Source organism: Lolium rigidum, chromosome 7 (assembly GCF_022539505.1).
Source record: "Lolium rigidum isolate FL_2022 chromosome 7, APGP_CSIRO_Lrig_0.1, whole genome shotgun sequence".
Taxonomy (NCBI): domain Eukaryota; kingdom Viridiplantae; phylum Streptophyta; class Magnoliopsida; order Poales; family Poaceae; genus Lolium; species Lolium rigidum.
Genome location: NC_061514.1, coordinates 32,197,515 through 32,269,603, shown reverse-complemented (window position 1 = coordinate 32,269,603; position 72,089 = coordinate 32,197,515). Strand labels below are relative to the sequence as shown.

Genomic DNA, 72,089 nt, shown 5'->3' with positions numbered 1-72,089 from the left:
TCATGAAAACTTTCAACAATGAATTGATTATATATATGTGGATATATTCAATAAGGAAGAAGTTTGAAACATTTGAATGGATTCAAATAAGTTTCAGCATGAAGTGGAAATCATCGTAATAGAAAAGTCAAATATCTATGATTGGATCATGGTAGAAATATTTGAATTACGAGTTTTAGCGAACATCTAAGAGAGTTATGAAATTGTTCTACAACTCACATTTCTTGGAGTATCATAATGATGATATAGTATCCGAGATATGTATCCAAACCTTGTTGGATTAATGATGAGATAAAATATTATGACGCCATTATATTTTTGTGGATTACGCTTTAGTGACTACCGCTTTTACACTAAATAGAGCATCATCATGATCCGTTGAAATGACACCATACGAGTTATGGTATGGGTATAAACCCTAATAGTCTTTCTTTAAATTTTGGTCTAAAAGTTTACAACCAAAATCGGATGAATGTCTTTGTTGGTTATCCCGTAGATTTAATTGGGAATTCTTCCCACGAGACAAAGACAAAAGTGTTTGTCAATGTTTATTATTTCCGAGAAATTGTTTCTAGTGAAGTATTTGAGTGGGAGAACAATATAATTTGATAAGGTTTATGAACCTGAGCATAATGATCAGAGTAGCGCAGCATCGGAATTTGTTTCGGAAGCGGCCACGACAATCATGGCTCCCATGACTACAAAGTGTTTTAGCCATGGAGATCGAAGTACATATTGAACCTTGTAGTTATGGTTTACTTTGTGATCAAATAAATGATTTGTGAACAAAGGATTGATTTTGAATAATGATAAACCAACTACAAACAAAGAAGTTATGATGGGCCCTGACTCCGTTAAAATGGCCATGCGCCATAAAATCCATAATAGATGAATACTTTTTGAAAGTAAATGGATCTATAGACTTGGATGAAATATCCTTAAAGAAGCTCGACTTGTCGAAAAATTGTTTACGACAAAGTTCAAAGAGTTGACTACGATAAGATTAGATCTTCCGTAGCAATGCTTATAGTCTATGTGGATTATTCTAGTAATCACTACATATTTCTTTTATGAGATATGCTAGTAGGATGGCAAAATACATTACTTATCGAAGTATGTATTAAAGGTGTATACAAAATACAACCAAGAGTTTTGCCTCGTCCGTAGAATACTAGATAGGTATACAAACTTCAATTGGATGAAGTGAGTATCGCGGAGTTGGAATCTTCACCAGATGAAATAGTCAAAGAGTTTTTTATTTCATCAAGAGACGATGAAGAGGCTTGTATTTGCAAGAAATTAAGTGGGAGCACTGAGACATATTTATAATACCTATGTAGATGACATATAGTTGGTTATAAATATATACTTGATTAAAAGGTTTCATTGAAAATTAAACTTCAATGAAAGGATATGGACTGAAACATATTTAGTGTCAAAATCTATGAAGATAGATTGAAACACATAATAAGTTTAAGTCAAAGTACATAGAATGGATATTGAAGTAGTTCAATATAGAAATGTTAAGAAAATGTTCTTGTCATATGAAGGTTTAACAAGACTTGAGTGTATCTGACACTCAATGAGTAAAAACACATGTGTGATTATAGATCACGAATAATATGTACACAATCAGATATCATGTGCTATAAAGTGTTATGAGCATATACCATAATGATTCATATGATGATCATTGGACGACAAGTAAGAATATCCTTGAGTACTTTAGAAGAACTAAGGATATATATATACTTTTGTATGAAGAAATGACAAACAAATCGCCTGTAAGGTGTTACACCGATATTGGTTTTGTCACATATAAAATATAATTTCAATCTCAAATTAGACTAAGTGTTGTTTAAAAGGTAGCACAATGAGCTAGAAGTTGTCTATGCTAGATTTAGAAGAGTTCTAAATATTGTGACGGAATCTACAAAAGAAGGCAGAGTATGTCATTGTTTTGACAATGACAAAGGATGTTAAGTCAAGAGGTTCTTTGAGAACTTGGTGTATTTCCGACAGAGTCAGAACTTTGAAGCTATATTGTGTGTGACAATATTAGTGACATATTTCAGACCGCGGACTCATTTGGAAATGAGTGATGCGTTGAGACGCAAATGAATTACAAAATACATACGGTTCTGAGCATGTCAGATCCGTTGACTAAAACCTCTCTCGTGAGCGAAACATGATAAAGCACCAGAAGGCCAAGGTGTTATATCTTTACAAATGTAAACTAGATTATTGACTCTAGTGCAAGTGGGAGATCGAAAGAGATATGCCCTAGAGGCAATAATAAAGTGGTTATTATTTATATCTTTATGTTTATGATAAATGTTTATATATCATGCTATAATTGTATTAACCGAAACATTAGTACATGTGTGATATGTAGACAAACAAAGAGTCCCTAGTATGCCTCTTAACTAGCTTGTTGATTAATGGATGATTAGTTTCATAATCATGAACATTGGATGTTATTAATAACAAGGTTATATCATTGTATGAATGATGTAATGGACACACCCAATTAAGCGTAGCATAAGATCTCGTCATTAAGTTATTTGCTATAAGCTTTCGATACATAGTTACCTAGTCCTTATGACCATGAGATCATGTAAATCACTTATACCGGAAAGGTACTTTGATTACATCAAACGCCATCGCGTAAATGGGTGGTTATAAAGGTGGGATTAAGTATCCGGAAAGTATGAGTTGAGGCATATGGATCAACAATGGGATTTGTCAATCCCGATGACGGATAGATATACTCTGGGCCCTCTCGGTGGAATATCGTCTAATATCTTGCAAGCATATGAATAAGTTCATAAGAGACCACATACCACGGTACGAGTAAAGAGTACTTGTCAGGAGACGAGGATGAACAAGGTATAGAGTGATACCGAAAATCAAACCTCGGACAAGTAAAATATCGCATGACAAAGGGAATTGGTATCGTATGTGAATGGTTCATTCGATCACTAAAGTCATCGTTGAATATGTGGGAGCCATTATGGATCTCCGGATCCCGCTATTGGTTATTGGTCGGAGTGAGTACTCAACCATGTCCGCATAGTTCACGAACCGTAGGGTGACACACTTAAAGTTGGATGTTGAAATGGTAGAACTTGAATATGGAATGGAGTTCGAATATTTGTTCTGGAGTCCCGGATGAGATCCCGGACATCACGAGGAGTTCCGGAATGGTCCGGAGAATAAGATTCATATATAGGAAGTCATATTCCAAGTTTGGAAATGATCTCGGTGCATTTATGGCGGGTTCTAGAAGGTTCTAGAAAAGTCCGGAAGAAACGCACTATGGAAGGTGGAGTCCCGAAGGACTCCACAAGCTTGGCCAGCCAAACCCTAAAGGAGGAGTCCCAGGTGGGCTCCACCTAGAGGTGGCCGGCCACCCCACCTAAGGAAAAGGTGGGAGTCCCACCTTGGGTAGGACTCCCTCCTTGAGTAGGTTTCCCACCTTTGGGAAGTTTTGTTGTTGGGGTCTTATTCGAAGACTTGGACTACAACTCTTGGGGATTCCACCTATATAATGAGGGGCATAGGAGAGGGGCTGACCACCACAAGCCCATAGCTTGGCCGCACCCCTAGGTGGCCGGCCACCCCCTCTCCCAAACCCTAGCCGCCCCCTCTCTCCTCCTCTTCTCCCCGCACGCTTAGCGAAGCTCCGTCGGAGATCTCCACCGCCACCGCCACCACGCCGTCGTGCTCGCCGGATTCAAGGAGGAGCTACTACTTCCGCTGCCCGCCGGAACGGGGAGAAGGACGTCGTCTTCATCAACAACCGAACGTGTGACCGAGTACGGAGGTGCCGCCCGTTCGTGGCGCCGGAACCGATCGTGATCAAGATCTTCTACGCGCTTTTGCAAGCGGCAAGTGAACGTCTACCGCAGCAACAAGAGCCTCATCTTGTAGGCTTTGGAATCTCTTCAAGGGTGAGACTCGATACCCCCTCGTTGCTACCGTCTTCTAGATTGCATCTTGGCTTGGATTGCGTGTTCGCTGTAGGAAAATTTTTGTTTTCTATGCAACGTTATCCTACACATATGCCCATATGCGCCACATAATTTTGACTTTCTGTCGCGCATGTGGTAGATGCGCCACAGAATTCCCTTCGCCCATGTGCAGTGCGGGACCCCGCGTGGGCCCCATGGAGATTCTGTGGCGCATCCGTCCACATGCGCTATAGAAAGGCAAAGTTCTGTGGCGCACCAGTACCACATGCGCCACATAAATTTGAAATTTCGGTGGAGCATATTTTTTGGTGCGCCGCTTAATAAATTTTTGTGGGGTATTTTTTTTCGTGCGCTACAGAATAAATTTCTACCTATAATGATTTTCCTGGTAGTGACAGATTATTCCCATCACCATCTCACAAGGATGAGGGTCCCAAATTTTGAAGTACATTAGTAACCACTATACTATTATCTAACACTCCCAAACATTATTATTGAATATTTTAAAAAATAAAATTCACATTTTCTTAACAAAGACTCATACCATGAAAGTGTGTATGATGTATAAACAAACCAATCTCTTGACTAGCAGTCATTTAGTTAGGTCGTACTGGAATCTATGCAAGAGTTTACCAAGTAAAATTTCATACATCCCCTCTCCAAAAAAATCATATATTTTAAAATTTTAGAAACTATTAAGAGCATATATATATACTAGATAGTAACAATCACACCGTAGTCATATACCAGAAAGTACTAAGGTTCCTAGGATTTATAGATCAAAACATAAAGACATATAAGATATATAGTTTATGAAATTGTTAAACAATAATTCAAGAAGGAACTTATGTCATAAAATACTATTAAAAAGTAAATATTACAGAATTTTAATTGAACATGTACATTATAAATGCATAAGAAAGAACATTGCAACTAACATTTAGAAACATTGCTTTGTTGTTCAGTATGCCAAAAATGTAATAGAAACTCCTACCCGTTAATATAATAGCATGGAAAAAATAGTATGTTAAAAGGCATAAAGTTTAGTACAACTTGAATTAGTTTGTGTTGAGCATGTAATTTCATCGTACATGTAATCATGGAAATGCAATCAATATATTATATCATGAAAATTACATTTCAAAGATGTTCAAAGATAAAGGAAAGATATAATCATAGAAATATGATATATTTTTTGATCTGATCATAGAAAGAGTGCATTTTTTTCATTCACACATAGTTGATCGTATTATGGTTATGGATAGCAAGATGGAATCGTCAATGTAAACCAATGTTTTCGGAAGAAAACGAACTGTAAGTCTTACCTTTTGAGGCAGGCGCGTGAAGTTGTAATGTTCATTCCAAGAGTATGCACGTGTGGAGATGGAAACCACAATAATATTTTAGAAGTATTTCTCCGACTATTTTTTGCATAACATATTCACCGCCTATTTCAATAAGTAGTTGACATTGCCGTTTGTTTTGGTTAATCGGAGAATAAGATCTCTAGCATGGCAAGCACTACGGAGAGGTAACAACAGAATTTTAAAACATCATACATATCTGACTTATCGACCGCCCAAATTTAAAATAATTCTTTCAGGTATATGTTACTGGCTACTGCAGACTACTGCAGTACTGCTGGTGGTAGTTTATAGGCGTTGACATTGCCTACCTGTATCGATCACATTGTTATCCCTTAATCCTGATACGTATCCCGTTTAGTGACAACTGACAATTGTCAGGAAAAAATGAAGCCAGTACATCAAAGCTGCGTGATCCCAATGGAGTGCAGCGGAGATGCCTGCTGCGTGCACTCTGTGACGATCATCGTGAGGCGGCGATACGAAAACATGAACTGAATCAGTCAATGCTGACTCGTCCACGCGGCCTTGAGCTGTTCCGGCCAATGATCCATAGATTCGGTGTATTGTATTGCCGACAAGAGGCGTTGGAAATCGAAGAGAGCGGTATATACATGGTGCCAGCTCGCCGGAAGGGTGATCGGATCGTGCCACCGCTCAGGCCGACATCGCGTCGCCGTCAGACCTGGCCGTACCGTACGTGCTATGACGAAGAGCGGAAGAGTAGTCCGTAAACCATGTCTGACGCTCCGTACCGTACGTGCTATGACGAAGAGCGGAAGACCTGGCCGTACCGTACGTGCTATGACGAAGAGCGGAGTGTATCCTGCCACACCTGCGCGCATCCTCCAAACCAAGAGATTCGCCCTGTACGACGACCGTAGCTCCACTTGGTGACACCTCAAACTCCCATGATGCCACATCCAAGATCACGGCCGATCCACGCGATCTTCCTCTGTTTATGAGCAGCAACCAACTGCTGCAATCGATCGAGGGAGTTCAGGAAAGAATCTTGCTCGCTTTCCATGGCGACCCCTCACACCGCCTGTAGGCGGGTTCGAGGTTTGAGCTCGTGCCACGGCCGGAGGATACGATACGATCTCCCGTCACCAAAGCGCTTTGTTCTTCCATTCTTTTTGCTGATTCGGCTGGGGAAGCAAAGCGCGCGTGGCAGGCATGTCGCCCAACGTGGAAGAGCAGCTTCAGCCCTATCAATAGATAGATAGAATACGTTCTGTCCGCGATCCGTTCACCTCTTTTCGAGGATCCTCTCTCACCCGTGGTCACCGTGCAAAATCCTCGTCCGTCGGCGAACCCAACCGTTTCCCTGCATCTGCAGAGAAAAGAATGTGGTTCTCGAATTCCAAAACCGGTAAGGCAGCGTGCAGGGTGGCTTTCGCGTTGTCTGAAAGCGCATCTTTCGTCTTGCTCTTCCAGGCAAGGTACAACAAGTTGCAGCTATCTTTTATACAGTACTACACACAGAGGCAAGGATCTTCATCATCTCCAAGTGGGAGAAAGGCCATCGGGAACTAGTTAGAAATTAGAAAGTGATCTTGGGTACACACACGACACGCCCACCGATATGTTCACACAACTGTCTGAGTGCTCTCCCGGGCAGTCTAGGCCAAACACTACGCTCACACCACTAAAATCTCTCAGTTTTTCTTTTGAAATGGGGGTATTTTCCAGTCTCTCCATTAGTCGATACATTGTCTTTTGTGAAAATAGTAATAAAATAGTAATGTTTACAAATTGCAGATTATAGAGGGTTCATACAAAAATGAACCATCAAAATAGAAGGTATGATCTTAAAAATCTAAAGATTTTGTATCCGATTAACATGCCGCTGGCTAGCCTGGTTGAAAATATCATGCGCAATCATCAGTAGCCGGTTGCATCTAATAACCATATATTCCCGTTGAACCTCCGAGGAAAGGAAACGCCTAGCTGGATCCAATGTACAACCATATGGATAACCTGCAAATAATTAGATGAACCCTTCCTATTAAACACAATATCATTTCTACAATAACTAAAATCTCTCAGTAATTAATCTAATTTTCAATCAAGTAATATCATCAAATTTCAGTTGCAACTCATATTGCAAGTCACAACTAACAATCACGAAAAGGTATCGGATACATTTCTCGATTGCATCCCATGTCGCTAGTAGTAAAATCTGAGTTGCAATTCGGAAAATTTCAGTTTTTTTAAAGGAGAAATGAAGCTCCAACCTTTACATTAAAGTGATACATAGGGCTTTTATCTAGATTTTGTTTAACAAAGACTTGCTAAAGGCATACGTTATAAAACCCGAAGATACCACTCAACACATGCGAACCCAACAATGGGTGAAGAAACATGCCGCCGAAACCTTATGCCCTAAAAACAAAAACCAACGCCTCACCGCGGGCTTCACCCTACGGCGAAACAAGCGCACACGGTCGGTGTAGCAGAACCTCCACGAGCGCCTCATGATGTCGCTTCAGAAGTCATCACCTCCATCAACTCTGGTCCATCTTCATGGTAGAGCTCCGCATAGCTCTTGGCAAGCCTGCCATCGATGCCACCATTGCGCCCGACATAAACCCCACCATGTGCAAGTCCATCACACCGCGATAATCAACAAAAGCCCGCTGCATCACGCTGCCGGGACTCGCCAACTTCGACGTGGCAGAAGTACACCCCACTCCATTTCCTAGCTCCACCATCCGGGAGATGGTCCCAAGAATTAGGAAAGTGACCAAGATTTAATTTAATTTTATACGAGAATTAGCAAATCCCATTTCTTGATAGAAATATACAGCAATTAATAGCTGCCTATAGCCATGAGGGCGAGCAAGAAAGAAAAATTGCGTTTACAGTTTGAGTTCATGATCAACCAAATGTTCAGCACAAGAGACAACCTGTATACAGTATTATAAATCGAGTCTTCCAAGTTGCTAATTCATAAACTGACAAGGGTGGACGCGTTCGTCCAGATACTATACTACTCCAGCGGTCCAACCTGCTGAAGATACTCTCCTATCCGTCCCATGTTTACAGTACTCGCCAACCAACGCAAAGAGGATCCTCTTCCCTGGCGTGTAGTAGCCGTACTGATCACATGGATCAAGCAAAGAGATACGGATGTCTCGTAAGCTGCGTGCGCCTCCACCGTTCCATTTCCCTCGTCGCGTGCGCTCACAGTAATGCCCATTTGAATTATTCCAAACTGACAGTAATGCTCACCGTATCTCACCGTATCAGACAGTCCCATGTGAGCAAGATGCACAAAATAGTGGACTCCCACTACGGGAACCCGCCGAGGGGCCGACGGCCGGCAGCCGTCGGCACAGCGTACGCTGCCGTCGGCCCAGCCACTGCACGACGGCTGCTCGCTGCACACCGCCGTCGGCACAATATCGCCTCAGCACAGCCCCGCTGCCGTCGGCATGGACTGCTGCCGTCGGCATGGCGCTCAGCTTCGACGGTCAGACTAACGCTGTCGGCACGATAGAGCCGTCGGCACGATCCGAGTGGGGCTCGCCGAGCGTCTAACGGCCGTTAGGCTAGGAAGGAGTTGTGCCGACGGCCTAGCCGCCGGCCCAGCTGCCGTGCTCGGACGGCCTGGAGCCGCCACGCGTCCACACCCCTTTCTGTGCCGACGGCTGTTGCCGTCGGCCAGGTCCATCGGCCCGGCCCGCGTCGCCGGGCGCTCCGCCGCCCAGCCGCCGTCCACTCTTCTATGCCGACGGCATAGCCGTCGGCACGGCTCCCGCCATTTGGCACGGCTAGGGGGTTGCCGTCGGCACAGACTTTACAATTTGGTTTCCTTCGCTTTTCCTGGTCCAGCACAGCAAATAATCATTACAAATGGCAGTAATATACATTGAAATGCATCACAAATGTAGCACAGCACATAATCATCATCGTCATCATATCAAACGTAGCAACAACATCATCGTGATACAAATATGTGGCATGTAGCACACACGATCATCATACATCGTCAACACATGGCACACATGATCGACACACACCCGCTAGACACCTAGCTAAGGGGGAACTAAGATCGGGGATCCAACCAAGTTCCCTACTTGTAAATTCGAGCGTCCGGCCTTTGTCAAGGTAGACCGAAGTAGAACCATGGCCTCGAACCATTGCCAGCAGGAGAAAAACCTGAAGCACCGGGAGAATGGCGGCCGGGATGCATCGGTGTGCCCTCGCGCGACGAACCAGGAGAGGGTCGGTTCCGCGAAATTCCCGTGCCCTACATGTTTGACAAGAGTTAGCATCTTAGACATGCGAAAGGAAAGCGGTGAAAGCAGCTTAGACAATGGTTAGGCACAGGACTTACCGGAGTCCGTACGTAGTATGTGGCCGCGAAAGCTTCCCTCGATGGGCACACTGGAGTCGGCCCCGGCCTAGCTGGCTCCTCGGTCGGAAGTGTGATCCTCTCTCCAGTCAAGAAGAACGTCCTGAGCGCCTGCAAGATAGTTTAGATGTCAAGCGCCGCAGATATATAAAAAGGGGAGGTGGGACTTGTCATGTCTTCGAACCATAAAAGATTGGAACTTACACGACTCGTCGCCTCCTGGTACTCTTCCCAAGCCGCTCTCTTGAGGTCCCACTCTGCTACAACCGTCAAATACTTCTCATAAGCGGCCGCGTAGGCGGCCTCAAAGTGAGCCTACAATTTCCAAGAAAAGGAGTCATGTCAATTTAGCCATTCAGGGATGAATGTTGGAAAAAAGATGGAAATGAGAAAACTTACATCCGTACGACGGTGTCGAGGAGGCGCGACCGGTGGGTCGCCGGTGGTGAGGGTAGACCTGATCTCGCGTGAGGGTCCTCTCGCGGCTTGATCACCCCACTAAGAAGCTTCGTGCGGCCATGCTCGCGCCGCTCCCCGCCACCATAATCGCCGTCAAGTCGGTCTCCTCGCTCAATAGGATCATCCACCTCCGGATGAAGACCCTTGAACACCGAGCAAGTACTTCTCCAACTCCTCTTCGGCAAAGCCGAAGTACTCGGGCAGCGAGGGCCGAGGCCGGCTCGGATCGGGCCGCTTCGGCCTTCATCTTCCGCCACCCTCCCACCTCGCTGAGAGGCTCCCCGAGTTCCGCCTCCCGCACAGCGAAGATAAATGTTATGTGTATCAAGTAGTAATATGAGGGGAAATAAATGCAAGTTGTTCCATGTATATATGTACCTTGTGCTTCCTGTAGCGCTCGGTCGTCGCGGCTTCCCGCACCGTGTGTTCCTCCGGTGCCCCGGCTTGCCTTGTTGCGCGCGCTCTTGGCGTTGAAGTCGGCGTCTTCGCCAACCCACCTCGCTACCAAGGCCTCAAATGCGTCTTCCTTATTCTCGCACCATAGGGGCATAACCTGAAAAACCAAAACTCATTTGAAGAACACATAATGCAATCCCAACTATGCAACTACACCCACACACGAAGCAAAGCACTTAAAAACTACACTACTAACACACAAACCAAAACACTTAAAAAACTAAACCCACACACGAACAAAGCACTTAACACTGGGTCGACACATGACCCGTTAGACACACGGACTCGACACACATACTAATCAGTTCTCGAAATCTTCGTCCTCGCTAGGGGTGTCCTCTGAAGCGGTACTTGAGAGGTACGAAAACCACCGTTCATCATTTTCCTCCCATGTCGACGCCTCTCCTTTGGCGTACTCCGCGTCATATTCGGCCCTCCTCGCCGCTTTCCCGCCCTCCTCTCTCTCCCGTACGCCCGCTTCTCCTTCCGGAATGCGCGCGTGGCCGCGACGTCTCCGGGATGGTCTCGCGCCACCGTGCCATGAACCGCTCGTCCGCCTCGGTGGTATCAATCCGCCGCCGGCCATCTCTCGAACCGCTGCGCTTCACCCTCCGAGCGAAGTAGCGGCTCGCAGAGAGACTCTCGGCTTCCGTCGAGACCCGACCTCCGGGAAGTTCAATTCGTGGCGCGACCGGCCAAACCTCCAAGCCGCAACGTCGTATGCGCGGGCAGCAGCCTCCTTCGTGTAGAAGGTGCCGAGCCACACACGCACACCACCGGCGGAGATTTCGGACGCGAAATGGCCCGCAGCCCGCCGGCGAACGCCGATGAAGCCCGTGTTGCTACGGCGACGAGGAGCCATCTCGACGGCGACTGAGCTCGGAGGATTCCGTGGTGTTTTTTGGATGAGAGAGTTGATGAGGAGAGAAATGTTGCTGGTGATGTTAGTGTTGAGAAGACATGGCTATATATAGGACGACGAGGGCCGAAACGGCGGGAATAATTGGCGGGAGAGAATGGGCGCGAGAAGAATGGCGGGAGGGAAGGAGCGGGGAAAAATGGCGGGAACCCGTGCGCCGACGGCTCGGCCGTCGGCCTACATAGGAAATGGCGCGAAAAGAATGGCGCGAATAAGGGCGGGAAGAAGGAAAAATTGGCGGGAAGCCGTGCCGACGGCCCGGCCGTCGGCCCACATCACGCCGTTTGCCACCTGCTGACGCCGTTGTCGGTGGCTGTCTGTGGCCCCACCATATGTCCATGTGCCGACGGCTAGGCTACGTGCCGTCGGCACATACTGGGTTTGTGCCGACGGCTAAAGTGTGCCGACGGCGGCCGTCGGCTCTAGTGGTTCTGTGCCGACGGCCAGGCTGTGCCGACGGCCACTTTGCTGGGCTGACGGCAAGCGAGGCTGTGCCGACGGCGACCGTCGGCACAGATTCTGGCCGTCGGCACGTCGGCGGGTTCCCGTAGTGTCCACTGATTAGTCACACCCAATCATTCTTATAATTATTTTAATCTCGGTTCTGATTGCATGTTTATCCTTTGACTAAACACACCACACCTGACTGGTGTGAAGAAAGAACTGGCGATCAGGTCAATGCAGGTATATACGTCCAGATACTGAGATATAGCAACGTACGGTGGTTGAGATCGAGCTTTTTCAACCGGACAGGTGAGAAATTTCTGCGCCAGAATCCGCTCCGATATGTACGTGTGAGATACAGGCTGACAACGCGCCTGGAATATGCAAATAGACAAGATGATGACCATTTCTTCCAAAAAAATATTCTCGGCGACCAAAGGAAGAAGAGTGGAAAACTTTTTTTTTTTTTGAGAATGAGAGGAACACTATTGATCGGCTGATGACACCAGACGATATGGGGGGATTTCTGCAGATTTTTAAAGAGGTTTCCTAGCTGGTCAATCGCGTGCTGCGGATATCACATCCTTTTTTTCCTCTGGCTTTTTCCCTGAAGGATTTAAATTCTTTTCTCTTCCCTTTTTTTGTGGGGGTGAAGCAACCAAACTCAATACTACTACATGACTCACATTTGAAACCTAACTTTAAGAGCAAGTGTTAAAATAGAAGCCTCTAGTGTTTTACCGTTCAAAAATTATATATCACAAAGTAATAAATTTATTCCGACACGAATAGTAAATTTAAAAAGAACAACATTGTACACAGTGACTGGTAATCTTTGATAACTTGGTGCCATTGTATTGTCAACATGACACTCCGCTAGGAATCGAATTGGTATGTGAGTAGGAGAGCGACAGAGGTGACCGTTGAGGCGATAGTAAAACCAATCTAGGATTTCATCCCCTCGGCGGTGAGGGCGCTGGCCCGCACCGCCTACGTTGTCCTTGGGGCCTTGGAGACGTCGCGGACCATAGCCCCTCACCGGCGAGAGGTTTATGCTATTTGTTTAACTTGTTTTTTCAATGTCTTCTTTGATATGGTGAGGCGACGACTACATCGTGAAGTCAGATTAAGGTCCTCCTCGTTCTATCCTTGCACCGGTGGTGCATCTAGTGCTAGCGTAGGGCGTGTGGAGATGCTCGCCCCGCGGATCTCCTGGGATGTAGTCGGCTTTTGTGTTCGTTGCACTGGTTCAAATATAGCTCTTCCAATCTACGGGTTTCATCTTTGGCGATGGTTGTTGGTTTGGTGTGTTGGTATTTTGAGCCTTAGCACAACAACTTCACGTAGTACGACAAGTTTTCCCTGGCTCCGGTGATGGAGGGGCAAGGATGGCGTTGCGTCTTCGGCTCGCGCTAGTGTGTATAGTTTTTGCTAGGTGATCTATGAATCTATTTGTAATCTTTATTACTTTTTAGGGTGTTTGTACTGCTATGAATTATTATCAATAGATTGGCGTATTCTCTGCAAAAAAGAAAAAAACTGAAACTCCACTAAACCTTCTCCCGCAATAGCCATCTACGGCTAGTGCTGATAGTTATTTTAATCTCCTTTGATTGCTCCATATTTTGTCTTCAGCATGCCACTACCACTAGATGTGCCCCGATCATGCCACCCTATATGCCCTTTTGTGAGCACAACACCGATTATTATCGTGGATTTGTGAACCTAACCAATTTGTCAAGGCCATCGTAGCTTCACTAGTTAACCTCCCTTCTTCATCTCCCGTCATCCAATTTTGCTCGCCCCACACTTGTTCTTCTCCTCCTTTTGATACCGCACTTCTCATTTGGCCACGTTCTACCCTAAGGGCGAACATATATAAGTTTGCAAAATCATTTCGTAATATAAACTAATTAAATATAGGAGAAACAATACAAAAAAAATCTGGATCAATTATGTTATATAACGTGGTGTTTTGTTTTCAAGCATCTTCCCTTTTTAGGATATCATTGTTGTGATGGTATTGCTCCCTCATAAACTAATTGGATTAGTTTTTTCCACTTTATTAATATTTTATTTGGTTTGTCTAAGTCTCACTCGACTATGATTTTCTTAAGTTGGAGTCAACAAAGAAAAGTGCAAGTGCAATTGAAAATGCAAATCGTTCAAGTTGCACTTTTCGGCCACACAGTTGCACAAAGTGCAACTATATATGAGTTGCACTTTTCTCTAAAATATGGTTGCACTTTTTTTCGTTGACTCAGACTTAAGAAAATCTCTGTCAACTGAGATTTAGCAAAATCGTATTTTCTGTTGCACGGCGATAGTTACTATCTGTGATGTTCTAAGATTTTTTTTTGTTATTCATGTTTGAAATATCAAAATAGAGAAATGAGATTGTTAGTAAGGCTCTTATAAACAATTCCTTGATCAAAAAGTTCGACACTTCAATGAGCATTAGCTTTCAACAACATCAACATTCTTCTCCAATTGGACGATGCCACAACCTACAAGATATACAATTGCATGAGGGGATGCTGAAATCTATCTCATGGAAGAACACTACCTCGGATTCCAACTCCATGTAGTTAGCCCCCCTTGGGTCGTTTGTCGGGGTTGCCATGACGGCTATAAAGTCGTCCATTGGGGCTAATTTTTCAGGAACTGTGTGGATGGTAAGTTAGCTGCGCACCAGAGGAGTTGGAAAACTTTTGGCATGTGTCAGCTTTGCATGAGGGGCACCAAACGGGCACCCATCCTATTTTTTGTTGTCGTCTCTCACTCTTTTGTTTCAGTAGTGGTGCAAGACTGGTTATGCTTGAACAAATGAGATATCAGGTTGTGTTGCATTGTTCTGCCAGTCAATGATTGTGTGTGCATGTACGTGTTTTCTAACACTCCATCCATTACCACAACAATCTTTGAGGATAATATTGAGCCATAGTTTGAAAACTACGCCGATAACCGAGCCGGTGGGCTGGGTAAACAAGTTCACCGTCTGGATGAGGATCCCAAATGTTGAAGTACATTAGTAAACACTGTACTATTATCTAACACCGCCAAACATTATCATTGAATATATGAAAAAACAAAATTCACATTTTCTTGGTAAAGACGCATACCACGAAAGGAGTACCATGTGTAAACAGACCAATCTCTTCACTAGCAGTCAATTAGTTCCGTCGTACTGGAATCTATGCAATATAGTTTACCATGTTAAACTTTATATATTTTTTCCCATACATTTTTAAATTTTAGAAACTGGTAAGAGCACTTATATATAAATAGTAATAACCACATCATAGACGAGCATATTAATTATATTAAATTATGGAAACATAGTAAAGTTCATATCATATTTATGTTGTGTTTACCTTATTGATGGTATTTCAATATTAAACGTAAACCACCCACATGTTGTAAACTTACTATTGAACTCATCCTAACTTCTAAGGCATATTTGACTACTAAAATATCATTAAAGAATTATTCCAATAGTTCAATGTATACTCTACGTGTTCAAAAACATAGAGTTATGTGCTCATATACTAGAAAGTTCTATTACAATATCTGTTAGGGCCATAGAATTTATAGATCAAAACATAAAGACAAATAATTAAGATATATAGTTTATGAAATAGTTAAACAATAATTTGAGAAGGAACTTTTGTCATAAAATCATGTTAAAAAGTCAGTATAACACAATTTTATTTGGACATGTAAACTGCAACTGCATAAGAAATAACATTACAACTAACAGTTAGAAACATTGTTTTGTTGTTTATTACGCCAAAAACGTAATAAAAATTATACCTGTTAGTATAATGGCATATAAATGTAGTATTTAAAAGGCATAAAAGTTTAGTACAACATGTATTAGTTTGTGTTGATTATGTTATTTCATCGTACATAACATATTTGGTATGTTGTCTAGTATATAACATCAAAAAATAATAACAGTTGAAGTTTAACCCCTTGGGATAATATAAACCGAAGTTTATAATATTACGAAAATAACAAAATATTTGTTTGACCAGCACCAAGTGCGGCTTAAAATCAATGTGTGACCTAAATCTTTCACACATATCCATACTCAACATAATATACAGTCTAGATGCACAACCTAAAGAAAAGATACAACAATAGAACGATTAACTTCTGATCGACTTCTTTACCACATGGATCAAATTCAATCTAGAAATTGGTTGCGGGGGTGATTTTGGTAGTTTTGGCTCCATTTACATCATCCATATTGAACCTCTTGAGAATTTCCTTGGGTATATTTAGATTGGTTGAAAAAATTCCCTCCTCTCAATTGCTTCACTTCAAAACCGACGAAGAATTCCAGCTCATCCATCATCGATATTTTGAACTTGTCGGTTGTTTGCTTAGGAAATTCAGCTTTAAAAGCTATGTTTATATATCCAAAGTTAATTTCATCAATATAATATATAGTTGGCATATGAAAAGTTTCCGTGCAACATTTTTAGTAAAAAGAGGTGGGGTCGATTTTTTTCCAATTCCAAATCCACGGTCAACCAGCCATTATGTAAGGTGCTCATAAGACATACCAGGCCTGTGGCATTTGTTCGAGGACATATAGCGCCTTATCGAGTTTATAGACGTGGTTACGAAATTTAGGATCCTCAAGCCCCAATAGGTTTCTTGATATACACCAACTTACTTGGGTTGGGGGGGGGGGGGGGTTACACTTTTAACATTAGTTTTTTTATGTATGTCATGTATATAGATTATTTCAATATGCCCGCGAAACCTCACGAGTAGTTTTTACGGTTTCAACACGCAATTTCTTTATTGTTGCATGAAATACAAGTATTAGTAATTCGTTTCCAATTTTACAGTTATTCGCACCATGGACCTTTGATTTCATAAATTATCCTAATTATACCATTGTTTCAAAGGATGGATCATATGTTTCCTTGCTATGCTCCTTGTATTTGTTGTCAAAAGAGTGTTTTTTTTTTCTACAAAAGAGTGTTATGGATAGCAAGACGCGTCAAAGTAAAGCTGTCAATGCCTTTGAAAAAAAAACAAATTGTTTGTCTTGCCTTTGGAGGCAGCTACGTAAAGATGTAGAGTGTCCAAGTCAGGAGATGCCAAGCACAATAGTATTTTAGAAGTATTTGACCGACTGTTTCTTCCGTAACAAATTTACCAACTCTTAATTGCCATTGCTGTTGGCTTTGATTGGTCACAAGGAACAAGATCTTCAGCATGTCGAATTATTCTCTCCCGCGGATCATTGCAATCGTGGAGAATCACCACATCACAGCTATGATGTACTGGTTTTATTATTTGGAGCATTGTTAAGTGTGATCCCTATCAGGATTAAGCGATAACAATACGGTTGACACAGGTGGGAATGTCAACGCGACAGGCGAGAAGTATAAAGTACCATCAGTAGGACTGCCGTAGTCACGCAACGCACACCTGGAAGAATTCTTTTATATTCGGGCGGTCGATTGGTCAGAGGGCATATATCGTCTTAAAATTATGTTGTTAGCTCTGTATAGTGTTTTTTTTTTTTGAGGGTAAGCTCTGTATAGTGTTTGCCATGCCTGCTGTGCTGCGTGCAGTCTCTGATGAAGATACGTGAGGCGGCGGTGATACGAAAACATGGACCGGATCAGACGGCGGAGACTCGTCGACGGCCAATGATCCATAGGTTTGGCGCCGCTGTGACGTGCTGTGCGGCAACCCGGAGTGATCCAATCAGGCAGGCCGACATGGCGTCGCCGTCACGCCTGGCCGTGCCTGCGAAAGCCGTACGTGCCGGTAACCATGCCTGATGCTCTCATGCCGTTGCCGGTGGTATCTCGCTATGTACCTGCCGCCTGCACGAATCCTCCAAACCAACGGATACGCCCTATACGACGGCCGTACTTCCTACCTGCGTGAGTAACCCCCAAGCTCCCGTGAAGCCACCTCCAATATCACTACAGCCCATCCATGCGATCTTCTTCTGTTCTTGAGCAGTAAAGGCATCTCCACCGGCTGAGTTAATAAATAAAACTATCACAATCTAGTAAAAATTTATCAAAAACAACCAACTTACATTTTTCGTAGTGTGATTCTGCTACTCTGACGTTAATTTTTTTGCAATTCGAGGAAATGACGCGTTCATGGGAATTTGACACCGTTTGCGGGCACACTTATCTGCGCTAAGGTGGCAAAAACTATAGGTCATTTGGCTGAGCTGGAAATGGCAACACATGTCAGCCTGGTAACAGCCTCCCCTCCAGCCACCCTTCGCCCACCTCACCCTCCTCCCCCGGCCACACTCTGGTCAACCCGTTGTTGCCCACCCCATCCCGCTCCTCCGGCCACCGGCTCAAGGCAAGCGCACCTTTGCACCCGCTGCCGGGCCCCGGGTAGTGGACATGGTGGCCTAGACGACAAGCACCACCCTCCGCCATGCACCCTGCTCGTCGCTCTACCGCCGCCCGCCGCCCCCCACTCGCGGCTAGGCAGTATGCCACCGCGGCTCCTGCACCTTCCTCCTCCAGCTCCCATATGAGGAGCCGAGCCCACATCCGGCGGTCGAGGAGGGTTGTACCACCACTCCACGTTGTGTCGGGGTCCAAGGCATAGGGAAGGCTAGAAGGGGGCCTCTCGAGCTCGGCCATGACGGTGGCGCAAATGGAGGCGCTGAACAACGACGTAGGTGGGGAATAGACTGGTGATAAGTACCAGGAGGCCACGGTGGCGAGCGGCGGAGATGGAGTGATCTCCGGTTGCGAGGTTGCGTCGAGCGGAACGCGGTGGGACTGGGTGGAAAAAGAGATGCGTAAGGGGCTAGAGCTTTTTTCTATTTTATTTGATATTTTGGGGTTTTTTGCTGGGCTGACACGTGGCCTATGGTTTTGCCACCTCAGCGCTGAAAAGTGGGCCCACAGTGTTAGAAACAGTGTCAAATTGCTGTAAACGCATCATTTGCTCAAATTACAAAAATTATTGCGAGGGTGGTAGATTTAAGCTATGAATATAGTATGAAGTTTACTTTTTTCGGTAAATTCCAACCACCTATGGTTTTGCGACCAGCCTCATCTATTTTGCTCTTGAACATCAAATATATTCCTTTTGATCTGTTTGAGGAGGCCTGCAGAGAGGATGTGTCATCCTGATCCATTTGGGACAAAGATGAACCATCGGCGGGAAGCATTTTTTTCTCCTAATCCGTTTTGGGTGTTTCCTGAACAGAGGGTAATCAATCGTAGCAATCGAGTGCGCTGGGATATCGCCGTTCTCCTGGTACGGCGAGCAGCGACCCGCTTCAGGAAAGAATCTCGCTGGCTTTCCATGGCAACCCCTCACACCTCACGCAGGTGGGCTTCGAGCTCGTGGCACGGGATCGATCCGCTCGCCAAACGAGGCCACAACACAGCAGCCGGTAATTGATACGATACGATTCCCCGTCACCAAAGCGCTTTCTTCCGTGCTTTTTGTTGATTCGGGGAAGCAAAGCGCGGTTGGCATCCATGTTGCCGTGATCCTTCTCCTCTTTCCGAGGATCGTCTCATCACACAGCGCCGCGGTGCAACTTGCAGCTAATCCTCATCGATCGATGGTCGCATCGTTCCACTTGCCTGCAGTCTGCAGAGCAGCACGGGGGGGAAGAGAATGTGGTTTCGCGACTTCCGAAACCGGCTAAGGCAGTGGCTTTTGCGTTGTCTGTCAGTGGCCTTTGGAGAAAGCAACAAGTTGTTCTTGCTCCTCGAGGCAAAGTTGCGACTAGGTTTAGTATATAGGAGATCTTCAGTCTCCCAGTAAAGCAAATGGCATGCAGTCAGACCTTCGACCTAATGTCCAGCACAAGGAACAACAACCTGCATTTCAATCAATAATAGTAATCGGCAAGTCTCACCAGTTTCTTACTATATCTGCAAATGACAAGGCTGGGCTCCAGCGGTCCAACCGAAGATCCTCTCCTATCCGTCCCATGTTTACAGTAAGCATATCGGTCACCGTCAGGACCAGGCTCGCCAACCAACGCGCGCAGACGCGATCTTTCTCCCTGGCGTGTACTACTGATCGCATGGATCAAGCAAAGAGATTTCTCTGGCCCCTGGGTGTCTCGGAAGCTGCTCGCGTGCGCTCACGGCAATGCCCATTTGCATTATTCATATTCCTGCATGTGTTTTTCAGCTGCACGACCTGGTATCTGGCAGCCCCATGTGAGCAAGAGATGCGCAAAATAGTAGGCTACGCTGATTGGGAGTACTGCTGATTAGTGATGCCCAATCAAGCTGCTTACTAGTAATTATTTTAAGCTCGGTTCAGATTTCTTGTTTAACCTTTGACTGGAAGCAGCATACCTGACTGGTGTGAAGAAATGCAGAAGGGATCAGGTCAATGCAGGTATACTGCGTCCAGGTACTGAGATGCAGCAAGCACCACACACGGTGGTTGCGCTCGAGCTTTTCTACGCGACAAGGTGAGAAGTTTCTGCGCCAGAATCCGCTCCGATCCGATACGTACGTGGTCGACGCTACCGCGGCAGCGACAGTGTGAGGAATGGATACCGGCTGCTGACAGGCTGAGAACGCACCCGGAATCTGCAAATGGCCGGGGGAAGACGATGACCGTTTCTACGAAAGGATATTCTCAACAACGAAAGGATGAGAAAATTCTTGAAAAACTACGGATCGGCTGATGCCAGCCAAGATATGGGATTTCCTGCTGATATTTTTTAAGGGATCTCCTAGCTGGTCAATCGCGTGGAGTGGATATCACCGTCCTTTTTCTTTGACCTTCTCTTTGCAGGATTTGAATTCATTTTCTTTTGCGGGGGTAAACCATCTAAATTTTCAATATTATTATTTCATGACTCGTGAACCAAGCTTATAGAGTACATATGAATATAGAAGCCTCCAGCTGTTTAATTAACAAGTAAAAATATAGTATATCATTAAGTAACAAAATTGATCCAATTCGACAAGTAAGTTGCGAGATAATAACGTTAAATGCAATGATCTGACATCATTCACTTTCATAACTTGTTATCTCATGCTACATTGTCAACTATCTGACTTATACTGTATTTCACAACATCAATTACCATTATTGGTGATGATTTTCAGGATCTTTTTTGGCATTATCATATCCTTGCCCCCTCCTCCAAGTATTAACTTGCAACAACTTGGACGATGCCACAAGGTACTCAATTGCAAGATGGGCAGGGTGAACTCTATATCGTGGCCAACACTACCTCAGATTCCTCCACTTGGGCAATTTGTTGAATGTTGCGATATCGACTATGAAGTTGGTCATTTTTTTACAATTGACAAGTGCAATTTTTTGCTTGGTCAATATCTCCAGAACAGTGTGTGAATGGTAACCATGGAAGTTGGTCAAATTGTGGTCTTTGCCAGCTTTGCAAAACGGTTTGGGACAAAATTATTATATCAATAAGTAGCAAAATTGATCCAATTTGACAAGTAAGTTGTGAGATAATAACGTTAAATGCAATGATCTGACATCTTTGACTTTCATAACTTGTTATCATGCTACATTGTCAATGATCCGACTTATATTTCATAGTGACATTGGTGATGATTTTCATGATCCTTTTTGGCATTATCCTATCCTTACCCCCTCTCCCCAAGTATTAACTTACAACAATTTGGACGATGCCACAAGGTACTCGATTGCAAAAGGGGAAGGGTGAACTCTATCTCATGGAGAACACTAGCTCGGATTACTCCATCTAGGCAATCTGTCGAATGTTGCGACATCGACTATGAAGTTGATCATTTTTTTTACAATCAACAAGAACGATTTTTTTGCTTGGTCAATTTCTCTAGAACAGTGTGTGAATGGTAATCGGAGGAGTTGGTCAAATTTTGGCCTTTGTCAGGTTTGCAAGAGGGAGTTGGAAACACCCGCCCATCTTTTGTTGGTTTCCATATTAGGCATCTTATTCGGGGAATGGCCCAAGACCCATTAGGCTTGAACAAGTGAAACATCAAGTCATTGGAGTAATTTCTTGGCAATTAAGGAATTGTGATCAACCATAGTCTACTTTTATGGTGCTCGAATAAAGTCCGTCACCACGCTAGTGAAAGGAATGTGTGGGTATTTCGTAGCAAGTCATCCATTCCGACAATTATCTTTGCCAAAACAAAGACGGAGGTCGTCGAGCGCAGCATTGTTGGGGCAAAGCATTTGAGTCCCATTATGTTGTGAAAGCAGGTCATTAAGTTCCATTGGCGCAGAAGGCACAATACAAATTTGGATCGATCCTCTTCTGGAGTATTGCAAATCCATAATTAAATAGTCTCATCGTAAATATATAAATGTGTGAAACTCAAAACTGATCCCGAGTGGACCCGGATATGCACCCGGTATCTACAAAATAAATGTCAAAAAGTTAAAAAATAGGGAAAAGTCGTATTTAGAGGACACATGTTCTATGTGCGCATCTAAAGTTTCACATAAAACCAATAATTTTTATGCCCCTGCAAAAAAAGATAAACAAAAATATCTCAAGAAATAGACTATTTTAATACCAATTTTTTTGTGATTTTTATACATGGCACAAAATATGTTGGCTTTTCTGCAACAACTTTGTAAGCATGTAACATATCAAAACATACACTAGATATTTTTATTTTCTAAACTATTTTTAAATATATTTAAAATGCATTTTAAATAAAGGATGCATATGCATCCGTGTGCAGAAGCACCATGTCCTATAATTCTCTCCTAATATCCTTTTTAATGTACATCTCGTGGTGCTTACTCTTGGTTTAAAACACACAGTAGCATCAATTGGCTATCGGTCAGTTGCGAATTATAAGATGTTCTATCTATTTTCTGAATGGTATATATCTACAAGCATGCATTCCTGGGTGGTCACTTGTTTCAGTCTTTATATATTTAGTGTGCCGTCCCAAGAAGCTTGGTGGCCCCGGAGTGCTTCATATGGGCAAGTTTGCGACGGCTCTCCGGCTTCGTTGGCCTTGGCTTGAATGGAAGAACCCGGATAAAATATGGGCCGGCCTTGGAAACCCATGCACTAGCGACGATATGGAGATCTTCTATGCCTCTACTTCCATCACCCTCGGGAATGGGAAAAAGACACCTTTTTGGCATGCCCCTTGGTTGAATGGACGGAAGCCGATTGAGGTGGCGCCCCTCATCTACGCTTCCTCCAAAAGGAAAAATTGGAAGGTTGCACAAGCCTTGCATGAGCAAAGTTGGATTGCCAAGATTGACTTGACACTACCCTTCTCTTTGGACCACCTCTCCCAATTTGTTGACCTTTGTCGCTACTCTCGCAAATTGAGCTACATATTGATCAAGAGGACGATATTATATGGCGGCTTACGGCTAATGGCGATTATTCTTCTAAATCCGCTTATGAGATTCAATTTATTGGCTCTATTGCCTTCCCCATGAACAAATGCATTTGGGCGCCTCCCAAAGTCAAATTCTTCGCTTGGCTAGCGTATCAAAAAAGGATTTGGACGGCGGATCGTCTCCAAAAGCGTGGTTGGCCAAACTGCGGCCTTTGCCCTCTTTGCAAGCAATGCACCGAAACCATTGATCATCTATTCGTTCATTGCCGCTTCACCAAGTGCATTTGGAACCGGGTCAACGAGTGGTTAGGCTTGGACGATGTTCACCCCAACAATTGGGAGGGTACCAATATTGCGGATTGGTGGTTTATGATGGCGGGAGGATCCTCCACAAGACGCAAAGGCATCGCCTCGCTAACCTTGCTCATCTCTTGGGAGATTTGGTGCGAGCGCAATGCTAGCGTTTTCCGTAACAAGAACGCCCCTTCCATGGTAGTTTTAGATAAGGTTAAGAGTGAGGCTCGTTTATGGGTGTTGGCAGGCGCTAAACGCTTGGGTACTTTGATGCCGGGAGAGTAATCCGCATGCAGTGTAACTTTAAGCCGTTGGCCTTGTAAAACTCCATCTTAATTGATAGATTGGGGCAAAGCTTTTGCCTCCGTTTCAAAAAAAAATACTGTTGTCGCCAAATTTCTTCTAGGTTTCGTTTCTAGGAAAAAAAAATACGTGCACATTACGACCTCTCTGAACTTGAATGTTTGTTGTTGTACTATCACAGGCTTTGATTAGTAGTATGTAGTTTGAGTAGCGAGGAAGGTTTGTGTTGCCGGTAGAAGTGTACGTGAGCGGCATTGAATCCCGTAACAGATGCACGGGCTGACGCAACCGATTCTCTGACGGGCCTTTTCCCCGTGCAACAGCAACAATATCGAGCAGTACCGCGGACGTTCACTCGAGTACACAACACAGTCGCAGCTACCTGTACGATCCCCTCGGATTTACGCCACCGACCGACTGATCAAATCATCACCGATCCGGGCGAACCGCACCGGAGATCTGGAGGCGGCGACGTCTCAGAAGGATCCTCGATGAGGACGATGATGATTGATGATGATACGACGCGTACGTGGACGAACGTACGTACGGGCCTGTGTGTTGTGTTGGTCCGTGGTGGTGGGAGGAGATGCGATGCGATACGATACGGCATCACGAGCGGACTGTCGTTCGCAGCAGAGGAGCCACATCAATGAGACGTCGGCGTACACGTACACGGCGCGGCGGTGATTCCAGGGATCACGTACCGTGTGCTCCGGCAAATCGAGCTATCAAATCGCGGGATTGGCAAATCGAGTCATGGCTCTGGCAAATTAACTCTAGCGAGCAGATGTCGGATATCCGTCTGGTTCGATAATGACGCTGGTATCCGATTTTTAGACTAGACAATTGTTTAGACCGGATCACTAAAAGAAGCCGGCCCAGGGTGCTGAAAATTTGGTCCGGAAAACCGGATATAGCCGGTTCTGCTCCTCACATTTCCAGCACCAACATGAGTTGGCAGGAGTGAACTTTCATATCCGGATCAAAGCTCTTGCGCCGCCGATCCTATTCCCCCACATGTTGTAGCCTCGTTAAGCCACCTAGTGGCCGCCATGGACTTCACCGACCACCCGATCTGCTCCCATGAAGGGTCAATCGGTGCCACCCCGACCTTTCGCCGTCGTTGTCTCGAGGACAGCACCCTAACCAACCGCATCCGAGGCAAAATGGAACCACCATAGCAACCACATTGTACAAGAAAGCTTTACTGTTGCAGCCACGAGCTCCGGGGCAATGCCCGCATAGACGGCGGTAACCACCAACGGTAGCGAAGTAGAACCTTCCAAGGTGTGCACAAAATGCAAGTCGGTCGGACCACCCAATCAGAAGAAGTTATAGCCGCGAGTACGGGTCCCTTGTCTTCCTCCAACACCGTCGGTGGCTCAGGGAGCCGGTATCAACGGACGTCCAGTTTGACCCAACGTTCCAATACCGCTACCGCCTCGAGTGCGAGAACAAAGCCCGATGAAGAAGATTACCCGTCATGTAAAATTCGAGAAATTCCATTCCATTTACACGAGAAGTGCCGATCCTGAAGAGTTTAGAATCAAAGGGGGTTTGAGGGTGTCCTAGCCGGCTCCCATGACCACAAAAAGCCAGCGGGAACGAGGTAAAATATCTTCCCATTTTACCTAAATGGTGTCGATTTGCTCGCATTTCTTCTCTCGGTAATTGACTTCCTTAGCTTCGAGTAGCGTACAGTTCCTACCTTGTGTGTGGATATGCTGGAGGAGAATGAGGTGGGCATTGGTATCGAACCACTTCACAATTATGATGTTGGTCTTGACGTTAGAGAGAGGGAGATGGTGGGTCTGATGTGTATAAGAATGATGAGGTGGATTTGGAGGTGAGGAGATTGGAAAGGAGGCGGTCATTATTGCATCTCAACCAAAAGGAAAAAAAAAGCAATACCAAGTGCAAATCGCACGGAGCGGGAGGAGCTCTGTTTGTCGAAGGCGTCGGAGACGGTGCCATTCGACGCTGGCAGGTGGAAACAATCAAAGCGGCAACAAATATTGGCAACGAATTGAGGATAAGTTTCATTGTTTGATGTCGTTCACATCTACCCGCACGCCGAGATCATTTCAAGGGACGCAACCAAGCAAAGTCGTAGCCGTTGGAGTTTTGAAGCAAGTGAGGAATGCACCTCCAAGTGGATGCACATTTGATGACAGTGTTAGTTTTATTTGATCATTTGATTCCAATTGTTTTGTGTTAGTGCTCATTACAAAGCAATTGTGTTCGCTTGGCATAGTTTTTTGCTGTGAGAAAAGCTTGTAATCGGTAGTACTTATTAGTTGCGTTGTTAATTTTGTTGAAAACTTAAGCTATCACCAACTATTCATTCCATCTATTCTTGTTGAAAACCGTTTCGATGGTACAATCCGTTATCGGGGTATCCATGATCCGCTAGAGTTGCTCTAATTGGGATCCTAAGATCTTGCCATGCAAGGCAGGGACAAATTGACTGATCGTGTAGTAACTGTATTACCACCTAGTACACACGGATTAATTAAAGAGATCGCTAGTGAGATTACCACAGCTGTCTACAACCAGAGCGTACTTGGAGAGCCAAATTGGCCTTTCGGGCATGCAAGGAAAGCTGGATCTCCAGGAATCATGAGTGAATCCTTTCCGGATCAGTATCGATTATACCTCCATATCAGCCAAAAGATCCCCAAATTTCGATCACCCAAATCACGCGGTACGGATCATGTACGTACGTACGTCCCAAGAGTACTTGGAAGCCACGAGGAAAGAGCCGTTTGACGGCCATGCATGTAAGGTAACCCCGATATCACGAATCACAGCCGAATCCGCAGAATCAACACTAATCACTTTGTTTTGAAACCAGAAAATAACCGAAGAAAAACCGAATCCGGGGAGATCATAGACGATACCGTCGTGCGTGCCCCATGCATGCAGATGCAGATTGATCTCCCCCACTTGTGTGATCTCAAACAAAGCACCGGCGCGGCTACAGAAAAGAAGATACGGTTGGCCTCGAGCGCGCGTGACGACTGCAGAAAGCGACCGGGAAATCCCGCCGGAGATCGTCTGACGAGCGGGCCCCGCGAATCCGGGGGCGGATCGGCGGGCGGGCCCCGCGCGCGAGCCTAGGATCCCTTTCGAGATCTCGCAGGATTTGGCCCGCATTAATTCTCCCTTTTTTTCCTCACTCGCGCAGGCACCGCCGATATCTTTTCGTATCCGCACCGCTGTATATATACGGCCGCGCGTCGCGGCCAGAGACCAGAGCAAACGCAGCGAGAGGCAGACAACAAGGCATCATCAACAGCAGCAAGGAAGGAAGAGCTCATCTGTCCTGCTCCGGCGAGGTTTCTACAGCTCCTCTGATTGATTCGATGGCTGCGACGGCTCCTACTCCGGCTCCGGCGGCCATGACCCTGCCCGCCATGGCGGCGCAGAAGGTGTCCTCCCCCAAGGCCGGCAGCGACCGGAAGGTCGTCCCGGTCATGGTCCCCGACGAGGCCGTCCATGTCCCCGAGATGCACGTGCTGGCCGTCGACGACAGCGTCGTCGACCGCGCCGTCATCGCCAAGATCCTCCGCAGCTCCAAATACAGAGGTAAATCCCTTCGCCCCTTCGCTGTCTCCTCTCCACCAGAAATTTTTGGGCGGAATTGGTTGGTGATTCGTACTCGATGTGCTAAACGTGCTCTTCCTCTCTCCGCAGTGACCACGGTGGACTCGGCGACGCGCGCGCTGGAGCTGCTGGGCCTGGGCCTCATCACGGACGTCAACATGATCATCACCGACTACTGGATGCCCGGGATGACCGGCTACGAGCTGCTCAAGCGCCTCAAGGAGTCCTCGGACCTCCGGGAGATCCCCGTCGTCATCATGTCCTCCGAGAACGTGCCCACCCGCATCTCCCGCTGCCTCGAGGAGGGCGCCGAGGACTTCCTGCTCAAGCCCGTCCGGCCGTCCGACGTATCCCGACTCTGCAGCCGCATGATCAGATGATGATATCATCTATCCACAAGGAGGAAGATTAATTCTTAGGATCTTTCTTTATTTTTTGTGTTCTTTTCGTGGACATAGATCTGCCCGCTGCTGCCGCATCACACATGATGCTTAACTTTTTGTTGGGGTCCTTCTTCTACTAGGAGATGATGATTAGATTTTAGGAGGTTAGAATCGAGGGATCAAGCATTTGTTTGTTTGCTCTCTGTGCAAAAGATTTCGAGAAAATGAAGAAAAAAAAACAGAGAATTCAGCCATAAAAAACAGAGTTCCTCTGAATGCTCATGTTCGGTTCAGAAAGAATTTCCCGTTCTTGGATTTTGAAATTGTATCAGCTCAACATGCTGATCCAATTTCATGATCAGAGTTCTGACATCAAATCCAGGGTCACAACATTTGATCATACATCTGCTCCCTACATCATATTATTATTGGATTCCATAGGATTTTAGGACCGAGGGACCAAACATTTGTTTGTTCGTTCCTCTGAATGTTCTTGTTCAGAAAAAAAAAATCCCCTCTTGAATTTGAAACCTGTTGACATTCGCATGATCAGAGTCTTTTTTACATCAATCCAGGATCACAAATTTTATCACGATCTGCTCTCCACATGGTTCATCCACCTGTCACTTCCTGATCACCGTATTCTGTCTGCCATGCGACGCTATCCGCATCCTCCATGATTTGTTCCGCCCATGTCGACGACCTCCCCTCCTACTCTGTTATACTATCATACCCACCATTATACTAGCAGGATCACGATCTTATTCGTTCGTGCGTATCTTCGAGCGTACAATATACAACCCGCTCCCGGTTGTCTTAGGTGAGCTGTTGTTATACGATCGCCATAAACTAACGAAAAGTCCAAGCCCAGGAGCGTATATGATAATGGCCGTGTACTGTCCAAGGATCTCCGGCGAGATCTGCTTACCTGGTGGCAGATTCTTCAGAAGGCGACCCTGGCCCTGCACTGTACCTGGCCCCCGATGTTTCCGACTGAATGAATTGATTGGAGAAAACATGGAGATCAGGGGCGAGATACTCCGGATTGACGCTGCAGCTGGTAGGTCGGGTCGGTTCAGGTCCTGATCTTGTAGCTTGGGGTCCTGATTTTATCGGATTTTTTCTGGCTTCTGGAATGTCAAAGTCGGATATGTATATTTGATTGATTGGTTAATTGGTTTGTGGAAGGCAAGTGGTAGTTTGTTGGAATAGTTCCGTTGGTTTGCTAAGAAAAGTCCACCGGCGTCAGGATACTGTGATGCTGGGACGAGGATTCTCGTTTGCTTTCTGGGTGATGATTTTGTCTGACTTTGACTTTACATTGTTATAATTTACTGCATGATGACTAAAAAATGACCGGGGATCATCTCCATTGGTTGATCACGGTTGAACATTTCGACATCATAAAAATATGTTCTAAAAGGTTGGATCTAAAAAAAATCGCTTTTTTCTCGACCAGTATAAATATTTGGCGAAGATCTCGGACTTCTAGTGCTCGAATAATTCAAACAAATGTTAAACAAGAACTCTTATAAAGGGTGGAATAATATTATGTGTGCCGTAAATTGTACGCAAAGCTGAAGATGGTGTTGTCGTTAGTAGCAATCGTCTTTCCAAGTACTCGCTGACAATTCTTTTAAATGTGGAACTTACTCCTTCCTCTTCATGTGTTGTGGTTTTAGTTCTAGTTCGAACTAGCACCACCACAAGAATTATGAAATGGAGGGAGTAATTATCAGAGTGGGTAAAACATAAGAGTAAAATCAATTAAATTAGCTTCGAGGGTACAACTTGGTTCCTGAGATGCCTTACGGCCAGACATTTTAGTTGTCCATGTGCTATCTATTTTATCTAGTTCTAGAAGTTAAAATTCAACATTTATGTGAATATTTTTGAAAGGAAATCTCGGTCATGAAAAAAATGCATCTTTTGGGAAGTGGAACCGCCTTGCTTAACTTCTTGCTAGGGTTTAGGGTCCATTGTGAAATCGAGATTGCACTGCCACTCCCATAATAATAAGAGTGGATTCCACTTTTTCCCCACTGTTATCCATTTGTGACACTAATTACCCCGCCAAACGAAAATTCAAATGGATTACTCCTTTTAAATTCTTTGAACGCTTATTTTCTGATGCGTGGATATTGGGTAAGGTGTGAGGTGATGATCAAGGTTCAAAAATATCAAGACAACGTTGAGGAATTGAACGAGAAAAATGCTAATCTGGGATTAAACCATGTTCAAACTCTTCTAAATGAGATATTTTGGTAGAAGTTCTACCAAAGGAGATAATATGTGTCACAAATACATAATTACAATTTAGAAGGTTCTAAAAATAAAGTTGCACCAGCAGCCCAGCAGGAGGCAATGCCAGCACTAACGTGCTCTCTGTACCGTTTACAGAAAAAATGGTATTTCCTCTCGGAACTAAACATCGGAGAAAGGTCAAGATCCCTACGCGCAGCAGACTATTGGTAAAGTCGATCCTGATCAGAAATGCAAACTCAATACTCACGAGTCGTGACCACCAGCAGCTCAGAAGTACTACTGGTCCATTGTGATCTTGGGTGAAAGAGAAAGGAAAAGTTAGAGAAGATCGCACGGACTGATGCGCAGAGCCGTAGCCAAGTTAAGGCATGACACGTACGTGTACGTGCAGCGCACGGCCAGTGTTGCCTTCCGCGTACGTAATGCCTCCCAGCTCGTACGTATCTTCGTACCACTGATGCGGCCAGTATTAGTTCCTTCAGTAAGTGCTGCTTCCTGAGTGATCCTACAAAGGTGTCCATCAAAAGGTGCCCGATTTACATACCATGAAGCCGGAATATATAGTCGGGAGTAAGTGGCTCTGTGTACTGTGTACCGGGTGGTTAAGGGGAAATTCCAGTGCAGGGTACATTTGATTGGGATTTTAATTTTCTTTTGAATGAGTAAGGAGTACATATAAGTTGCTCTGGGAGGAAACTATGATGGCGGTACCGATGTTGTATCCTCCAAAGAAAAGTGTTAATCAATGTTGCAAAAGGATCCAAATCATGTACATAATAGAATTACTTTGATTAATTTATAATATTAGTTCGGTACTACTATGTGTGAATACTTTTCATAGATAAATTACTCTAGACGACTTTTAAGGACGATTTAGTCTAATCAAAAACCCTGTTTCCGCCGGTGTTCCAACGTCTCCTCACCTTAGGGGACTTTTCTAGCACCCGGAGGTGGGAGGAGCCATTGATCATCATTTCGAGAGAGTGCTTAACTTATAATTATATGTTGTGTTTTTGTGTCCTTGCAAGCATTGTTTCGATAGAGAAGGTGACGAGGCTGCGCCAAATAAAAACCTCACTGCATTTATCTTTTTCATGCTATGGGCGGTACTTCTTTTGTAGTGGGTGAGCATATCGATAATACATTGTTACTTTACGGCATGACTTAAAAATGTACGTACTTGATCTAGATACCGCGGCGTGACACTTCCATAGACTTCATTCCCTTCCGGAGACTTCATTCGTAGTTCGCTGTGGCCATGAAAAATGGAAAAGAAGAAGGCAGGGCCCACAAATTGTGTTCCATGCCAACTTCTTAAACCAGTTGCGCGCTGGGCTATAAAACTTGTTAAAATAGTGTGTAGATACATTCAACTTACTGTAAATCTAATAGAACTTTCGTAGGATGGATATTAGATCTGAAGTCCAAAGCATTGTTGTGCAAGTGAAATCAGGTTGCCTGAACATTTGGCAGTACACTAATGGCGATTGGCGAGATCTTATGGACTGCAGCAACAGCTCGGCAGGCAGTACTTAGAGCATCTCCAGCCGCGTCCCCCAAACCGTCCCCCAAAGGGATTTGGGGCGCGCCGGACAAAAAAAGCGTTCCAGCCGCGTCCCCCAAAGCCCTTTTTTGTCCGGCGCGCCCCGATACGGTGTCCGGCGTCCCGAGCCCGTCCCCGTCCCACAGGAGACGCACCGGGCACGCCGGACACAACGAAATGAGAGGCGAGGAGGCGCGGGGACGACCCGTCAGCGGCTCGGACGCTCAACCGCCACATACGTAGCGACGGTGCAGTTGACAGGAAGCGGAACCGTCGCATTGGCAAGCGCGTCGACGACGCGCCAACCCCGCCGGAATGGAGCGCCGACTCCTCGGAAGAGCAACCGCTGCTCTCTTCGACTTCTGCGCCGCCGTTCATCCGCGCTCAATAAGACCCGTACGTACGCCGTCATTCATCCAAGCTTCCATCCGACACCTCCGGCGACGATGAGCTACATCTCCCGGCTCCCGTCCGACACCTCCGGCCGAGGAAAGCCTGCTGGCTGGCGCCATTGGTGGGACAAAGCCAGGACGCCGAGCAGCGGCGACGATTCCCCGCCGCCAGTTGACAGCGAGGAGGAATGGCTGGGCTGGGAGGAGGAGGAAGAAGAGAGCGAGGCCGCGGCGGCGGCGGTGGCCCGTGCGAAGGCGAAGGCGGCCAAGTGAAGGCCGCCAAGGCGAAGGCCGCCAAGGCCAAGGCCAAGGCCAAGGCGCAGCCGACGAGCACCGGCGACGACGACGCGTCGAGCGCCGACACCGCCTCTTCGGAAGAGGTGACGAGCGAGGAAGCGCCACCGCGATGACGACGACGAGGCGGGGCCATCAGCGAAGAAGAAGAAGTAGATAGTTTATATGTATTTAATTATATTTTTTCGAAGTTTTATATATAATTTGTTTATGTTCAACCGATTTGAATATTATTAAATAGTTTCTTTCTAGCCAAAAAAAATACTTTTAATATTTGGGGGCGGCATTTGGGGGACGCGGCTGGGGAGCGACGTCCCCCAAACGCGGCACGAACAAAACACGTCCCCCAAACGCTCAATCCGGCGCGGTTTGAGAGACGGTTTGGGGGACGCGGCTGGAGATGCTCTTATACTGACTTAAACAGCGGAGAAGAGCCAAGATCGTTGCGCCGAACAGGGTAATAAAGCCCTGATTGGAAGTCATGCCCACAAGATCAGAAGTACGACTGCTGCCCCCTGGCCCAGTGTGATCTTCGTAGAAAAGTTACAAAAGAAGATCGCACAGACTGATGCCAAGGCCGTAGCCGAGTTAAGTAGTGGCACGTACGTCGTCCCGTATTTACCTGCGCATCACAGATATGATGCTACGTACAGGACGGCGTTTATTCCTGGGTGATCCTCTAAAGGCAGTCCACCGAAAGCTACCCAGTTTGTGCCATGGAGCCAGCAGAGTTAATTACTCTGGGGTAAGTTGGTACTACTAGTACGTGTACAGCGTACGTATACCGGTTTAAGTTGGAAATTACAGTACCTGGTACATTTGCTTCAGACAAAAACAAAAAGGGTACATGGTATATTGATCTCTGCGGAAACAAAAAAGCACGGGCCTAAATTAACAAATGCTGTATGTTGCAAATCATATACCAAGTGGTACTCCTGTACTCTTTTTTTTTTTGCGAGAAAGACGATTGGAAACCCTAGACACTGAGGATGTTTTTGCGCCTCCACTGGTTCGTCTCGCTTCCTATGGTCTTTTTGGGACGGGGGGCAAGGGTTATAGGGAACCACGAAAGAACACTATTTAACCTTCCTTATTTCACTTTTCGTGGTGTTGCTGGGTTGATGATGGAGGTGGCCATTATGTCACACAAAAGAATCATTTACACCGCTCTATCTCCGTCCTGATGTGGTTATCATTGCCCCGTGTATTGTGGTCCCCAATTCCGTAGATTGTTTTTCAGATTTTCAGCCCGAAGCAAAATGTGGGTGGCATTGCTTTCAGTTTTATGGTCTATGGTCCTCACTTTTTTATGCTCTGTCGTAGTTTTCCTAATTAGCAGCTCACTCGACTGAGATTAGTCGTTGACCGACTTCTATTACATTCGATTACACCGTGATTCATCATGCTACCGTGAGTTGCAACCGAGATTTTTCTAGTTGTAAATGGGGTTGCAACTGAGAAAAAATATACAGGCCATTGGATTGTATCGTGGTTCATGCTAGGCATGAGTTACAACATGATTCACGTGCCCTTTACCGTTGGATTGCTTCATTATTCGAGCTACTAGTGAGTTGGAACTGAGATTCGATAGCGACAATTAGCTTATTTCTCGATCAGCAGATAATTAGTCACACCCTATTATTTACTACTACTAGGGGTGTTGAGCCATAGCATGTTTCGTTGACGATTCATTTACCTTTTGTTCTGAGTAGTAATTGTTTTTACGATGTTTTTACCGTGAAACTTCGTTATTTGCGTGTGTACGCGTATTTGGTTTGATATACTCCCTACATCGTGGATGCTATTTAGTGTCTAAATGTATCTAATTTTTGACAATTTCAGATAAGTACTGTTGAATTACTCAGTAGAATTGATATTAACGGATCTACACTTTCCGCAGGTCAAGATCTTGTGAGCTTCGTGCAAATCGTGACTGCTTCTAGACGATGGTGTGTAAATGGCCAAGCTACTATCACTGTTGCAGGATCCGTCCATGTGTGGATGGAGACGACACTCAGATCCCGGGGAGAATCAAGGTCATGATGAGAGGGTAGCCATCAGGTGAGAGGGGACACACGTCCAAAAACGGCCCGCCGGGCGACGCCAGCCTCGCGCTTGCTGCTGGGTTCACGAGAGAAACGTGGCGGCGAGAAAGCCACGGCGCGCATGGCATGCCGGCAAGGGTGGTGTTCGGTTCCTCGGCCACTTGCTTGGCTTGGTCGGGGTTGACAGGTTCGCCGGACTTGGACCGCGGCGGGATCAGTCCGTCGATCCGGCGGCGGATCCGCCGATGGCGGCAGGCCTGAACCCGCGACGCGTGCCCACGGTATTATAGAGAAACAGCACGTCCATGCCGGTGGTCCGGTGTGGCAGCGACCCGAAATGAGACCGACCCCGGCTTGCGACGCATTGTATACGGCCTGCGTATACAAAAACGATAACACTCCAGTTTAGATATTACTAGTATAAATGCCCGTGCGTTGCCACGGGTTCTCAAATTTCATTTCTCAATGTATATATATAATTCACAACTCACTATGAAAATTTAAAATAAATCAGAGATATCAAAATGTACTACAACATGATACTATCGAATGCAATAACAAGAAGGCATTGTTGTGCATCTGCTTGGTTCCAAGTTCTACAATAATCACTTTTACATTGGGGAAGCCTAGTTCTTCACCGGCCCCATCAAATCTGGCTGTGTCGACATATGGTTGCGGGTGAGGACAACCACCAAAAAAATGGAATAAATCTTCCTCCCTCTCACCTGCGCGCACCATCGTGGTATTATACGCCGGAGGCTAGAAAAAACCAATCCAACATTTTAATATAATGTACTCACTTCATTCTGAATTAGATGTATCATATTTATCCAGATCCACATGTGTATATATACACTAAAAACGTCTATATATACAGGATGGAGGGAAGAAATAATGAAAATAACTCCAGTTACAGACTACTAAACTATAACTGTTCCTATGTATAGAAGAGATATTGGGCTTATAAACCAACTTTTGCATACAAAACGCATCAAATAGCACAAATCATGATGCAGTGAAATATAAATATCAATATGATTACTTCACCATCCCCGTCATTTTTGACCAATTGCAGCAAGTTTGGCTAAATCCATATTTTTTTTATAGAAGGTAGAATAATATGTACAAGATCTGACATAGATCATACACGATCTTATCAGTCAAAACCCTCCTAAATCTACCCTTACAACTCACACATACAAAAAAAGTGTCTCCAACTCCTGCTCTACTTCAGAGCTTCATGTCTTCCATCATTTTGGCAGAAAAAATATCTTTGTTGCTAGTTTTTTTATTCCAATGAAGTAGCTCAAACATGACATTTCTCCTAACCTATTCTGAACGCATGTTTTCACATACAGTATCTATAGGCATTTTGTGAGACATCTTAAAGGTGCTTATACAGGAGGCAACCATAATTAAAGAACATACATGAGGATGACATCTGAGGGAACAAGATGATCTTTCCACACGCCAGTTGTTGAATCTAAAAAAATTCCTGGACGAAGATCTCATGTATATATAGCAAACAACGGAATGAATCATATATAGATCGAACGCAGCTATTGCTATATCATTGACAACTCTCAACATAAGGATTTATTTTAGACATGGTTAGCCACTACAAGATCGATTCTCAATTTCATGGTGAAATAACATGTTCCTTGGTTGGGCAACAAAATTAAAGTCCACACTGTAGCAATGCAAGAAAGGCCATTGCGTAGGCATCTATTCTTGACACCGGGAAAAGAGAGTTACTAAAATTCCAGAAGTGAATATTTGTTCTTATAGTGGAAAGATGCTCAAACTGAGGAAACTTCCCTATCACAGAATGTGTAGTGTAAAAGGCAGCTAGATGAAGTTATGCATAAGCATAAGAATTACAAGGTTTTTTTTTTTACCTGAAAGTAAATTTGCAATGCAAATAAACAATGAAAACGGGAAGGATATAGCTGCCAAGAAATTTTTATTTGTAAAAGGTAAAATAGAAAAAAGTAGCTCCAAAATTACCCATGTCATGTAAAATACTCTTTCTCTCCATTATATTCACATAAGCATACATTAATACACCGAACTTGCTATTTGCATCTCTTACCAAATAATACACCCAACTTGTATAGCCGGTTAATATTTTTATACCTACACGCATGCGCTGGTGAGGCCGACATCAACCATGGCGGCGGCAAACACCCAATGGGATCCCTGAACTGCGTGCGCAGTATTGTCCCGGCGAGATCCCTGTTTCTGCATATATATATTAACAGAACTTTCATTGCACGTGTTGATGCTAATAGAACTTTCATTGCACAGTATAACATCGTGTTGATGCACAATCAGGTAATCATCCATCTTTGTTTCTTTAGCGGAAGAATCACCCATTCTCCTTGCCGCAGGTAACAAAATAAGTAAAAAGAAGTAAAAATATTTAAAATACAAACATCAACCATCAGCGAACACCCTTAATAGAACATCCAGCTGATTTATACCATTTGCGAAGCAACGCCCAGTAAAACATGCACCAACAGCAGTGCATATAGTAGGATTGGTATTGTGCTTTATCCCAGCCCAAGTTGTGCTCGTGTACAATATGTGGTCATATATATGTTTTACATGGACTGCTGAAACAAAACAAAAAAAAACAGAATACATAATCTCGCAATTACATATGTGCAAGTCTCGTGGTATTTCCTATCATATCCAATATTCTCTACAAGGTCCAAAAAAGCATGTTCACCTCGAGAGCTACTCTCTTCATGATTAACGCCTGCAATAACAAAACTAATATTCTTAGCATCGCTGCTAAAGTGTTTTTGGAATGCCAGATATCGACAACGTGCAACCACTGTGTTGACTCTTCATAAAATGATATGAGGAAGCAATAACATGTTTTCAAATACATATGATATTTTTAATGAGCTCTCACATGAAAACCCTGATGCTGTAGTGAACATAGTATGTCTATATTTGATCTCATCTGACTTGCACATACATGAAACTTGAAACTTATTTATTGTCCGCATTAAATTTTAGGATCAGCTAGACAAATTAGTGACGTATCAGATCCACCCTTGCTCCCTTTCTTGACAATTTTGCATTTGTTGCTAACTGTGTCACTCTTTGTTTTTTTTTGTTTTGTTTCTAAAACTTGATTGTCTTGTCAAAATCACAGGAAAACAATTGGATGTTCTTAATAAGAATTGCTAATTACTCTCTGAAGTCTGAACCGTGTCCTTGCATTATGTATTTTATAGAAGGTGAGAAAAATCCTAAGCTGCAAACTAATTCTTTGTTTTGAAGGTGATAAAAATATTTAATTTATACATGGGCAGGCCTACAATGAAACAACACATATGAACAAAAGTTAGTTAAATGGAGTTATTTCATTAAGATTAAGAGGGAAAACAAAGTCCAAATCTGGAATTAATTAGACCTGAAGGGCCAGACCACAACACTATTGCGTGCTTTGGTCGAGAGCAGAACATAAAACACAAAAATAATTATTGTTGTCGGGTCCCACCGCAGCAAGCCACCCAGCCCCAGGCTCTCCACTCATCCAAGATCCTAGAGACGACGATATGCAAGTTGGATGTGATGCCATCGAAGACCCTGACATTACGCTTGAGTCAAGAATGTGAAACAAAATATAATTATTCAGTGTGATATGAACCTACAGATCGACAAAGAATTCAGTATGTAAGAAGGCAAACTAAAAAAACAAACTGGTACACACCTCTAGTTTTGGCCAGGCACCATGACATCTTGTATTTTCTCAGACCATAGTGAAGCATAAAAACTGAATGATATCATCCAAGACTAATCCATGACCCTTTCTACTATACCAACGCATGAAATAAACAAACAAACAAAAGTGTACAGTTAGACAAAAGATAGGTTTGCTTCCTAATGACTTATATTGCTATTGGTTATTTGAACAAACTATAATTGAGAAGTACGTTTTCACAATAAAATAGAATAGCTTTTCCATCAATTGACCCCATTCACTCATTGCAAAAAGACCAGACAAAGCCTCAAGCATGGCTTCTAAATGAGCTTCAATCTCTACTCTGGACATAGTTCTCTGATACTCCACTACGTTCTGCAATGTCAGATCGAAGATAGATGTTTTCAAAGTTCAAACAACCATGTTTTCAGAGAAAAGGCATGCGTTCTTTTTCCACTTTGACTATCAGGTAATTATAGTACATAAAAACAGTTTCTTCATATGCCCACAAGGAACATACCAAAAAAAAATCTGCAGTCAATAGGTCCTACTTCAGAAGATAAATATGATTTCAAAGGCTTCCAACCTCTTAAATACCACGGGCAGGGCCGGCTGTTGTTGCTGTGCACGATAGAAACAATCCTATATTATCCCAAGAATTCGTTTGGAGATCTCACTAACTCTGAATCATAACTACCAGGATCAGTAAGAACATATTAAATTGTCCTATCTTTGCGTTGTAGCTAGCTAGTCGAGATCGAGGTTGAGCTGTGTTTTGCATTTGTAAAAGGTACTATCAAATGAATCCACGACACACTTGTTGATCATTCGTGAGTTCACTTTGAGAACAAGAACTGTGGTGCAATAGGACAAATTCACCATTAGAATACCCATGCATTATAATTAGGAAATTGCATATAGAAACAATCAAACAAATACCGTTTCAACATATATGTACTTCATGATCAAAGCACCTCGTAATACCATACCATATGTTATGTGCAGATATTGTTCTAACGACATCATCTTGAAGTCATACTCACCAGCAATTTTGTATCAAATGCAAGAGAAGTAAAAGATCAGTACTATAGATATATGATCTTGTATGCCATTCATCACTGGCAATCATTCAAACAATTTACAGATGGAAACAAATGAAAGAGGAGCGAAGGGGTCAGACCTCTTGAGCAGCACAATGGTGGCCGATCGGCCTAGGTGGTGGTGGCTACTCGGTTGGAGAGGGTAGCACAGTTTTGGTGGTAGACCTCGGTTGCAGCATTAGCGTCAGCAGGAGACAGTGAATAGACAGTAGATTGCAAAGATCATCAGTCTAAACAATTGCGAACCAAATTAGTTTTCGATTATGCTGCAAGTAATTGTAGAACCAGGAACATGAAGCTGCTCAGAAATAAAGAACTACCATCCCACAGTTTTAGTCATTAGACAATAATAGGAGAATAAAAAATACACACTTGTTTATCTCATGATTTAATGCCAAAGCGGAAGCCTTTCCATCATCTCCAAGTCCGATGACTTTGCGCTACTGGAATTGTCCTTCGCTTCCTCAGAAAGCAGATGATCACTGGCATAGTAGTCTAAATGAGGTTTATGAACCATGTATGTTTATTTAAATTTCTAAGCTACATTTGTCCATGAGAAAATTAAATGTTTAACATTAAAGTGACATCAGAACCTCGAAGTAGTAACACAGATGAATCTCAACTCACTTGGTTGTAACACTATCTTCCTCCCAAGATAATTCCATTAGCAATTTACCCATTTCCACTGAAATTAAAGTGAAGTATAACAATTCCTTGTTTTGTTAGTGTGTTTGCTAGATCAACAATGATGCTATCACTCTAGAAATAAGTATTAAACTTCATTATACACGCGATACAAATTATTACAACGACAGTTTACTACGCAACATATGACACAACAACATGAAACTTACAGGCCCTTATCTTAAATAGGATAAGGAAAAAAATCGCGAAAACGCAAAAGCCTTGCGTTTCAATGCATTGATAGAAAAGAAGGTTATAGTTACAAGTCCCCAAGAGAACAGACACCGCGCTTAACATATTTATGTATCTTGGAGGCGTTAAAGCTATGTCAGAACACTACAATCTATTTGAAACCATGGATGCAGTAGCCATACAAAAGTTTGTCTCCATGCTTCTTTGTTATGACTATCCTATGTTCTCTAACAGCCGTTTCAGAAACCATACAAGGAGATTATGGACAAAGTGTGAGCGCACATACCTAATATTCTAAATAAGCCAATAAGCCCTAGAATTGCAAGCAGGTGATAGCACTAAAATGACTTTCCTGATTTCCTTTGTTTCCATGGCCTCCGTTTTCATAAGCTGACTACCTGCCATTCACTTCTCCTTCCCTCTTCAGTGGCTAAATCAGTTTAGTAGACAGTTAGCCAAACTAACAGGACCTAGTAAACCCATGGATTAGGTGAAGACGAGACATATGTAGTACTACAAAAGAAGAGTAACTTAGAAAATATACCTGAAGTAGGATTTGTGTTATGTCTAATATCTGGCAATAACAGATTATCCGGTTATCTGATTGGACAAATATCTCCATACACTTACTTGTAACAAATTAACCAACAAAGTCTGATCATAAGGAAATCCATTAGCTTAGGCAAAAATCACCCGCTACCAAACTTAGTATTGCATTCATGTAATCAGCCAATATGTTAATACCCACAAGAAATAAACCTTTTGAGTTCACTGAACATAACTCAGTACTGCAGTCACGAAGTCATCCAGCATGGTAATTACCCAGAAGAAACGGACCTCTAGAGTTCACTGAACATTTTCTTATCAGTGCAGGTTCTCTCTAATAATATCCTTCCCTGAACAGTACTAAGTATTATAGTGCCATGAGAAAATTCTTGCCGTTGGTACAATTGGGGAAACGAATTTTGGAATGAGGAGAGATTAATTACCTGGCGTGGCGCTGGTACAGCTCTTATTGGTGACGTTTTCCAGAGGCGGCAACATTATAGCATGACCCAGATTTGCAACTTGAGTCAAATCATCTAGATTTCCTAGTCGCAGAAGGGCAGGTGGGGCAGGACGTGAGAGGCACCGGGCGAGCCTGGGCGGTGCGGGAGAGGTGTCTGGGAGGGCGGTGGTGCCGGATGCCATCCTCGAGTTGGGCAGGGCGAGTGCACGGACGGCAGGCGTAGTGAAGGTGGCGTCTCGCTCGCTGCAGGCGGCATCCTCGAGGGCGGCGCTGGGACTGGGGGGTGTGGCGGCATAATCGGGTCAGTTAGGGCGGCGGTGTAATCGCGTCCAGTATTTGTTGGGCTTTAGCCCATTTGGGTGCTAACGATGCGATACCGACCAAAAGGACGACCAAAACAGGGGGAGAAGGGGGAACATATTCCTTCTTTTTAAGTAGTAGAGATTCTACTTGCGTACGTGAGATTGGTGACGCAGTTAACCGTGTAACTTCTTTTCTAGGTATAGATACGTGTCTCCCAAAATGTAAGACCCCTAAGCTTTAGTTAAAATGCAACATATTTTAAGTTTGATCAAATTTACATGTAAAAATTGAAAAAAATGCGATTTTTTTTGAAAAAAATAGAGAAAAAATTCAGAAAATTTGAAGTTAATGGACGGGGCGGTGTGGCCTGCGCCGAGGGTCTATACGCTGAAGGTGCCCGCGTCTACGCTGAGGGACCACGTGTGACCGCCGAGGCGGACCTTCGGCGAGGAGCTACGCCGACGGTGGCCCTCGGCGCTACGCCGATGACCTTTTATGACTACGACGAGGACTCGGGGCCGTCGGCACAGCGCGCTATTCATGTAGTGTTTACAAATTGCAGTTTAGGTACCATTGGCAAGGATAGAAGAATTTTGGAGATGGAAGATGACTTATCTTAAAAATGGTTTGTCAGTTAACATAGAGGTTGAAAACTCTGGAGACTTCAGCTACAAAGATGTTATTTAAGATTTTAGAAGCAAAAATGGCCGGAGAGCGAAAACTAGTTAATCTGTTAACATAGTCTTTCTTAGTTTGGCCCGTCCAAGATTTTCTTCGAAGCTTCGCCACTAACCACAAGGATGTTGGCGTTGAAAGGCTGGTGCCCTGGGAGAGCAAGATCGGTTTCGGCCACCTCGCTGGTAAGGTGCCAGGTGAGATCCAACCCAAATCCTACTTATGGTTTATTTTGTTATTTGAAGAACAGATTTTGAGACAAAGTTTTACGCGGAAATGACAAGATGAACTATAAGTAGTGTAGGATTTTGGCAACATCTCTCCTCCGCTGCCGATTGAAAAGGAGTGACATATTGGTTTGCATCTTCTTAATATGTTTTTCACTCCATTTTTTAAATTTATGTTAGAAAACCTGCATGTACACTTATTTTTAGACGGAGGAAGTACACCCTAACGTGTCCCTACACATAACGTACGTGCCATTTCAACGCCAAATGTGATCTGTCACATGTACGTACGTACGCGCGTATCTGGCGGCGGTGCGTGCATGTGACTGGTTAGCGCATCCTTACGACGTCGGCACAACCTAGCGGGTGATCGATCAAACAGTCGACGTCGCCGTCGCCCGGCCGGCCGGAGGAGCCCGCACGCACGTACTGACGTACAGTACATGTTTTCATGACACTGATCCGATTCCCTGGCCGAATCCCGGAAGATTGGAGCGGAGACCAACCGGAGCAGGACTCGTCGCCGGCAGGTACGCAGGTCCATCCGTCCCTGTCATGGCGTACAGTGGTAGAGAGGCTGATTAGTCGGCCATGGCTGCTACGCTGGAGCTTGAACAGCGCGCGGCTGATATTTTCCTCTTCTAGAACAACGGAGACTCGGTGGGTGCTCTTGGCAGCTGACAGTTTCAAGTCTGCATGAACCGCGTGACCGGCCGGACTCGCTACTCGTAAATCGTAATCACTAGCAGCATCCTCTTTTCCAAAAGAGAAGAAGAAAAGAAAGAAACCGTTCCAGAAATGTGGCGGCAGCGATTAGTCTTCGTCTTCCCTTGACGCCAGGAAAGTCCGCGGCCAAGATCCGCCACGATTCACTTTTCCTGCCGGTGGGACGATTCCGGCCGCCGTGCTGGCAGGCGTAGTTTTCATGCGGAGATCTCTGCAGGAGTCAGGACTTCACTCAACTCGGGGTCGGGTGCGATTGAGGAGGAGTACATGTCAGATCAGTCTAGAAGCAGACTGTATTTTAGAGAGCGAAAAACATAACTCGGTCGAATCACAATCGGCCCCAAAAATTCGTATATGTAAGTTTCGAAAAATCATGAGATAAGTCAGGCACATAAACACCGCAATGATACATATACTCGTGTAAGTTTTAACTCAAAAAATACAATCGTATGTGGCCTAGTCAAAAATAAATAAGATAAAATAATAAAACTTGTAGAGGAATTTTGCAGACTCCTTGCACCGTACGCTTGTTCGTTTTTGCCTACGTTACATATACTTTTGTACTCAGATTTCAAACTTGGCACGCAAATACCCGCGCACATCCTCTGCATGCAAACTTTTATTTTGTTGTACTGATCTTTCCGTTTACCCTGGAGTACCTAAATTAGCTTCCTAACTCGGTGGCATTGCTTCCGTTTCTTGATCTGTCCACTGCTGGATGGCCGGACACGGCTCTTTCGGAGCGATTTTTTTAAAATAATATTTTTTTCGTTATTTTTATAAATAATACTCGGTTTCAATCTTTGTCACGAATAATACACTATCGGGGATGTGTCCCCAATAAGAAGGAATCAGGAACAACAAACCCAATTAAAGGTAGTCGGGATAGGGGTACCCCAAGTTCTTCTGATTCTCTCCGCCGCACGAGGCTGCCCTCAACTTTTTGCACTAATCTGGGTAGAGAAACCCGATTTCTTCCAATTGGGATAGAGGAACAGATTTCTTTCAATTAGGGTAGAGGAACCCGATTTCTTTCCATTACTCAGGGTAGAGGAATCCGATTACTTCCAATTAGGGTAGGGAAATCCAACTACTTCCAATTGGGGTAGAGGAACCCAACTACTTTCAATTGGGGTGGGCTCTACGCAGATTCTCTGCTACTCGGGGTGCGTTACCCCGATACCCTTGCGACGGTGTATTATTTGTGGAAAAAATTGAAATCGAGTATTATTTCTGAAAATAAAGAAAAAATGTATTATTTAAAAAATGCTCTTTCGGAGATGCGACCGCGTGCTAGCTGCACAAAACTAGAGATACGTATTTTTTTTTGAAACGGGGATACCTCAATCTATTAATTAAGAAAAAAATGTTTTGATAAAATAGTTGAACAGAAAACAGAAAATTATGAACAATTACCCTCCCAACATTATTTCACCCAAGGTTTGGCTTCCGCGGTTATTCATAAATGGGCTTGTCTCTTAATTTTATCTAGGATGATAACTAGAGGCGGCGCATGTTTGTTGTGGAAAACCCACACATTCCGTTCGCTCTACAGCTCGCAAGTGAACGAGTAGCGTGAGGGAGGCGACGGCTTTGCGGTTGGCTGTGGAGCCACTCATCATCATGCTCAACCAATGCTAGACTGAAAGACCCTCCCAAATGGATGGTTGTGTGTCGGGATGCCGAACAAATCTTGAATGGATCTCCAAAGGTGAACGGTGTAGCGACAATTGATAAAGTGGTGGCAAACCGGCTCTGTTCTTTGCTTGCACAGCGAAGTTGTTCCCTATCTTGATTTTTGCAACCTAGGCGTTTTTTTAAAGCTTGGTTGACCCTACAAGGTTTTCTTCTAGAGATGGCAAAGATGAGCAAGGCAATCTCTTTGATTTTCTCATACAAAGCCAAGGAGCCTCCCAGAAAGGTATCTTGCACCTTTTGCCAACAGTGATGGAAGCGGCGGTGTAAAAGATGTTCATATCTTCCTCGAAACATGGGTTGCCGAAGGCAGCCCAAATTTTCACGGAGTCCTCCACTGAGGCCAATGCCAACGTAGACAAAGCCATGGCAAACTCATCCAAATTCATGACTCCAAGCCATCCAAGCTTCGTTGGCGGCACACCGTGCCATCCCAGATGGTGCATACGCACGAGATGTACCGACGAACTGTGTGATACTTGTCGTGATGTTAATGACCAGAGGCATCTCAACTCTCATGGTATGAGTGGAGGGCCTGATTTCGTAGGCTCTACGAGTTGGTGATGCGTCTAGGAGCAAATCTAGGAGGGATCAGATCGGTGCGAGTGGCTGGACAAAGCTATCTATAGATACCAAATGAGGAAGGACGATCTCACTTTACGGTAGTTAAAATTAAAAAAAAAACTTAAGAAAGCAGGTCTCAGTTGGTAGCATGTGATAGAGCCGTCAGCGCATTGCCGTACAGAGCAGTTGCACGTTCCACGACAGCTGAAGCAGCCAAAACATTTTCGGTGGAGCATTTGACACGAGTTACGTAATATAACCAGATCATCTTTGTACAACCAGAGCATGAGATAAGAAGCTACTCGTAAGTTGGTTGCAAAAAAAATGTGCAAACAACACTAGGTAGATCAGCCACATTTCTAGTAGCCAAGTGGTTCAAGTTGCGCTGCAGAATGATGGCCTGAGACGATGGACCTCGCGACATCTAACTTCCACAAAATGGACAGTTGTAGCTATTATAAACTTATCGATCCCAAATGAGGAAGGAAGATCTCACTTTACGGCAGTTTATAACACCTAAAAGAGGCCCAGTTGCCATGTGACACATTCAGCAGCAGCCGACATATAGTCGTACAGAGCAGTTGCACGTACACGACAGCCGAAGCAGACAAAACATCAGCGTTTGACATGAATGTGTAACATAATCAGATCATCATAGGTAGGGTATGACCGGAGGGTGAGAGAGGAAGCTAAGTTGGGTTTGCCCTATACATGCAGCAGCACCAAGTAGAGTAGCATTTCCTGCAGCCAAGTGGTTCAAGTTGTGCTGCAAAATGATGGCCCAGGACGATGGACCTCGCGACATCTACCTTCCATGGAATGGACTGCGGTGGTTATCGGGCATGCGGACAGGTCACATGGTGTCTTCCAATGGCCATCTAGAGCTGCCAGTCGATGGTGGATAGCCCTAGCCTCTCCAGGATCTGATTCGTCTGCGAAAAGTGCCTGTTTAAGATTGACATGACAAGAGAGATCATAATGCAGATATTAGCAGCTGAGAAAAGTCTCCAGAGATTGAAAGATAACCACACGGAAAAGAACCATTTGATTTGATTGAATTGGGGACATGCGATGCCACGATCGGATTCGACGTCCCGTATTAGGCAGCAGAGCCATTAACACCAGTAAGTGAAAAGGGAAAAGTAATATCAAGGGAAAGTTAAGACATGAAAAGAAATGCAAAAGTTGAGTGTTCATCGCACCACTCGGCATGGACGGACAGTAGCATTTGATAATGGTGCAGTTAGAGTTAAAGGTTTGTTCATTGGGTGGGTCATTATAACACACTACCAAAACATGTACAGTAGCATTTGATAATGGTGCAGTTAGAGTTAAAGGTTTGTTCATTGGGTGGATCATTATAACACACTACCAAAACATGTACAGTAACAAAGATACAGGTCAGTAGTGGGTTTAAGATTGGCACGACAGGAGAAATCAAAATACAAAATTCAGTAGCTGAGAAAAGTCTCCAAAGATTGATGGATAAACACAGGGAAAGAACCATTTGATTTATTTGAATTGGCCCCATAAACACGATCTGATTCGAAGTTCCTTATTAGGCACAGGCATTAGCAGCAGTAAGTGAAAAGGGAAAAGTAACATCAAGTTGGGAAAGTTAAGGCATGACATGACAGGCAAAAGCAATGAGTGTTCATCGCGCCACTCAGCATGGACGGACAGTATCACAAGATCATGGTGCAAGTAGAGTTAAAGGTTTGTTCATAGTATAAGCCACTAGTGAAACATGTACAGTAACAAAGATACAGGTCATTAGTGGGTTTTCGTACTGCCTAGCATCAAACAAACCTTACGGTGCTGCACAGAATGCCACAAGTGGTGAAGAATATAGTGATTCGATATTGTAAATGGTAATCGTCCTTTTATTCTTGTGGCCACCCAAATCCCCGCACTAGTGACATAATGACATGCAACTGGAATACGTTTATCATTTCTATCATGTAGTTTCATCATTTTTATTTTTATTTTTTATAAGGGATGGAGTTCAGATTTTCATTTATGACAAGCACCAAAATCATTGAAGAGAATTTACTAGAATTGCAAAGAAAATAAACCTGCATCCAAAGAAACCTCTGTGCGCAGACAGGCCTGATGGATGGGCAGACTTTAAAATGTGATGTTTAGTTTCATCAATTAGTCTGCAAAAAGAAAAAAAGCACGTACTCTGAATGTTTATGTGTTTCTGAGGTCCAAATATAACGATCAGGAACAGCAAGTTGTCGATGGCCAGCTTATGAAACTTTCCTTTTACAGTCTGAACTCTGCAGAGTCCGAGATAAAATTAAGAATACCTTATCTTAGCTTGAGCTGAGTTTCCCCAGAGAAGAAAAACTAATCCTGATTTCTTTTCTGATATTGTCTTAATGACAGCATCAGTGAACTGCTCCCATCCTTTCTTGGCATGAGAGTTGGCTTGGTGCTCCCTCACTGATCAGGAAAAAAAATGAAATCAACAAACTTTAGCAAGCTGCAACTCCCAAAAAAGTCAAATTTACTGTAAAATATACATCACTAAAAGAGTATGAATTAAAAGATTAATCAGTAGAGCATGCAACAATATCAAGGTCATACTTTCACACTAGCATGAGTGAACGGGGCACTAGACAGCGTAATTCCAATTCAGCATCAAGGGTATCGGCAGCCCCAATTAAAATTACAGAATAGTTTACCATGCCCACCCATAAGACAAACAGCTACTGCAGATTTGACAAGATAACCTTTATCTGCAAAGACAACTGCTAGGACAACAATGCTAAGGAGAAAAGAATCCACAAATATCAACCGGCCTAGAGTAGAAAACCAGAATACAGTGAAGTGCAACTAATGCTAGGCCAACAATGCTAAGGAGAAAAGAATCCACAAATATCAAACGGCCTAGAGTAAGCTACTAGAATAAAACAGAAAACCAGAATACAGTGAAGTGCAACTAATTAGAATAAGAAATAAGCATAGTTTCTGTAATCAAGATTCAAGTGCAGAAATTAATTTAAACTGGTGGTACATATATGATAGCTAAGGAATGACATATGTTTCATCCTGATGAGGAAAACAGCCATACCTGTTAGCACAGTATTGAGCATAAGAACACCCTGCAAGATACATGTTTTTTTTTTGTTAGTGAACATCTCCAAAAAAAAATCAAAAGAAAACTTATGGTCTTCTAGGAATTAAGAAAAATAGCAGTAACACAAGTTGGCCATAGGACGCACCATCATTATTTTCTACATTTAATTTTAATACACATAAAGCTAGACTGTTTCAGGTCTAGCATCACATTGTTGCCCATTCAGGATTTCTAATACAATCTAATTGTTCGGCCTAAATATAGTGTAGCAAACCAATTGCTTCTGTGGCATCCTATATGGGATAAAAGGACCAGAAAATGCAAAATTACTTGGTTCATCTGATAATTGTAGTGGCATATTGAAATGGGTTTTGGCTGAAACTAGTATTCAAAGAAAGAGGTTCAACTGATTAGATTTCCAAAACCCGACACAAAAACTGTTTCCAGGAACTTTTGGACTGAAAGCACATGATTTGTGGTACATGATAGATATCCTCTCTGCGCTGAAACTGCAAGACTGATTGAGCCCTTTGGGATTGTAACACATGAAAAGATGTACTACCTCCATGTATAAAAGGATGTCGAAGATTTATCTAAATTCAGATGTATCTATACACTAAAAAGTGTCTAGATACATTTCAATTTAAAAAAAAAACTTTTGACATCCTTTTATGGAGAGAGGTAGTACAACATTTCATGGTATATATGCACATACCAATCCTCCTATTGCAACATGAATTAATATTAGAAACTCTTACTAGTTAATATTAAGATAAAATAGGAGAGCAAACACATTGTTTTATTTGTATGTGTTATATATTACTATATTATAATGTTATATCAAACCATCTTACCTGCACAGCCCATCTTTCCAAATTCCCATGGGATGAGACAGTACAACCTAGATCTTTATGCAGCTCTTTAAACATGTTCTGTAAGCTTGAAGGAATTTTGATCCCCTCTGGTACTGAAAACGACAATCCCATGGCCTGACCAGGACCATGGTATGGATCCTGAAAAGTAGACAATCAGCAACATGAAATACTGAAAACTAATTCATCCAATTTTGCAAAAAAAAAAAAAAAAATAGCTTGTGGTATCCTGCGCACTGCTATTATTAGGCAGGCATCATTAACTATTACGTGAGGCAATGACCCACAATACTAAAGCAAGCATAGAAAGAAAGATTTCAAACACAAAAAAAAATCAAAACTTAGTGTGCGATAAACAGATATCATGAAATAAAGATGCAAAGTAGGTTCAAAGATAAATGAAAATTATATGGTATGTTTAGCAACCAAGTAGGTTCAAAGATAAATGAAAACCATATGTAACTGCAGGTTACTGTGACACGACATACTGATCAAACATACAAGCTAGCTCCAAAATTAGTTAGTGTGGCATGATATGGTATATGCAGAACCGAAGCAATAGATTCTATTCCTGCATATGGAACTGCAGATTACTTTATCCAGGCTTTTAATTCAACATCATTAGCCATGCAGCAGCCATCATGGTAACAAAGATAAACTCTAGACCAAAGTCAGACCAACTGGCTAACAGCCACATACTTTTTTTCGAATCATGCAGGAGAACTGCATGTGAATAAATAGATAGAAGAAAAACAGCCCGAAGGCAAAGAGTACACGACCAACACGGACACAGCAGATATAGCAGGTTCAGAAAATGCAACTAGCAAAACTTTTAGAAACTAGACTGTCATCCCCACGATAGAGAAAACAACCGAAAAAACTAGCCTGAATCTACGACCTGCAAATAGCCTGTATCTACAGCCATGGAGATACTGAAAGTCTGAAACGACCCCGACTAGCCAATGTCCACTGGATTGCATTCCATTTAATCTGTGAGATGATTTGTTGCATGCTTTTGTACTCGTTTCTGAAGACCCGTCCGTTTCGTTCGTGCCAGATACTCCAGGACGTGATCATCACTAAGGTATTGAATTTACTCTTCTCCGGGTTCTGAAGATTGCTGCTCGCGTGAAGTCACACACTTTCCACAGCATAACAATACACATTATACAAACTCATAACCAACTTCACACTGTTCTTTGCGAATCAAATAATGATTTCACATAAAACAATGTATCCCGTATAATCGCTCAATGTGACAACGCTAGCAAGAGCAATCTAACAAAAAAAAAAGTACAGTGTAACATTCTAGTCTAAACAGAGCACTGTCAGAGGCAGCATAGATGATTGTTCCAATTCACCATCTCCCCCGCCTATGTATGCAGATGCAGCATTTCACAGACGGAGCATCAATAGCTATTCCATCACAACAGAAGCACATCATGATGGTTCGTCTACCATATACTTGTCAAGCACAAACAGGACCTTCTCGTTAACAATGTACCCTGCAAAATTGCTATTGACCGACTTCACACGAAGTTCTTTACGAATGAAGTAATGATAAAACATACAACAATGTACCCTACAAATTTGCTCGATGTGACAACGCTAGCAAGAGGACCCTAACAAAAAAAGAACCTTGTAACCTTCTATGATAAACCGAGCACTGTCCGAGTCACCATAGGTGATAAACCCAATAACCATTTCCCCAGGTATGCAGCATTTCACACATGCCAAATCAATAAGCCGTTCCACCGCAAAAGAAGCACACACATGACGGTTACTCTACCACGTATCAGCATGTCAAGTAAAGACTGGATTTTCTCGCAACAAGTTCAGTAGCTTTGGATTTGGTACCTGGCCGATGATGACGGCTTTGACGTTATTGAAGGGGGTGGTGTGGAGCGCGTGGAAGACGAGGTGGGTCGGCGGGTAGACCGGCACCTTGCCGAGCGTCCGCTCCTGAGCGACGAAGCGGCAGAGGTCGAGCGCGTAGGGCTTGCGCAGCTCCCCGTCCAGCGCCTCCAGCCACGTCTCCTCCACGAGCAGCTCCTCCAGCTTCGCGGCGCCCCCGGACGCTACAACCCCCGCAGGCAGATGGTTACAGAGCCGATAAGCCGGGCGCGAATCGAAACCTAAGGGGGGATTGCCCAGGGCGTGGAAGATGGTACCTTTGGACTCGGCGAGGCGGAGGTTGCGGCGCGCGCGGGCGAGGGCGAGGTTGGTGTCGGCGCGGCGACGCTGCTCCGGCGAGAGCGAGGAGGGGCTGGGGGAGGAGGAGAGGGAGGCGGCGGGGATGACGGTGGCGGTCGCGCTGGAGCGGAGGCGCTTGGCGGGGCGGACGAAGAAGTCGGCGATGGTTTTGGGGGCGGTGGGAGGTGACGGCGGCGGCGCCATGGGGCTCTGGGAGTTCTTGGGGCGCTCGGTGGAGGGAGTGGGCGCGCGGCGCGAGGAGGGAGAAGAAGGGGATGAAATGGGCGGCGGCAATTTTGGGCGCGCGCGCGCGGCGGTTGGATTTTTGGGCGCCACGGCCGCCGCCGCCGCCGCCGCGTGGTGGATTCTTCGTCGGAACCGGCCGTATTCTGTGCTGTGGGTCGTGGCTACGCCTGTCGGGCCTCTTGTGGGCTCGCTCGGTGTACTCCGGTGGGCCGAATTGAAATTTGCAGGTATCTGTTCTCGCAATACTCGGGAATTGTCGTTTTTCTTTCTTTCTTTTACCGAAATGGGGAGCGAAATCCCGCCGTGTTTCATTTATTTAAAAGTACGAGCTGTTCAAAGTTTACATTCAAGGACATGTAAGGCTGAGACAAATATTAACCACACAAAAAGTAGAAACATCATAAAGATATTCCTTCTCAATTCTAAATGTATGTCGCCAGCCTAAAAAAAATTCATGAGCAACCATCAGCAGTCGACTGCATCCCGTACCATATCCCCCGCTGTTCCTGTAGGGGTAGGAAATCCCATAGTTGGATTTGGTGCACAGCTGGACGAATAAGCTGCAAAAAAATTGGTACCTTCTAGTTGTTAAATATAATATTATTTTTGCATATCTAAATAGAACAACGTAAAGTAGAAATCCCCAATAGGTATTCTAGCTTTATCCTTTTAATCCACCATATTTAACTAATTACCGAACATATTAGTAATATTAGCACGAGGTGGTAAATTGTAGGTTAAGTAGACCATACACCAATCAACTTTTTTCATAAGGACACGGAAGAAATAAATGATCGGCGCCCTCATTAGAATCACACAAAGCAGCACTTTTGACATCCATTTCAATTCCGTATAGTTAGGTTATCCATAGTTAACAACACTTTGTTACTTAGGAGCCACATAAATATTTTTATATTGAGGGGGATTTTTAGTTTCCTTAAATATCTACGAAGAAACATAGTATGACCATTCATTAAGTCTAAATACATTGATTTCACGGTAAACAAACCAGAATCTGTTAATTTCCATGTGAATTTATCTTGCTCATTTCAAAAGGTAACCGCCATTAGCCGTTGACACAAATGCAAAAATTTGTTCCACTTATGTTCATTGAACGTACTCCTAAAACAAATGTTTAGAGGTGTTTGTGCTAGCACATCCGCCAACAAAATATTTTGTGTTGAACAATGTTATCTAAAGGCGGATATTGGTGTGCACCGCTGAACCATTTCCAACTTTGTAGTAAAATCTACTGAAAAAATATTTCTTAACCCGCATAAGACCCTTCCAGAATGGAGAATCCGTTGGTTTTACTTCCACTTGAGCCAAGGTTTTGTTCTTAACGTATTTTTTATGTAATAGTTCTTTCCACATGATTTCTTTTGTAAGAAGTTTGTACAACCATTTGCTCAACAAACACTTGTTCTTTAGATCAAGAACTTCAATACCTAACACTCCTTGATCCTTCGGTCGGCATACAATATTCCGTTTTATTAGCCTATACTTCTTTTTGTTCTCATTCGATAGCAAAAAAACCTAGAGCGGTAGAAATCAAGTCGTTTTCTAGGAATTTCGAGAAAAGAAAGCATAAATATTGGTAGGCTTATTAAAACTGAATTAATAAGAACGAGTCGATCTCCATATGAGATAAATTTGCTTCGCCAACATCCAAGCTTAGAAACAAAATGGCTCTCCACCGGATTCCATTCTGAATTACGAAGAATTCTATAATGGATAGGTATACCAAGGTACCTAAAAAGTAAAGACCCAGACTTACATCCAAAATTTTGCTTATATTGATGCTCCACCACCTTCGCTTTACCAAACAAAAATAGCTCGCTCTTATGAAAATTTATTTTAAGTCTAGATACTTGTTCAAAAATGCATAAAATAAGCTTCATATTGACAACCTTGTCAATGTCATGTTCCATATATAGAATGGTGTCATCGGCATAATTAAGAATGGATACTCCTCCCTCAAACAGATGCAGAATGAGACATCCAACTTGTCCCTACTCCTTAGCACGAGCTATGAGGACCGCCAACATATCAGCTATAATATTGAAAAGTATTGGAGACAGAGGATCACCTTGTCTCAACCCCTTTCTTGTCTGGAAATTATGGCCAATATCATCATTAACCCTTACTCCAACAGTAAGTATGCTTGCACAATTTTTTTAATCCATTCGCACCATATGGGATCAAAACCTTTCATCCTCAATAGTTGTTGTAGAAAGGGCCACTTTACCTTGTCATAGGCCTTCTCAAAGGCAATTTTGAAAAGTACTCCGTTTATTTTCTTTATATTAAGCTCATGAATAGTTTCATGGAGTATCACAACACCCTCTAAAATATGTCTGTCTGGCACAAATGCAGTTTGTCTAGGTCTAATCACCTTATGATCCAAGTCTGAAATGTGATCAGTGGCAACTTTCGTAAAAACTTTAAAGCTACACATATTGGTCTATATTGTTGGATTTGCACCATATTTTCCTTTTTGGAAAGAAGAGTAATAACCCCGAAGTTCAATTTAAACAACGGTAGTTCTCCTATCTAAACCTGGCTATACATAGCCAGTAGGTCATTTTTAATGACATCCCAAAAATGTCGATAAAACTCCGTCGGAAAACCATCAGGCCCGTAGGCTTTATTATGTTCCATATGAGAAATAGCCTCATGCACTTCTTCCTCAGTAAAGTTGGCTGTTGAGAGGATATTTTCCTCTGTTGACAACTGCGAAATGTCATGCGTGTATTCTTTCCATCCTGGAGAAATTATTTCGGTCAGAAGCACCAAAAAGTTTTTTTATAAAACTCTATAATATAAACCTTAAGGTTATTCTTTCCAGCTATGGTTCATGCATCCTATTCTAGCTGAATTTTTTTCTTCTTCCTTTGTTTACCATTAGCAATGAGATGGAAATCATTAGTGTTATTTCCACCCTTTTGTACGCTTAATCTTATCTCTTTGAGTCCATTTGGTCTCTTCATCCCGTCTAAGTTTATTCATGCGCTCATTTGCATCTTTCAACGCCTCTCTTTCAAAAGAACTCAGTGGATTAGTTTCGGATAGGATGTCTGAAGCATCAATAATGCTTAACAAACGTTTGTTTTCCTTTTTATATTGTATACTAATTTTTTCTGACCATCCCTTTGAAAAACATCGCAAATGGTGAATTTTGTTTTGCCAAGTTAGGATAGGTGTGTCCCCATTAGAAACCGCAGTCCATTCAGCCACCACCATATCATTTGAATCTTCTTGATGAAACCAAGACAATTCAAAAGAGAATCAAGACTTATTAGCGAGATGCACTTGATGACTAGAACCAATCAATGATGGCGTGTGATCAGATCCTATACGAGTCAGGGCTCCACATGCTCCCACTCAACACTGGCCAACACTCGGTCTAATTTCTCATACATCGGGTTATTTCTTCTACTAGCCCATGTACATTGTTGATCCGTGAGAACAATTTTTCTAAGGTCCAAATTTTTAATAATATCGATCCATTTGGCTTGGTTCATGTCTTTTTTTAATCCAAAAATTACCGTCATTACAAATTGAGCAAATGTAATATCGATCCACATTGTAAAGATCCAGAGTATTAACAAGCCAGGGACATAAAATCACCCAACGAAAACAGACAACATTCAACTAAGCGCGAACAAAATTATCAGTTTCCGGACACCATACTGCGCGCGCCAAACTAAACACCACGAAGAACGACCGGCAAAAGCGTCGCCGCGACGGCAGCAAGGGCGCCAGCGAACGCGACGGCGGGGGCGGCGCCGCTGGGGTGTGGCGGGCTCGGTGGCGCCGGCGGGGGCGCGTCGGGGCCGATGACCTTGACGGCCATCTTCTGGCCGCGCTCGCAGTGGCCTGTGACGCCGCTGATGAAGTAGAAGAGGCCCGCGTGGTCCAGGCGCACCTCGGTGTCGCCGTTGTTGGAGAAGAAGATGGGGTGCGTGGACGCGCACTTGTCGTACTCCTCCTCCGTCACCACCATCACCGAGTCCTTCTTGTACTTGAAATCTAACCAACCACGCACGCGTCAATGTTCAGGCACGCACAATCGCATTATTGTTAACGATCGAATCGATGATTGATGCAGTGAGCGGTGGAATGGAATGAATGGGTCTTACGGACGCTGTCGCCGAGGAGGAAGCGGTTCTTGGACGCCCACTCGTTGTAGGTGCCGGCCTGGCCGGCCGGCGGCACGACCCACCCGGCGTCGCCGCCGACCTCGAAGTCGGCGGCGCACGACGCGCCGATGAGCGCCAGGAGCACCGCGAGAGTGATCATTGGCCTATTCGCCATGGCCGCGAGCGCGGCTAACCGGAGACACGTACGTAGGTGTCTTGATTTCTTCCGGTCGAGCTAATGGTGGCCAGTAATTCCTTCGCGAATCGGAAGATTAGTTGGCTCGATCAATCGGCGATGGCATGCGGATATATGGGGGAGCGAATTAATAGGGAGGGAGTGGCGACTTGGGGAGGAGGCGGTTAAGGTCGCCAGGGAGAGAATGGTGGAGGCGCCGAGTACGTGGTGCCGTGCCCGTGCATGCGCGCGCGGAGGCGGAGGCGGAGTTGGGTCGCCGCGGGAGGATGTGCTCGATCCGTCGCAGCTTTGACCGCGCGCGCGCGCGAATCGCTGCCTCACGGGGCTGGCAGGCCATCCTGGGATTCATTTGGACTATGGAGCAGTAGAGCTTTGTGGCCTTATAACAAAAAAAAAAAAACGGGCCACCCCCAGAATTAAAATTTACATGTATTTTTCCTCTTCTCAATTCTGTTTGTCATTTCAGTCTGTTTTTCAAATGAAAAAAAAAAAACTTGTTTCGCTTCGAAGATTCCTAAGAGCATGTTTGTAAAAAGCATCGATATAACACAAATGGTTAGAATATATTCTCACAGTTTTATTGTCTACTCTGGAAGTTGGCCTACTTCAAGGTTTCAACCACACCCGGCCTCCCCTTCTCGCGGACACACGGTTCCGGTGGCATGAGAGGTGAGCATTTGAGATGAGTCCATGTGGGCCTTTAACTTAAGTTTTCATCGAAAGTTGCTCATGACACATCGAGGGGTCAATGGCGTGTTCATTAGCCCCGAGGTGCGCATACATGCTTTGCTACGTGTTAGTCAAGAAGGAAAAGTTTTTTTTCTAGAAAAATAATTATTTATTATTACGTATCACAACTACTTCACTAACAAGAAGATGCATGACATTAAGTGGCAAGCGCGACAGGAGAGCAGTCAGCTAATCCGAGGAAGATTGGATTGCGGCGTCAGAGATGCGGGCGTGCCGGGAAAAACGGAAGGTGCTGGTGGGGCGGCTTACGATAAGACGGAGAGGTGGTGGCGACAGGTGGGATTTGGTCCAATGACTGCACGCGGATCCCTGGGAGCATTGTGCCATATATGGTATGATCGGGTGCGGAAGTTTGTGGTGTGACTGGTGTTTGGTCACACTCATACGGAAAACAGGTTTCATCAAATGTGACGTGTAGTGAGACGATTACTTTTCGTGTAGTTTGGTCGAGGCATCGATTTTTTTGTTAACGTGGATAGCCACCAAAACACAGTGTGAGGAGGATTGAGAGAGATTATGGAGGAGAGGTGGCGTAGATGATGTGGGCATACCTTATCAGGTATCCACTGTTACCATAACGGGTGCGGTCCAACCGAAGACCCATGAAGCCCATGACGCAAGAAGCAATCAAAGCCTAGTAACCTAACGTGCAACACAAGTACAAGTCCATACAAAGATAGTCGAACATGTAACCCACCAGGAGTCTTGAGACATGGCCTCGCGTATAAGGGGCCAGGAGGGATCGACGGGGAGGAAAAAACATCGTTAGATGGCTCTAGGTCATACTAGAGCCATCAAAGCGATATTGTAACCCTAATCATCATCAATCAAGAGCATAGCACATAGGGTAAATCTAGGGCCTGAAGCTGGGTAAATCTTGTCACGTGTGTTGGTTTGTTTGCACGCCGACGAATCCACCAGTGCATGCTCTTCCCTAAAACCCAAGTCCATAACTTATGGGCATTGTTGTGGTACCCCACGTCAATCGGCGCAGTCTGTGGGAAGCACATGCACTGGAATCGTGCTTTATGTGGCTCCGACCTTCAAGATCTATGACTTGGCAGTTCAGGAGCTAGGAATCTGCTTCGGGTCCTTCACCTTCACACTGCACCCGCCGATCCAACGCAAACATCAAAGTAGCCTAGAGCCAGGCCTAGTGGGAACACCCGAATGTGTTGTTTCCCTTGAGCTAGGCCCCCGAGAGCAAAAAATAGCATATGTTTCTGCGCCAGTCGCACGCGTGGAGACACGTGGGAGACACGGCTTAAATCCACTTCCCAACTCCCCTCGCTCTAGTCACCGCTACACTACGACCCTCTCTTTTTTCACCTCATGTCCCAACAACTGCTTTGTCCATGGACTGTCGATCAAGATGATTCCTCGGCGAGCTACGGATAGAGACGGCTCCATCCGTGACTATGAGGTGTGCCATCTCCGAAGTGCGGCAACGCCGATTGGAACAGACGAGGTGCCCGCTATCAATCGACCCTTGCAATTCGCAACGATGCGCTCTCACGTGTTGATGCGGGCATCGACAGCCGACATGGCTCCAGCGGGAGCTCAACATGCAAATCTGCCAACGGGCAAATTCGATTCCCTCCTAGGAAGATTAGATACCCACCCGGGCATCGATCCTCGCCATTGGGGGGGATATAAATGCGGGGGCGCCCGACGACAGACGGAAGATGGCGCAACCGCCGAGATTTGACCCCATGCCAAGGGGATTCACCCCTTACCTATTTCCATCCTACGCTGCATAAATGGCATCCATGGCGTCCACCGTCCTCTACGATAGCTCTAGCGCGAGCTTTGCCTGCACCACCTGACAAAGGGTTAACCTTGTCAATGCCCATGATGATGGCTTAGTGCTTTAAGGGGAACGATGGTGAATCAACAGACTAGTCAGCCAAACGAGGTAGCCGACAAGATGTATGATCAAAGGCAAATCGCCGAGATTGTATAGTTCGAAAGCTAGGGTTACATGGTGTTGTGTCTCGTGGAATATGTCCCCTCCGTAGCTTCTCCTAAGTCTTTATATAATAGGCTAGGTCTGAGAGTCCATCTCGAGATCTAATTACATTGTATACATCGATTAAACCCGATATGGGCCTAACTTTCCTATTTACACACATAATGGGCTTCGACTTCAGGTCAGTTTCTTCATAGGCCTTCGCCAATTCCTTCCTGGACTTTATACCCATGTCACCACCTACTCCAGCATCCGCCACTCCTCCACCAGAAATCCTCTCTCCCCAGCTCGAGGTAAGTACTCTCGTCAAGCATCAGATGTGTTAGGTTAGGATTTTGAGCGTCACTGTAGATGGCTTGAAATCTTCAATTAGATGCTCCAGGTTGCAATTGAAGCTTAGATCTAGTACCTTGGGTGTTCGTCGTGTGTCTGATTTGACAACATGGTAGGCCGCTACGTGCAGATGCACGGTGATCACTGGCATTGTCGTGCAAGCCAATGTCGATGATCACAGTGGCACAACCATGCGCCATGAGGGCTAGTCAATGTCTTTGATCACCATTGCATGACACAGAGTTCAGTCGCATGATCATGCTAACTTTTTTCATCGTCCAAACCATCAACTGGTCTGGGACGCGATCGTGGCCTCATACGTTCGTTCTTTAGAGGAGGAGGACGAGCTCGCGGTGAACCCGTACACCAAGGCGAGGCCTGACATCCCTCGAGTGGTGGTGCATTTGCAGGCGTAGGAGGCTAGGGTGATGGCGTGGCGCAAGCCGCACCTGGGACATCATAACGTCCCTACCGTGCCAAGGCGATTTTACGTGCAGCTCAGGACGATTGACCTTATAGCTATGTCGGTGCCGCCACACATTGCAATGACGGTGGGCAGGCAGCTAAAGTTCACCACGCATGCACTCGTCAGCGTGCCACTCCGGAACGACGAGTTCTGCGAGTATGCCATCTAGATGGAGTGGTTCCATGGCATGATGTACTTCATGAGGGGCTGGAACAAGTATGCCAGGATGACGAAGCTGCGGTAGAAGGACATTATTGTCTTTGAGCCACGACCTCCCGCTAGCCGTACATGAAGTGTCTGCGCCATGGCATGCCGGTTGCAACTTGAGTATGCTCTCCTGATCACTCCCTCAATGTGTAGATAACTAAATGATGTTAGCGATGATGGGTGTTGTCTGAACCCTTATTTTGTTCTAGGGGATTGTTTCCCTGGTGTGCAATCAAGCTGATGGGTGTCGTCTGAACCCTATTTTGTACCAGGGAGTGTTCCCCTGGTGTACAGTCTGGTTAAATGTTGTAGTTAAGTATGCTATGCTTAGCTTAGTCATGTTGTGATGTTTGTGTTATGCTATGATGTTTATCTTATGTTGTGATCAGTGTGTAATGATGTGTGTTAGGTTATGTGTTGTCATGCAATTATTTCAAGGTAAGCTCACCAAAGTTTGAAAGTGGCGACCATATCTTACTGTGAGTGCTCTCATTTGGCTAGTATGTTGGCTAACAAATAGCCCACATTTTGCTCTACTCGGCCAAAAATAGAGAGAACATACAACCAATTAACTTGTGCTTTCTGGCTACCTGGATGCGACCTAGGCTACCAAAACAAGTGCAGAAGTTGGTCTTTGGCCCGTCTCCACCCATCATGGCCCCCAACGCCTGCCCCCCGGAGCCCCAAATGGGATATGACCTACCAATCACGCCCTATGTTAGGAGAGAACTCCAAGCTATGAAGGAACAAGAGATTTTTTGGCGATCATCTCAATAAATTGGAGGAAATACACGGTTATAGATGCAAGTGGTCCATCATTAGGGTACCCCTGTACCCTCTTTAGTCTAAAAATGAACTAGACTAGAGGGTAGAGGGTACCCTAATGATGAACCACTTGAATCACTATGCACGGTGGTGGTCGTTCCACCCCTCCTCTACCAAGCCGTGATGAGTTCATGGTCATAGTTTGGTGCTATCGAGAGTCGCTTTGAGCTTGCGAACGGCCTCGTCCACGAGGTACACTAGGTAAATAAGGGTTTTTTTGTTAGATATTTTGGCAAACATTTTAAAAGGTTGGTTATACTTTTTAGATTGTGCATTTGTTTTTCAAATTTTCAAAATAATTCTAAAAATTGTTCAAGCAATTCATGTAGTTTAAAATAAGTTTCAAATGAAATCAACTCACAGAATGGAGTCTTCATTTCAAAATTTTCTTCTTTATCTACTCTTCTGACTGCAAATAGCATTGTGGTCGACAATTAGCCGCCGCAATCCATAGGAAAGTGCAGCTGGCCGCGGCCGGAAGCTGGAAGTAGCATAGTAGCGGTTTCCGGCCATGCAGGTGGGGCACCTGAATTGACTCACGTTACCACTTAATTTTGTCCAATACCACCCTTGATCAAACAATGGGATATGTCGATGTACAAACCAGCCATTGGTGGAGAAATGCACGAGACGGACGGCGCACGCGAGGGGTTTGAGGATTTTGCCTATGTGCTAGCTAGGGCTGATGACATGACGGCACATGCATGCTTGACATGGGCACATTCGCTCCACCGTGTTCGGCGTTTGGGGGAAAATTAGTCGCCTCTCAAAAACGAAACAAAACAAATTGATTCATCCGAATAAACTGCTCGATCGTGCATGGACCAGGGCCCACCCTTAGAAAACCACTATCCTCCAGCTTCAGTTGGTTTCTTTTGGATGGAAAAATGAAATGGTTAAATTGATATGAGTAGTCATTCAGGCAACAAAATCAATAAGACAATGTTGCACAATTCAGGCAACAAAATCACTGATTGCAAATGCTCAAAATGCTGAACCATAGACTTGCGAATTTGTGTTATGGGACAGGTCTTACTACAGAATAACGTCTCAACAAAACAACAGGCTGAGAAGTAAATTTAGAAGAATTTTTTGAGAAGGAAACAAAAAAATCAGACCGGCCAGTCTGCAATGCAAACTGGTTGCCGGCCTGCAAGATATAGGCATGATCACGTACTACACGAAATCAACTGATCACGCGCCCGTCGGACGAGGAAACATCTGTGCACATCTGTGCACGTCTCTCGCTCCATAAACATAGATCAGTATCGATAAGCGACATAGGCGGAAGTGCGCAACTGACTAAGCGACATTTTCGCGCAACCGATTTCAGGAGGGACGTACGGCGCCGTCGTACCAGCCGGCCGGAGATCGACATCGCAATGGGCGCCACCACCCATGAGTACTCGCCCGTCGAGCTGGAGCAGCAGGAAGCGCCGAAGCAATCATCATGGGCACAGCTTTTCTGCGGCTTGTTGGTGCTCTGCACACTGTTCATCACGCCCTTCGCCATCTTCTACGGCGTGTTCGCCCTCGCGGACCAGTGCTTCAACCAGGTGCCGCACTACTCCGTCGCAATCGACCACGTCGCCGGCCTCGACCCGGCGGCGGATCTCGGGCACCCGACGACGCTGGAGCCGGAGTTCAACCTCACCCTCCGCGTCGCCTCCTGGGGCCTCTGGGCCACCGAGTGCGCCGAGCCGGGCATGTACCTCGCCGTCTCCTACCGCGGAGTCGCCCTCGCCGCCAGCGCCACCTTGACGGAGAAGATCTGTGCCAGACCGATGAAAGCAATCGACCACCATCTGGCCGCGAGGGGCGCCGGGGTGGTCGTGCCGGGGTCTCTGCTGGACAGCCTCGCCATGGACATGCGCAGCGGGGTGCCCGAGTTTGACATCGAGCTCTGTGGCCCGGGCCCGGAGAAGATGAAGTTGCCATGCGGGCCAAGGCAGGTCGGGGACGCAGGGGCTTTGGAAATGGAGTGCAAGGACGACTCCTACTAGCTATGGCGGCACAAGGTACATGAACAACGTGGTAGAAATTTAGGATTGTTTTTTCGAGGATTGCTGTTTTTGAGTTTTTCGACTGAGAAATAATTGTATACTCTCTCTATTCCATGAAACATATTTAAGATTTATATATATTTAGATATATCTAGACACTAAATAGTTTGTAGAATGTAGATACATCTAAATTTTGACAAATCTCACACATATTTCATTTCATCGGTTTCATGGGACGAAGGGAGTATATATGTGTCATCGCCATCCAAGAACCTAATGAACATCAGACATGTCTACGCAAATTCGAAGGACCCTATAGGCACATCTCTATGTACGAACAATGTCTTTACATCAAAACTGGATGGTATCGAGCTATGTAAGAGTCGATCCCTCTTGTGTCTATTCCTTGGTGTGCGAAGCTTCCGTGCGTATTCCTGCCAAAAAAAAATGCAGTTTAGATTCCTCTCATTTTTCTGATCGATTTAGACATATTATTTGTGGAATTTCAGTTTTTCAATTTAAAGATATTAATTATTCCATATTAAATAGAAAAAAACCAAAAAATTATTGACTTACAGTAATGTGCCCTCATTTGTCGCTCCACAACAAAAAGAAAGAATGTAGAAAGGAGGCTAGCTAATTGACTTACAGTAAATGCCATAAATTATTTCGCGAAAAATATAGATTATATGTGCTAGTTGCGCCGTCGCCAAAAGTCTTAAGTCGCGAATATTCACGCGAGCGCACGCGCTATTGATCTATACTTCATCTTATCTTTACTATCTAGAAGACAACAAAATACTCCCCTTATAAAGTGGTCACAACTTCTCTAGACTAGCAAGATGGGACTAAACATTGCAATCCTTCAACAGCCAAACCAACTAGACTGCCTCGGTTCCACTATTGGGCCATGTTATTCATTTTGGGCCGAGCTAGTCTGGCACGAAGCAGTTCAACATGTAGATATATGCTTCGGGGCGCGGTCCATGCATGGTTTATATAAAGATGTGGGTCCATGCTACCTCTGCTCTCTTTTGCTCTTTTCATAATCTCCGCTTCATTTGAATCCTATGCTCTTTATCACGGCATCAGACATTTAGAGCTAGGTACATCTAGCTCGATGTCCAATGTATAAATAATAAACATGCACAACTTCACCGCGTACCCGGAGCAAGGGAATAATAAGCAGATGCATGCTTTGAGGGTCGATCTGTCCATGCATGGTTTATATCGACATGTGGGTCCAAGGTTGACAAGACAAGGTGATAGGTACGCCAGCATGGATAACAAGAGAAAACCATGTAACACCATGACCAACTTGAGCTCACGACGGTGGTGCCGGTCTGAGCAAAACCTTCTTACGGACATGTTAGCGAGATTTTGACATAGCCGAGATCACATGTCCGGTTCGGTGACGATGCTATTGATGCTTATAAAGTTGGACACGGTTTTGCATTAACAGGGTCAAACAGTTTGGTTTTCCGTTGTAGACTCACTGGGTTCAAGTTGTTATGATTCTGACCTTTCAACGATTTGGTTTGGTTTGGGTTTAGAGAATTAATAGTTGGTTATCATTGAGTTTGGACCCAACCAAGTTGGTTCCTAACGGCTGCATAACTATAGTCGAGGCTGCATGTGTGTCTTTGTCTCTTGGGTTCTGTCGTGGACATGGCGGAGCTAGATAATGGGCACTCGTCGACACCTTTCAAGAGCAGCATCGCCGTGAGCGAGATACCGGAGCACAGACCGCGATGCCCATGCGCACGTACCATGCGACTTACGTGAGCAGCTCCACGCTCGAGGGGGAGCTAGAGCATCATTTTATTGGGTTCACAGCTTGTAAAACTAGGTTCCAAGTATATATAAGCAGTAAATGTGTAGTAGTTATAAGGAGATTAAGGTAATTTTATTGGTTTCATGTGAACCCTATGGCTACATGCTGGCTCCGCCAGGCGCACGCGTTTGGGCCACCTCCATCGCGTGCTCCCACTGGTGGAAAAACAGGCTTCCGGGAAGCCCCATAAGTCGCGAAGGTAAAGGAAAAGCGACTAATGGGGTCTTTAGTCGCGGTTCGTGTGGCGAACCGCGACCAAAGGCCTGGGCCCAGGGCGCACGGTGGCCAGCTGGTGCACGTGGGGGCTTTAGTCGCGGTTGGCCAGCCCAACCGCGACTAAAGGTGCCCGAAGGCCTTTAGTCGCGGTTGGCCAGGCCAACCGGGACTAAAGCCCCTCCCCTATATATACCCATCCAGCAGCCAACACTTAGCCATTTGGAGCCATTCTCTTCACAAACTTCACAAGTGAGTGTTAGGTTTGCTTTTGGTTCCTCTTATGCACATAAGGTGTTTGACGAAATGCCCCAAGAGCATGAAACAAACATGATATGAAGTGTTGGAGTCACACTTGAGCTTTCTCATTTATTTTTTCCTCCTCGATCGCGGTTAGCAACTTGAACCTTTGATGTGTCATTGATAAAATATGCATGTGTGTGTAGTTCATTGTTTAATTTATATTGTTTGTAGCTAGTTAGTTTAACAAATGCATGATGGTTAATTATATATTTTATATTATAATAATGCAGATGAATCGGCAATGGATGTACGGTAACCGACTCTCCGGCGAGTTCAGTACGGGTTTGAAAGATTTCCTCGTAGTGGCTAACGCGAACAAGCGGGGGGTTTTGTTATCTGTCCATGTGTTAAGTGTAAGAATCAGAAGGGTTACTCTTCCTCAAGAGATGTTCACATGCACCTGCTTCGGCACGGTTTCATGCCAAGCTATAATTGTTGGACCAAGCATGGAGAAAGAGGGGTTATAATGGAAGAAGATGAAGAAGGGGATGATTTCAATGATGAAAGCTATCTTTCTCATTTCGGTGATACTTTCATGGAGGATGCTGAAGGTGAAGGGGAAGGTGAAGGGGAAGGTGAAGAAGAGGCACGTGATGATCCCGTTGATGATCTTGGTCGGACCATTGCTGATGCACGGAGACGCTGCGAAACTGAAAAAGAGAGGGAGAATTTGGATCGCATGTTAGAGGATCACGGGAAGGCGCTGTACCCCGGATGCGATGATGGTCTGAAAAGCTGGGCTGCACACTTGGATTTGCTGAGATGGAAGGCACGAGCAGGTGTAGCCGACTCGGCATTTGAAAACTTGCTGAAAATGTTGAAGAATATGTTTCCAAAGAATAACGAGTTGCCCGCCACTACGTACGAAGCAAAGAAGGTTGTCCGCCCTCTAGGTTTAGAGGTTCTGAAGATACATGCATGCATCAACGACCGCATCCTCTACCGCGGTGAATACGAGAATTTGAATGAATGCCCGGTATGCACTGCATTGCGTTATAAGATCAGAGGCGATGACCCTGGTGACGATGTTGAGGGCCAGAAACCCAGGAAGAGGGTTCCCGCCAAGGTGATGTGGTATGCTCCACACAAGCAGCCTCCTCATGCCAGCGCCCTCTCGGCGTCCGCGGCGGCCTTCTCCTACATATGGCCCGCCTCACCTCCTCCCTCCCATCGTCGGCATCGTCCGGGCAACGACGGGGCCGATGGAGAGCTCAAGCTCCGTCGTCGTGCGGGGATGCCGAGAACGAGGCTGTGGCGGTCTTAGGCGCCTTGGTGGCTGCCGGGAGGAGCTAGAGCTTCGACGGCGGCGGAAGTGGTGCCCATGGTGTCGAGCTCGAGGGAGAAGGAGAACGCGTGCAGCGCCAGGTCGGCGTAGTCGTTCCAACTAAGCCTGGGCATTCATGGTTTGAGACGGTTTTTACTTGTTCCTCAAACCAACCCGTTTCTAGCAGTTTTAATTGAACTGGTTTGGTTTAAACCGTTGAGGCAGAAGGTGATAGTAGTACGGTTTGGTGCGGGATGGTTAGACGGTCTAAGAGGTTTGGCACCGTTTTGATGTACACTTTACACAGCGCCTTTCACACTTTACACAGCGCCTTCCAAGATCGAGAACAGAAAACTGCAGCTCCTTCGTATGTCAAGGATGGAGAGACCAACGCGAGCGGCCGGAGCGCCAGCCACGACGGCGGCCGTCGCAGATGCCTCCGTGTGCAGCTCGAGGCGATGCTCGCGTTCTAGAAGAATGTCACCGTCGACGCACTCGGCGTGATGTCCAGCTGACGCTGGGGCACTTTGCTTCCCGGCGAACTCGACCACCTACACCTTGTCGCTCATCTTGACGGCGAGCGCCTGGGACATGGCTACCGCCTTGGTTGCCTTCACCACCCAGCCGAGCTTGCTGCTCGCCACCGTCCACCCCTCGCCACCATAAGAACCTCCGCCCACTTTGGCCTCGCTCCACCCAGGCTGGCGGTGAGCACCATGATGCCGCTGTTGGCGATGGTGGCGACGAGTGCGGCCTCGTCCTTTGGACCCAGGTCCAGGTGTGGCGTCGGCATGAGCACATCGTACTAGGCATCGCGTTGGGCATGCATTGCCCCAGAGGCGGGGCGCGAGGCGGACCATGGGCGGGTAGTGCGGATGCCGGTAGGTCTTGGCGTGTCACGGATGGTGCGCGACTTGCAGTTTGACGAGCCACGGTGGGTGGGGCAGAAGATCGAAGCGCTCGAGCAGGAGCACACGCGCCCACGCCTGCCGCGCGTGCGCGGCGCAGCTTCCCATGATGCCCGCGCCCACGAGGATCTCGTCGAACCGCTCGAACGCCGGAGCTGCCATGTTGCAGGACGAGTAATCAAGTACGGTTTCGAACGGTTTTTTCGGTTTCAAGCCGTCTGAACCAAGCTAATCTCTATGGAGCTGCGGATTGAATATTCAAACTGGGCAAACCAGCCTAAACCATCGTTACGGTGTGGTTCAACGGTTCAGGTGGTTTGAAACCAAACCGTGCACATGATTAGTTCCAAGCGAGTAGGTGCGTGACCTCGGCGGTGCACTTGTTCTGGCCGAGCTTGCCGCGTGTCACCAAAGTGGTCGAAGGTGTGCTAGAACAAGGTTGCCAGTGTCGAAGAGGACACCGATCTCTAACTGCCGGACATCGGCCACGGCCCACGTCGTGTCGCCATTGCTCCAAGCACGGCAAGATCACCAGCAGGCGGAGGATTCCCGGCGGCGTGCAGGACAAGACTCCACCGCGGCGCCTCCCAACCTCTACTCAGTTTGGTTCGGTTTGGCTGTAAAATAAATCAGGTTTATTTTGGTAGGCTCAACGTAGTATATGAAATGGGTTTGGTTTTAGGTTCGGGTGCAGAGTTTGCTCGCGAGTTCGCGTATTCTATAGCCGGCATGAGCTATATTGGTTCTGCTCCATATCTACCAATTTTTACTTTATTTACAAAGATCAGCATTATTTTTTAATAGCAAAACCAATAATTGAGCTAGTTGATTGATCAAAATTCATACAAAGTTTGGGGTGCCGATGTAGACAAGCTCCTGGACAGCAGCATCAAGGTCACGGCAACAGAGTCAAGCTTGTAATCCTTGAACAAAGTGACCTAAACATACTACTGCTAGCTCGGCGACAACACCAGCGGGAAACTAGCAAAACTTGAAACACAAGAGGATGGATATAGAACAAAGCTGCCTCTAAATAGCAGCGCTGCTCCCATCGCACCTCCAACATATTATTGCAGATTTAGGCATGGACTTTCCTCCTTTTGGACATCAAAACCTACACAGCAAACAATATACATCAATTTACACAATAGTGCATACAACACTACCAATATGGGCGATTCGAACACAGTCACCAAGAATTTTCCACAACACCAAACAACACCAACAAATGCTGAAGCACAGTAAGTTACTCCAATCCCATCCTGGGACACTTATTACAACACATAAATGATGGTGTCACAGTCATTCTTATGGATCGGAAATCTCAAGAGGCTCAATGCATTGCAACCATAAGTTATCACAGACCTAGGACCATGAGGATGTCTCCTTGTTCTCCTTCCAAGTGACGGATGCATCAGGCCCGCAGGTTCCGGCCGCAACCCTCTGTCTTCCTTGTTATCCCTCCAACAAGAAACAAAAAAAAATGATGGTCAGGTCCAAAGCAATATTAGTAGCATACAACAAGAGCATGTGTACATTCATACTTTATTATGACTATCATACTTTACTAGTAATTTAGTACTATCAACCCCACAGTAATAATTTTACTTTGTACACTACTAAACTAGCTGGCTTGTGGTGCTGCACAAATCCTTAAACTTGTCCCAAAAATAGGATTCTAACAAAACAGGAAGGACGGAGAATGGAGAAGTGAAAGAACAGGGGTACTGTATTAGTTGTTTCAACATATTCTACCAATATTCTAATCTCCACAAGCACATATCAAGCCTGTAGAAAAGTAGTACTCTCTCTAATCACTTTTAATTAACCTGGATTTAGTACAACTTTGTACTAAATCCGAGTCAATTAAAAGGGATCAGAGGAAGTACTAGTATTATTACGTTTTTTAATTGACTGGGCGCATAAATAATATCCGAATCAGAGATTCACAAGCGCATCAAGCTTTTGGCGTAGGGGAGCTCGAGCTTAATCAACCACATAACCAGCAGTCATTTTTAGCAGATGCAATATTTCTGCTATTATCATCAAAATATCGAAACCAGCAGTTACCCATCAAAGGGAGACATGACATCAAGATAATGAACTCTCTCCTAGGACCATACCCTATGTGGCCAGCCAGCCAACCTCTAATTCTGTCCACTGACCGTGATGCCTCTGAGCTCATGTTGTGGCTAACACATACCTGAAGGTGACATACACACAGATCTAACCTGAAGATTAGTATTAGTAGTAATCTAATTCTTTTCCCTGTGCGTTATCCAAATAAGGGATACACAAGCCTGTCAAGCTTTTGGCATAAAGCCAATCGAGGAGCACTAGTTTAATCAACCGCAGAATTAGCGTTGTTTGCCACTACCGAATCCGTGAGAAAATCATAAAAAGAGCTCGTTTTGGCACAGAGATAAATTGTAGCTGGCGACCTGACGGCCCACCCAAAACACCTGAGAAACCATAGGGTTCCGCAGCCCTGGCACACGACGGGTCGGAAGGGGGGAGACGGAGCTCACCTGTGCAGCCGGAGATGTCCAGATGAATTTTTTCTGAATTCAGATCGAACTGGGGCACATCCTCCTTCCAGCGGGCCAGGTCCTCTTCAGACCTCGCCACAACATGTGGTAAGTAGTGCAGCAAACACGTTCTTGGAGCAGAACAGAAATTTTTGTAAGAACTAGCATAGGAGGAGAAGGAGGAGTAACTTATCGAGGAGCTCGAAGCGGCCCTCCATGGCGGCGAACTTTGAGGCGGCCAGGAGGCCTGAATCCCTCAGCTTCACATCATATTCTCTCAAGCCCAGGGTGTGGCCTAGCATTGGCCGTGCCGGCGACCACAAAACTAGCAGGAGCTGAGTAGGATGGATCATCACCTCCTCCTTTTCTGGACGGGAATGAGCTTCAGCAAGATGGAATCGAGGTATGGAGGCCGAGATGGGAGGAGATGGTGAGATTACCGTGGCTGGCGCCTGGCGGCTCGACGCGGACGCCGTGGAGGAGTCCTGCTTCTGCTTGGACCCTGCTTGAGCCCAAGGCTGGTGCAGCTCCATCCGGTCGAAAGCGGATCTTGCTCCGGTCGGCGGCGGCGGCGATTTTCAGCACCGGGCGGAGTTCCTCGACGCCGGACCAGCAGCCGCTACTCTAGGGTTTCGTGCGGGTGCGGAGAGGCAGGGGCGGCGTGGTGGCCGGCGGAGAGGAGGCGGCTACGCGGGGCCAAAGGGACAGAGGCGATTCGTCGATGCGAATTTGGGAAAGGAGAGGATGCGGGGTTGGTGGGGATTTCGTCTCGCGCTTATTTTGGTTCGAATATTTTGGCTCGCAACTCACCTATTCATCCCGAAATATCCAAAGTTTTGGCGCGGAGTTTGTTCAATCCGTGCAGCAAAATCTCTAGAGCTCTTTTTGTCTTAACCCATTGCGCGGGATCCCAAAACTTTTTGCTACTTCATAATTCCACGTTGGCATTACAATATATGTGTTCCTGTCCCTTTCCCGCATCGTCATATCCAGCAAAAAACCACTAGCCTCACATTGCTCCTCGTCTTCAATGGACACGCCGATTCCCAAGGCGGCGAGATGCGTGGAGCAGCAGCTGACGCGTCGATGGGGAAGTCCGGCCAAGTTGCCGCCATCGGAGCAGAACGATCTTCTCTGGGCACCGAACAACTGGGAGTGGTTGCACGTCTTCTAGCGCTAGCGGGAGGAGGAGATCGCATGCTTCCCTGGCCCAGCTCCGAGCAGTTCAAACCTCGAAGGAAGATTTTGTACTTACAACACAAATTTTTGCCTCGTCCCGTTGCGTGGGATCCAATTTTTTTTAGCTAGTTTATAATTCCACGATGGCATTACAATATTTGTGTTTCTATCCCTTCCCCGCAGCGTCATATCCAGCAAAAAAACCCACTACCCCCCCCCTACCCACACACACACACAACCTCGACACAACATATGTCATATCGTGAGATGTTAATACAGAAAGAAAACAATATTGCGTAAAGTTAACCCTTCGATAATGCCAAGCCTAACATTGATTCACAACCAACGATATTTAAAAAAGGTGGTAACTCATGAACCACCGCTACGAAAAGATGCACCTAGAGCATCTCCACATGCGATGCCGGTAGCAAACCCCATAGCCTTATTGCGGCTGCATCATGTTTTTGGGCTCACACCGACGCCCCCCCCCCCCAAAAAAAAATAGCTGGCGGGTATTCAAGCCCAATAATACCGCCACCCCTTTCTAGCCTCAACGTAAACGATTTGAAACAGGTGCACTGATGCCTCGCGGCACGTTGGATTTCTGGGGTGGGGCCGTCCTGGCAGCGGCTCGAATGTAGACACATTTCAAATCGTCGTGTGGAGGAGGTCGGTCGTCGTCTTCGATGGACATGCCGATTCCAGAGGCGGCGAGATGCGACGAGGCGCCACCCCCTCGCTCCACGCAGCAGCCGACACATCGACGGAGAAGTCAGGACAAGTTGCCGCCGTCGGAGCAGAATGACCTTTGTGTGGGCGCCAAACAACATGGAGTGGTTGCACGTATTCCAACGCTAGGGGGAGGAGGAGACTGCATGCTAGCTTCTCCTGCCGGCGCTGAGCGGTTCAAACCACACAGGTCGATGACCATGGTGGCACTGGCACGAAGTCGACCAGACGTTCGCCAAGCATTGCTACCACCCCACAGCGCGACGATGTTCGCCATGGAGGTTCCTTCCACGTGCAGTTTCGGTCGGGCTTGGGCACACCTAGATCGGGGGAGCTCTAGCGTTTGGCACCATACTGTTGCCACAAAGCGTCAACGGTATCGTCATCCGCGATGTGCGCCACAATGCGCTGACGGCATTCAGCGCTGGTACCCTGTCGTCCGAAGAAGGGGGAGGCTTGGGGTCTTTGATGATGCTTGTCTCAAGCGCATTCCTCACACGGTTTACCATATGTATGCCTCGAGACCTCC

General features: G+C 45.2%; 4 protein-coding genes across 4 annotated transcripts; 1 reads left to right on the top strand and 3 right to left on the bottom strand.

Moving 5' to 3' along the window:
* The first annotated feature begins 27,138 nt into the window (after positions 1 to 27,138).
* Positions 27,139 to 28,159, top strand: LOC124674812 (two-component response regulator ORR6-like). The gene is made up of 2 exons (XM_047210868.1): positions 27,139 to 27,482; positions 27,591 to 28,159. Exons 1-2 carry the CDS (start codon positions 27,260 to 27,262, stop codon positions 27,878 to 27,880), a joined length of 513 nt encoding a protein of 170 aa, XP_047066824.1. The 5' UTR covers positions 27,139 to 27,259; the 3' UTR covers positions 27,881 to 28,159.
* Positions 28,160 to 45,792: 17,633 nt separating this feature from the next.
* On the bottom strand, positions 45,793 to 51,669 carry LOC124671136 (uracil-DNA glycosylase, mitochondrial-like). Its single transcript, XM_047207556.1, has 7 exons — positions 51,444 to 51,669; positions 51,130 to 51,350; positions 49,255 to 49,413; positions 48,395 to 48,425; positions 47,628 to 47,763; positions 47,391 to 47,474; positions 45,793 to 46,260 (listed from the first exon to the last, which is right to left on the bottom strand). Exons 1-7 carry the CDS (start codon positions 51,667 to 51,669, stop codon positions 46,194 to 46,196), a joined length of 924 nt encoding a protein of 307 aa, XP_047063512.1. The 3' UTR covers positions 45,793 to 46,193.
* Positions 51,670 to 55,417: 3,748 nt separating this feature from the next.
* On the bottom strand, positions 55,418 to 56,028 carry LOC124670315 (early nodulin-like protein 1). Its single transcript, XM_047206818.1, has 2 exons — positions 55,854 to 56,028; positions 55,418 to 55,743 (listed from the first exon to the last, which is right to left on the bottom strand). Exons 1-2 carry the CDS (start codon positions 56,026 to 56,028, stop codon positions 55,418 to 55,420), a joined length of 501 nt encoding a protein of 166 aa, XP_047062774.1.
* Positions 56,029 to 67,956: 11,928 nt separating this feature from the next.
* Positions 67,957 to 70,227, bottom strand: LOC124677327. Its single transcript, XM_047213328.1, has 5 exons — positions 70,093 to 70,227; positions 69,842 to 70,019; positions 69,653 to 69,736; positions 68,490 to 68,585; positions 67,957 to 68,238 (listed from the first exon to the last, which is right to left on the bottom strand). The coding sequence occupies exons 2-5, from the start codon at positions 70,003 to 70,005 to the stop codon at positions 68,232 to 68,234; spliced, it is 351 nt and encodes a 116-aa protein (XP_047069284.1). The 5' UTR covers positions 70,006 to 70,019; positions 70,093 to 70,227; the 3' UTR covers positions 67,957 to 68,231.
* Between the last annotated feature and the right edge of the window lie 1,862 nt (positions 70,228 to 72,089).

Coding starts and splice junctions, on each gene's coding strand:
- LOC124677327 (XM_047213328.1), bottom strand. CDS start 70,005: ATGATCCATCCTACTCAGCTCCTGCTAGTTTTGTGGTCGCCGGCACGG. Junction 69,737..69,841: donor CGCTTCGAGCTCCTCGATAA/GTTACTCCTCCT, acceptor CGAGGTCTGAAG/AGGACCTGGCCCGCTGGAAG. Junction 68,586..69,652: donor GGACATCTCCGGCTGCACAG/GTGAGCTCCGTC, acceptor TTCTTGTTGGAG/GGATAACAAGGAAGACAGAG.
- LOC124671136 (XM_047207556.1), bottom strand. CDS start 51,669: ATGGCGCCGCCGCCGTCACCTCCCACCGCCCCCAAAACCATCGCCGAC. Junction 51,351..51,443: donor CCGCCTCGCCGAGTCCAAAG/GTACCATCTTCC, acceptor CGGGGGTTGTAG/CGTCCGGGGGCGCCGCGAAG. Junction 49,414..51,129: donor AAGCCGTCATCATCGGCCAG/GTACCAAATCCA, acceptor TCTACTTTTCAG/GATCCATACCATGGTCCTGG.
- LOC124670315 (XM_047206818.1), bottom strand. CDS start 56,028: ATGGCGAATAGGCCAATGATCACTCTCGCGGTGCTCCTGGCGCTCATC. Junction 55,744..55,853: donor CCTCCTCGGCGACAGCGTCC/GTAAGACCCATT, acceptor GTGGTTGGTTAG/ATTTCAAGTACAAGAAGGAC.
- LOC124674812 (XM_047210868.1), top strand. CDS start 27,260: ATGGCTGCGACGGCTCCTACTCCGGCTCCGGCGGCCATGACCCTGCCC. Junction 27,483..27,590: donor CCGCAGCTCCAAATACAGAG/GTAAATCCCTTC, acceptor CTCTCTCCGCAG/TGACCACGGTGGACTCGGCG.